This window comes from Nelumbo nucifera, chromosome 8, assembly GCF_055504915.1.
Source record: "Nelumbo nucifera cultivar China Antique chromosome 8, China Antique-T2T, whole genome shotgun sequence".
NCBI classification, from domain to species: Eukaryota; Viridiplantae; Streptophyta; class Magnoliopsida; order Proteales; family Nelumbonaceae; genus Nelumbo; species Nelumbo nucifera.
The window spans coordinates 38,308,550-38,380,638 of record NC_142656.1 but is presented as its reverse complement, the minus strand read 5'-3'; positions in this window follow the sequence as shown (position 1 = coordinate 38,380,638).

The window sequence follows — 72,089 nt, the reverse complement described above, 5'->3', positions numbered from 1 at the left end:
GACTTTGAGCAGAATCCGGATGAGCCCTGTGTTTACAGGAAATCCAGTGGGGATAAGATCACCTTTTTAGTCTTGTATGTGGACGATATCCTACTCATTGGGAATGATGTAGGAATGTTGACTTCAGTCAAGGTATGGCTATCACAGCAGTTCTCCATGAAAGATCTTGGAGAAGCTTCATACATACTGGGTCTTCGACTCTATAGAGATAGATCGAAGCGAATAATTGGATTATCCCAGGCTGCTTACATTGACAAAATTGTCAAAAGATACAGCATGGAAAACTCCAAGAAAGGAAACGTTCCTTTCAGGCACGGAGTCACTCTCTCCAAGAAGATGTCTCCCAAGACTTCTGAGGAGATTGAGAGCATGAGAGACGTTCCCTATGCCTCAGCTGTGGGGAGCATCATGTATGCCATGTTGTGCACTCGCCCGGACATAGCTCAGGCGGTGAGTGTGGTAAGCAGATTCCAGGCAAACCCAGGACAGGAGCATTGGACTGCTGTGAAGAACATACTCAAATACCTTCGAAGGACGAAAGAGTTTTGTCTGGTATTCGATGGTAGTTCACTGCAAGTTCTAGGGTATACCGATGCCGATTTCCAGTCGGATCCAGATGATAGAAAGTCTACATCTGGGTATGTTTTCACGATAGGATCGTGTGCTGTTTGCTGGAAAAGCAGCAAACAGGGGTCCACTGCAGACTCCACAACCGAGGCCGAGTACATTGCCGCAAGTGAAGCTGCCAAGGAAGCCGTGTGGATGAAGAAATTCATACACGAATTGGGAGCGATTCCATCCAGCACATCACCCATCCCGTTGTTGTGTGACAACAATGGAGCGATCGCCCAGGCTAAAGAGCCTCGGGCCCACTCGAAGTCAAAGCACATCGAGAGGAAGTACCATGTACTGCGGGAGATCGTTGGTAGAGGGGACGTCCTAATTCAAAAGGTAGCATCAGCGGATAATGTGGCAGACCCATTGACTAAGCCACTGACACAGAAGGTGTTTGAGAAACACGTGGAAAGTATGGGACTCCGGCTTGTACCAGATTGGACCTAAGTGCAAGTGGGAGCTGTTAGACAGTTTTGTATGCCCTTAGCTTCAATCATTTTGATGTACTTTTGTTATTTAGTGGAAATAAATAAAGTGCATGTTTGATTCATGTTGTTTGGTTTAATTCTGTGTAAAACCCTAAAACTGGACATTTGTAGAGACTCATGTTAGTTTTAAATGTTCACAGCCGTTGGATAAGTCTGGGGAGATTTATCCTGCCAAGGCTGATACTGGTGTGCCACCAAGTGTTGGGATGGCCTGTCTCAGCCATCAGGGTAAGACCCAAGGCACATACAGCATGGGATTACTTGAATCCTTGAACCGGACCAGATTTCCAGTCTTGCCCTGGACCTTGGAGATAGATGGGCAAAACTGGAAAGTTACACCTGACCCCTAGACTCGATTATGACACTTCACTAGGTGCTGGATCAGGCTGCCTTTGATATGCCAATCAGTGAGATCCTTAGTGGGGATCAAAACCTGGGTATGTTGGGGCAGTTTGAGAATTCATCTGAGTGGGTGGTCATAGTGACAGAATCGGCCACTTTGTCGGGCAAAGGGTAATGATCGGGAATGCACTCTCTCTGATGGAAACCAAACTGCCGGCAGTTGATTTCAATCGTTGGAATTTTGTTTTTGCAAAATTAATATATTTACATATATATGTACGGTTTCAAAATGTTTGCAAATGGTTTTAATTCCCGGGATCCATGTGAGAGGAGAGTGCGGCACTGTTCCTTGCAGCCGAGGGAGAGGTCCTCTCTTGTCGGGCAGTGCTTGATCATTAAGGGCTGAGAGGTTAAGTGTAAGACCATTTAGGATAATACCTGATGGGCTAATCTTGCACCTGCCCACAGTCCCTGGGTTTTTATAAGATGGCTTGGCCCAGGGACCACTTAATGTAAGTGTTGGGCCCATAGGGTTCATACGATGGACTCAAGGGGTTCATTGAGATTTTCAGTGAATTTGGCTGGGCCTTGTATTAAAGGCTGGGCCGAACCCATGTGGCTGGTGTGTAGATCAATGCTTGGGTCCCACGCCATACAAAGAAGCCCAACTGGGCGGCAGATTGGAAACTAATTAAACACTGAATACTTAATGGGCCAAAAGCCCATTTCGAAGTGGGCTGATATGATCACCCATCAATGGGGCGAATTTGAGATTGAAGTTAGCAAAAAGGATTGGGCTCTTAGCCTTATCCACTCTTAGAGACCAAATTCAAATCAGATTTGAATCTGGTAACCTCCTGATAAGATCAGGAGTAAGCTAACTCTATCTGGGAAAGGGATTAAGATTATCCCCTATCCAAATACTGATTTGGATTAGGATAACTCCTAATTAGGAGATTTCTTAATCAAGAAGAAAAGAGAGGAGATTTTCGAATGAACCAAGAGAGGGAAATCAGATTTCGATCCAAGAGGTTCTGGTAAGCAAGAAAGGTTCCTGCGAATTGAGATTAGATCTCATTCTCTCCAGAAAAGAAAATAGTTCAGCCTTTTCGTTTCTGGAAATCTCCTCCTGCCGCCGCCATCTGCATTGTTGCAAGATTTGATCTTTGCAGAAAAGAAAGTCAAGAAACCAGTTCTTGACATCAGTCTTGCAAGAAAGACTGAAAGAATTCAGTGTTTAGTACATCCAGGGGATTCTTGTGAAGGATCCAGTGTGTAGGACGCACCCTGCTGGTTCTGTTCCATCCACAGCTGTGTCATCTTCAGCAGGGACAGATCTTGGAGCATTCTTTGGGCGTGAACACCAACTTTGGGAGATACTGCTTCTCCGGATCAGGTATAATCCTCCCATTTATCTTTTGGTACAGATCTGGTTTGATTAGGGTTCAAGTAGATCCTTGAATATTGTATTCTAAATTCAGGGAATATGATTCCCAGTTGGGAGAAGGTAGGAAATTTTTGAAATTCGCCCCACCCATTCCGCAACCTTTATGGCGTCCATTAGATGGATCCTACCATTCTTTCAACCTTACCAACTAAAATCAAAACAATGCAAATAAACAACGACCAATCCAAACAAACCCATTTATAAAACGTAAAAAAACATAGAGATATAACTTGACATAAATCACATCAACCAACAAATACCGAGCTCAGTACCCCCCCCACTAAAGGCACCATTTTCTTTTATACCCTTTATTGGTTGGTTAGAAAGGGAATAATCTAAAATTGTCCGCGTCTTATTTCGTGTGGGTTGACTCTATTTTAGTTTTTGACTTGATTAATTAGGTCGGTTTGGATAGTATTGGATTGTTTGGACTGAATTCAACAACGATTTTCTTTAAAGGCATCATTCTGGGATGCTATCGATAACTTTGGTTGAATTTTTTAAATAAAGTGGATTATTTTTTCTTTGCTTTTGTTTTATCAGTTACGGAATGATCGTTTCGGCCGACATGAAATGGTTGTGTGGATTCGAATTTGGGTTGGCCAGGTTGGCTTTTGTTAGAGTTTTGTTCTAACAGATTCTATTGGATGGATTGTTGTAAGACGCTGAGAGTGATCGTTGTTCGTAGTTCTGCCCTAATAGTTTAATGTGTAATTTGTTAGGGTTTTGAAGACTTTTCTGGCTATGAAATTGTTAGTGCTTTGAAATATTTGGCAATGAAATACCAAAACATCTTTTTTGATCCTTAAAGCTTTAGTTAGTTGGTTTAGCACAAGGACGTTTACATCGCCAGAGTGGACTAGCTTGAATCGGATCCTATAGGTTCTGTTTGGCACTTATAAGTTTGAGTGAGTGGATTTAGCTTTGAGTGCATGTTCCTTGGTGGGAGTCGTCCCGAATTACGCGAGTTACCTTGAACTATCAGGCTACCGAGCTTGGTAGCGAGTGAGGGTAACCTTAGATTTTTTCTAAGTTTCTTGCCTCGAGCTGTCCGCATAGAATCCGTCTGTTTGAACGTAGGTCATCTGATGAACCCGAACTGTGATCATTGCCGAGGTGATGTAGGCATCGTAGGGTTGATGCCCGAGCTGTCTGCACTTTTGACTCTAGCGTGCGAGGGGGTGAGGTCCTACGCATTGTTTGGAGCCTCCGTTAGTTCAGTTTCATATCTCTTAGGCTCAGGGAGTGACTCGGAGTTATTTTAACTTATTAAAATAAGGCAGAATAGTTGGCGGTTTATTAATGGCATCATTGTAAATACTTACATGTCCAACAACGAATATGAAAGAGAGATTACGAGAAAATGAGAGAGAAACAAAGAATAAAAATTTCCTAACCACGCTTTGGGCTTTAAATGAAGGTCGGGCTTAGGCTCAAGATGTAGGCTTGATGGTTGACCCAGACTTAGACTTAGGTTTGAATCTATTTTGTTAATATAAAGACAAAGCCCAATCCAAACCTAGTCGGCCCGTGAACAGGTTTAATCCCAACTAAGGCCTAACCTATTGATGGACCTTAAATATTAGCTTTAGGAGAGATGGTGAAATAACTTATTAGTTAAATTAGTTATTAAGTACTTGAATAATTTAGTAAATTAAATAAAAAGAAATCTATGGATAATAGTTTACTTAATCTTATAAAATAAATACATCAATAATTTATTTAATAAAAGAAATAAATATTCATTTATTATTGACCACCAGTTCGAATCAAATAATTAAAATTTTATGTGTAATAATTTAGTAAAATAAATAAATAAAATTTCATTTATTATTCGGACAAGACAGGTACAAGCTATCCCACACAAGACATAACTCGTTTATAGCCCTAAAATTTAGGCTCTAGGGAGAGAGAAAAATAATTCGTTAGTAAAACAAATTAATCATTAATTGAAGAATTCATTAAACTAAATCAATATAATAAAATTAATTTAAAAAAGTAAAAAATAAATAAATTTCCTATCTATATATTTATTTATTTTTGTAAAACAAATAAATCAATAATTTTGTATCGTTAGCTTGTTGATAACCATAAAACTTAGGCCCTTTAGAGGGAGAAAAAATTATGTTAATAAATAAAAATAATTTATTAAATTATCTAGGCTTGATGGTTGGACCGGGCTTAGACTTGGGCTGGAATAAATTCTGTTGATATGGCAAAGCCCGGCCCAAACGCGACCCGACCAATGGAAAGGTTTAATCCCAACTGATACCTATTCTATTGATAGCCCCATATAATGTAAAATAACAAGTATACATCATACATAAAATGTGTAAGTTTAAATATATGCAGGCCGAGCCAGGTTTGAAGTATTAATCCCAAGCCCGACCCTAAAATTTGCGGGATTGATGTAGGCCTGGGCCCGGGCCGGGCCTGAACACAAAACCCAGCCCCAAGCCTAGAATTTCCGTGCTGGGCCGGGCTGAAAATTTGACAACCCTAAATATTTAACTCGAGCAAGGGGAGAGAGAGAGAGAGAGAGATTATAATAGTAAATAAATTAGTAAATTCGATAAATATTTTTTAACTTAATAACATAAAAATGAGAAAGAAACAAAGATCATGGATAATAATTTACTTAATTTTGTCATAAATAAATGAATAATTATCCAAGCTACCCCACCCGTTGAAAACCCTAAATATTGGACATGAAGTGGTAAGAAAGAGAAGGAGATAAATAAATAATCTAGTAAATTAAATGAACAAAATCTATTAACTTATTAAAATAAGTATCTAATTAGGCACCAAAATAAGGGAGAATAGTTAGTTGTTTATTAATTGTATCATTGTAAATAGTTACATGTTTATTAAAAAGAGATTACTAGAAAATGAGAGAGAAAGAAAGAATAAAAATTTCCTTTTCGCAATCCGACCTTTATATGATGGCCGGGCACAGGCTCAAAATCTAGGCCTGATGGTTGGCTCGAGCTTAGACTTGGGCATGAATTAGTTCTATTGATATAAAGGCAAAGCCCGGCCTGAACGTGGCCCAACCAATAAAAAATGTTTAATCCCAACCGATACCTATCCATTTGAGAGCTCTAAATATTAGGCTCGGGAGGGGGGAGAGAGAGAGAGAGAGAAATTACTAGTTAGTAAATTAAATAAATACAAATCTATGAATAACAATTTACTTAATTTTGTAAAATAAATAAATCAGTAACTAATATTAATGAAAGAAGTTAATATCCATTTATTATTGGGAATTGGTTGAATCAAATAAATAAAAATTTATGGATAATTATTATATTTATTAAAATAAAGAAATTATTAATTTGGTTTAGTAAAATAAATAAATAAAAGTTCATTTATTATTGGGACTCCTACACCTCACCAAATATATTGATTGCCCTAAATATAAGCTCTAGGGAGAGAGAAAAAACTAATTAATTTATTAATTAAATAATTCAGTAAATTAAGTGAATTTCTATGGATAATAATTTACTTAATTTTGTAAATAGATAAATCAATAATTAACTTTAACAAAATAAATAAATATTGGTGCAAGACTAGTCCCAGTAACATAAAATAATGAAACAAATTTTTAGTTATTATTGGGACAAGATATGTACAGCCTATCTGACACCAAAACTAATTCCATTTTTTAAAGGGAGAGAGAAACAAAAATAATTTTTTCATAATTTAAATCATTAATTAGTTGAATAATTTAGTTCAGTATGTAAATAATAATTTACTAAATTTTAGTAAAATAAATAAATATCCAAGCTATCTAGATCTAAACCCAACCCATTGACAACCCTAAATATCTAACTCGAGGAGGGAGAGCGAGAGAGAGAGAGAAATTGTTAATAAAAGTAATAATTTAGTAAATTCAATAAATATTTTCTAACTTAATAACATAAATATATAAATAATTAGGAGACATAATAAGAGAAAAAAATGAATTTCCTCATGGATAATAATTTAATTAATTTTGTCAAATAAGTAAATGAATAATTTAATTTAATAAAAGAGAAATAAATAAATAAAGTTTCATTTATTATTGGGATAGAATAGGTATAGCCTATCCCACACTTGACCAAACATATTGATTGCCCTAAATATAAGTTCCGGGGAGAGAGAAAAATAATTTGTTAGGATAATAATTGATTAATAAATTAATTAAATAATTCAGTAAATTAAGTAAATAGAAATCTATGCATAATAATTTACTTAATTTTGTAAATTGAAAATCAATATTTGACATTAATAAAATAAATAAATAAATATTCACTTATTATTGGTGCAAGACTAGTCCAAGCAATCCAGAAACAAACCCGAACCATTGACAACCGTAAATATTGGTCATAGCTTGAATTAAAAAATAATTTATTTCCTATTCGCAATCCGAGCATTATATGATGGCCGGGCACGAGCTCAAAATCTAGGCCTGATGGTTGGTCCGGGCTTAGACTTGGAATATTAAGCCCAAGCCCGACCCTCAAATTTGCGGGACTGATGTGGGCTCGGGCCCGAGCCGGGCCTGAACACAAAACCCAGGCCCAAGCCTAGAATTTCTGGGCAGGGCCGGGCTGAAAATTTGACAACCCTAAATATCTAACTCGAGCAAGGGGAGAGAGAGAGAGAGAGAGAGAGAGAGAGAGAGAGAGAAAGAGAGAGTTAATAAAAGTAAATAAATTAGTAAATTCAATAAATATTTTTTAACTTAATAACATAAAAATGAGAAAGAAACAAAGATCATGGATAATAATTTACTTAATTTTGTCATAAATAAATGAAAAATTAGCCAAACTATACCCCACCCGTTGAAAACCCTAAATATTGGACATGAAGTGGTAAGAAAGAGAAGGAGATAATTAAATAATCTAGTAAATTAAATGAACAAAATCTATTAACTTATTAAAATAAGTATATAATTAGGCAACAAAATAAGAGAGAATAGTTAGTTGTTTACTAATGGTATCATTGTAAATAGTTACATGTTTATTAAAAAGAGATTACTAGAAAATGAGAGAGAAAGAAAGAATAAAAATTTCCTTTTCGCAATCCGAGCTTTATATGATGGCCGGGCATAGGGTCAAACTCTAGGCATGATGGTTGGCCCGAGCTTAGACTTGGGAATGAATTAGTTCTATTGATATAAAGGCAAAGCCCGGCCTGAACGTGGCCCGACCAATAAAAAAGGTTTAATCCCAATCGATACCTATCCAATTGAGAGCTGTAAATATTAGGCTCGGGAGGGGAGGGGGGGGAGAGAGAGAGAGAGAGAGAGAGATTACTAGTTAGTAAATTAAATAAATACAAATCTATGAATAACAATTTACTTAATTTTGTAAAATAAATAAATCAGTAACTTATATTAATGAAAGAAGTTAATATTCATTTATTATAGGGAATTGGTTGAATCAAATAAATAAAAATTTATGGATAATTAATATATTTATTAAAATAAAGAAATTATTATTTTGGTTTAGAAAAATAAATAAATAAAAGTTCATTTATTATTGGGACTCCTACACCTCACTAAACATATTGATTGCCCTAAATATAAGCTCCAGGGAGAGAAAAAATTGATTAATTTATTAATTAAAAAATTCAGTAAATTAAGTGAATTTCTATGGATAATAATTTACTTAATTTTGTAAATAGACAAATCAATAATTAACTTTAATAAAATAAATAAATATTGGTGCAAGACTAGTCCCAGCAACAAATAAAATAATGAAACAAAATTTCAGTTATTATTGGGACAAGACATGTACAGCCTATCTGACACCAAAACTAATTCCATTTTATAAAGGAAGAGAGAAACAAAAATAATTTTTTCATAATTTAAATCATTAATTAGTTGAATAATTTAGTTAAGTAAATAAATAATAATTTACTAAATTTTGGTAAAATAAATAAATATCCAAGCTATCTAGATCTAAACCCAACCCATTGACAACCCTAAATATCTAACTCGAGGAGGGAGAGGGAGAGAGAGAGAGAGAGAAATTGTTAATAAAAGTAATAATTTAGTAAATTCAATAAATATTTTCTAACTTAATAACATAAATATATAAATAATTAGGAGAGAAAATGAGAGAGAAAAAAAGAGAAATAATTAAATAATCTAGTAAATCAAATCAACAAAATCTTTTAACTTATTAAAATAAGGCAGAATAGTTGGCGGTTTATTAATGGCATCATTATAAATAGTTACATGTTCAACAACAAATATGAAAGAGAGTTACTAGAAAATGAGAGAGAAACAAAGAATAAAAATTTCCTAAACACGCTTTGGGCTTTAAATGAAGGTCGGGCTTAGGCTCAAGATGTAGGCCTGATGGTCGACCCAGGCTCAGACTTCGGTTTGAATCTGTTTTGTTGATATAAAGACAAAGCCCAATCCAAACCTAGTCGGCCCGTGAAAAGGTTTAATCCCAACTAAGGCCTAACCTATTGATGGCCCTAAAATTTTAGCCTTCGGGAGAGATGGTGAAATAACTTATTAGTTAAATTAATTATTAATTTCTTGAATAATTTAGTAAATTAAATAAAAAGAAATCTATGGATAATAATTTACTTAATCTTATAAATTAAATACATCAATAATTTATTTAATAAAAGAAATAAATATTCATTTATTATTGACCACCGGTTCGAATCAAATAATTAAAATTTTATGTGTAATAATTTAGTAAAATAAATAAATAAAATTTCATTTATTATTCGGACAGGACAGGTACAAGCTATCCCACACAAGACACAACTCGTTGATAGCCCTAAAATTTAGGCTCTAAGGAGAGAGAAAAATAATTCGTTAGTAAAACAAATTATTCATTAATTGAAGAATTCATTAAACTAAATCAATATAATTAAATTAATTTAAGAAAGTAAAAAATAAATAAATTTCCGATCTATTTATTAATTTTTGTAAAACAAATAAATCAATAATTTTGTATCGGTAGCTTGTTGATAACCATATAACTAAGGCCCTTTAGAGGGAGAACAAATTTTGTTACTAAATAAAATTAATTTATTAAATTATCTAGGCTTGATGGTTGGACCGGGCTTAAACTTGGGCTGGAATAAGTTCTGTTGATATGAAGGCAAAGCCCGGCCCAAACGCGACCCAACCAATGGAAAGCTTTAATCCCAACTGATACCTATGATATTGATAGCCCCATATAATGTAAAATAACATGTATACATTATACACAAAATGTGTAAGTTTAAATATATGCGGGCCGGGCCAGGCTTGAAGTATTAATCCCAAGCCCGACCCTAAAATTTGCGGGACTAATGTGGGATCGGGCCCGGGCCAGGCCTAAACACAAAACCCAGGCCCAAGCCTAGAATTTCTGGGCTAGGCCGGGCAGAAAATTTGACAACCCTAAATATCTAACTCGAGCAAGGGGAGAGAGAGAGAGAGAGTTTATAATAGTAAATAAATTAATAAATTCGATAAATACTTTTTAACTTAATAACATAAAAATGAGAAAGAAACAAAGATCATGGATAATAATTTACTTAATTTTGTCATAAATAAATGAATAATTATCCAAGCTACCCCACCCGTTGAAAACTCTAAATATTGGACATGAAGTGGTAAGAAAGAGAAGGAGATAATTAAATAATCTAGTAAATTAAATGAACAAAATCTTTTAACTTATTAAAGTTATAATTAGGCTACAAAATAAGAGAGAATAGTTAGTTGTTTATTAATTGTATCATTGTAAATAGTTACATGTTTATTAGAAAGAGATTACTAGAAAGTAAGAGAGAAAGAAAGAATAAAAATTTCCTTTTCGCAATCCGAGCTTTATATGATGGTCGGGCACAAGCTCAAAATCTAGGCCTGATGGTTGGCCCAAGCTTAGACTTGGGCATTAATTAGCTCTATTGATATAAAGGCAAAGCCCGGCATGAACGTGGCCCAACCAATACAAAAGGTTTAATCCCAACCGATACCTATCCAATTGAGAGCTCTAAATATTAGGCTCGGGAGGGGGGGGAGAGAGAGAGAGAGAGAGAGAAATTACTAGTTAGTAAATTAAATAAATACAAATCTATGAATAACAATTTACTTAATTTTGTAAAATAAATAAATCAGTAACTTATATTAATGAAAGAAGTTAATATTCATTTATTATTGGAACTCCTACACCTCACCAAACATATTTGTTGCCCTAAATATATGCTCCAGGGAGAGAGAAAAAACTGATTATTTTATTAATTAAAGAATTCAGTAAATTAAGTGAATTTCTATGGATAATCATTTACTTAATTTTTTAAATAGATAAATCAATAATTAACTTTAATAAAATAAATAAATATTGGTGCAAGACTAGTCCCAGCAACAAATAAAATAATGAAACCAAATTTTAGTTATTATTGGGACAAGATATGTACAACTTATCTGACACCAAAACTAATTCCATTTTATAAAGGGAGAGAGAAACGAAAATAATTTTTTCATAATTTAAATCATTAATTAGTTGAATAATTTAGTTAAGTAAATAAATAATAATTTACTAAATTTTACTAAAATAAATATTTATCCAAGCTATCTAGATCTAAACCCAACCCATTGACAACCCTAAATATCTAACTCGATGAGGGAGAGGGAGAGAGAGAGAAATTGTTAATAAAAGTAATAATTTAGTAAATTCAATAAATATTTTTAACTTAATAACATAAATATATAAATAACTAGGAAAGAAAATGAGAGAGAAAAAAGAATTTCCTCATGGATAATAATTTAATTAATTTTGTCAAATAAGTAAATGAATAATTTAATTTAATAAAAGAGAAATAAATAAATAAAGTTTCATTTATTATTGGGACAGAATAGGTATAGCCTATCCCACACTTGACCAAACATATTGATTGCCCTAAATATAAGTTCCGGGGAGAGAGAAAAATAATTTGTTAGGATAATCATTGATTATTTAATTAATTAATTAATTCAATAAATTAAGTAAATAGAAATCTATGGATAATAATTTACTTAATTTTGTAAATTGATAAATCAATATTTGACATTAATAAAATAATTAAATAAATAAATAAATATTCACTGATTATTGGTGCAAGACTAGTCCAAGCAATCCAGAAACAAACCCGAACCATTGACAACCGTAAATATTGGTCATAGTTTGAATTAAATAAATAATAATTTATGGAGAATAATTTATTTCCTATTCGCAATCCGAGCATTATATGATGGTCGGGCACGAGCTCAAAATCTAGGCCTGATGGTTGGTCCGGGCTTAGACTTGGGCTTGAATTAGTTTTATTGATATAAAGGCAAAGCCCGGCTCGTACGTGGCCTGACCAATGAAAAGGTTCAATCCCAACCGTTACCTATCCAATTGATAGCTATAAATATTAGGTTGGGGTGAGAGAGAGAGAGATAAATAAATTATATGGTTCATAGCAGCTATTATCTCACAGAACCAGCATTGGGCTCAATTTTTAACACAGAGTGAGAGTAATTATGGTCAGAAACCACTTCTACTAGTTACATACAGTAGCACAATATACTGATATTGGAAAGTAATTATTTAAAAAAACTGATAAGCTCTAGAATATAGGCAAAAATAACAACCTAACTCACCTAGAGGGAGAGAGATTGCCCGATTGAGGGTGGTTAGGCCAATGGTTCCCTTGTATGATGGGTAAATAGTTACATGTTTACTAAAAAGAGATTATTAGAAAATGAGAGAAACAAAGAATAAAAATTTCCTTTTCGCAATCCGAGCTTTATATGATGGCCGGTCACAGGCTCAAAAAGAAACATTCTTTTACCGGTCGTTTCAATTGTAATTACGATTCATTTATTGATATAAAGGGAAAGCCCGGCCTAAACGTGGCCCAACCAATAAAAAAGGTTTAATCCCAACTGATACCTATCCAATTGAGAGCTCTAAATGTTAGGCTCAAGGGGGGGCAGAGAGAGAGAGAGAGAGAGAGAGAGAATATAAAAAATGAGAGAGAAAGAAGAATTTCCTCATGGATAATAATTTAATTAATTTTGTCAAATAAATAAGAAAACCCTAAATATTAGACACGAAATGGTAAAAAAGAGAGAAATAATTAATTTGGATTAGTAAAATAAATAAATAAATTTCATTTAACGGTTGCCCTAAATAAGTTCCGGGGAGTGAGAAAAAATAATTTGTTAGGATAATAATTGATTAATTAATTAATTAAAGAATTCAGTATATTAAGTAAATAGAAATCTATATATAATAATTTACTTAATTTTGTACATAGATAAATCAATCAATAATTAAATTTAATAAAATAAATAAATAAATATTCACTTATTATTGGTGCAAGACTAGTCCAAGCAATCTAGAACCAAACCCGAACCATTGACAACCGTAAATATTGGTCAAGCTTAAATAATAATTTATGGAGAGTAATTTATTTAATCTATTAAAACAAATAAATAAAGAAATAAAATTTCAGTTATTATTGGGACAAGACATGTACAGACTATCTGACGCCAAAACTAATCCATTTTATAAAGAGAGAGAGAAAGAGAAATAATTTGTTCATAATTTAAATCATTAATTAGTTGCATATTTAGTTAAGTAAATAAATAAATCTATAATTTACTAACTATCTAGATCTAAACCAAACCCTATAACAACCCTAAATATCTATCTCGAAGAGGGAGAGGGAGAGGGAGAGAGAGAGAGAGAGAGAGAGAGAGAGAGAGAAAGAGAGAAATAATTTGTCAATAAAAGTAATAATTTAGTAAATTCAAATAAATAAATGAATAATTTAATTTAATATAAATAAATATCCAAACTACCCCACCCATTGAAAACACTAAATATTAGACACGAAGCGATAAAAAAGAGAGAGAAATAATTAAATAATCTAGTAAATCAAATCAACAAAATCTTTTAACTTATTAAAATAAGACAAAATAGTTAGCGGTTTATTAATGGGAGAAAATGAGAGAGAAACAAAGAATAAAAATTTCCTAGCCACGCTTTGGGCTTTAAATGAAGGTCGGGCTTAGGCTCAAGATGTAGGCCTGATGGTCAACCCAGGCTCAGACTTGGGTTTGAATATGTTTTGTTGATATAAAGACAAAGCCCAATCCAAACATAGTCGGCTCGTGAATAGGTTTAATCCCAACCAAGGCCTAACCTATTGATGGCCCTTAAATATTAGCATTCGAGAGAGATGGTGAAATAACTTATTAGTTAAATTAATTATTAATTGCTTGAATAATTTAGTAAATTAAATAAAAAGAAATCTATGGATAATAATTTACTTAAGCTTATAAAATAAATACATCAATACTTTATTTAATAAAAGAAATAAATATTCATTTATTATTGACCACCAGTTCGAATCAAATAATTAAACTTTTATGTGTAATAATTTAGTAAAATAAATAAATAAAATTTCATTTATTATTCAGACCGGACAGGTACAAGCTATCCCACACAAGACCCAACTCGTTGTTAGCCCTAAAATTTAGGCTCTAGGGAGGGAGAAAATAATTCGTTAGTAAAATAAATTATTCATTAATTGAAGAATTCATTAAACTAAATCAATATAATTAAATTAATTTAAGAAAGTAAAAAATAAATAAATTTCCTATCTATTTATTTATTTTTGTAAAACAAATAAATCAATAATTTTGTATCGATATCTTGTTGATAACCATAAAACTTAGGCTCTTTAGAGGGAGAAAAACTTTGTTACTAAATAAAATTAATTTATTAAATTATCTAGGCTTGATGGTTGGTCGGGCTTAGACTTGGGCTAGAATAAGTTCTTTTGATATAAAGGCAAAGCCCGACCCAAACGTGACCCGACCAATTGAAAGGTTTAATCCCAACCAATTCCTATTCTATTGATAGCCCCATATAATGTAAAATAACATGTATACATTATACACAAATGTGTAAGTTTAAATATATGCGGGCCGGGCCAGGCTTGAAGTATTAAGCCCAAGCCCGACCCTAAAATTTGTGGGACTGATGTGGGCCAGGGCCCGGGCCGGGCCTGAACACAAAACCCTAAATATCTAACTCGAGCAAGGGGAGAGAGAGAGAGAGAGAGAGAGTTTATAAAAGTAAATAAATTAGAAAATTCAATAAATATTTTTTAACTAATAACATAAAAATGAGAAAGAAACAAAGATCATGGATAATAATTTACTTGATTTTTCATAAATAAATGAATAATTATCCAATCTACCCCACCCGTTGAAAACCCTAAATATTGGACATGAAGTGGTAAGAAAGAGAAGGAGATAATTAAATAATTTAGTAAATTAAATCAACAAAATCTTTAATTTTTTAAAAAACAATTTGACGACAAAATGATAGAGTAGCAAAGAATAATAACTTCCTAACTGGGCTAGACACAAGATCTAGGCTTGATTGATGCGACATCGTACTTGGGCTTAAATATATTCTATTGATATAAGGATGAAGCCCAACCCGAACCTTACCTAACCCGTGAATAGGCTTATTCCCAACCTAGACACTAACCTAAATTAATTGAATAATAGAAATCTATGGATAATAATTTACTCGATTTTGTAAAATAAATAAATGAATAATTTAATTTAATAAAATAAATAAATACCCCAAGCTATCTAGAACCAAACCCGACCCATTGACAACCCTAGATATTAGACTCGAGGCAAGGAGGGAAATGATTTGTTAATAAAATTAAATAATTTAGTAAATTAAATAAATAAAATAAAATCAACATGCTCAAGATCTAGGCCCGATGGTCAACTCGGGCTTAGACTTGGGCTTGAATATGTTCTTCTAATATAAAGGGTAAGCCCAAACCGAGACCTAAGCTATTGATAGCACTAAATATTAGGCTTGGCAAGAGAAAGTGAAATACCTTATTAGTTATTTTGTATGGATAATATAAATAAATCAATAGAAATCTATGGATAATAATTTATTTATTTTCTAATATAAATAAATCAATAATTTTGTATCGATAGCTTGTTGATAACCCTAAAACTTAGGCTCTTTAGAGGGAGAAAAAATTTTGTTACTAAATAAAAACAAATTTTTAAATTAAATAAATAAAATGTATAGATAACAACTTAATAAATTTAGTAAAATAATAAATAAATAAGTAAGTATCCGAGCTATCTAAATCCAAACCCGACCCGTTGACAACCCTCAATATTGGACTTGGTGAAGGATAGAGAGAGGGAAATAATAAGTTAATAAAATTAAATAGTTTAGTAAATTAAATAAATAAAACTTTTAGTTTACTAAATTAAATATATAAATAAATTCTCAAGAAAATGAGAGAGTAATAAAGAATATTAATTTCATGGTTGGGTTGAACTCAGGATCTAGGTCTGATGGTTGGGTCGAGCTCAAACTTAGGCTTGAAAATATTCTATTGATATAAAGACAAAGCCCAGCTACCCAACCCGTAAATAGGATTAATCCTAACTTGTTAATAAATTATTGACTTTGAATAAATCAGTAAATTAAATAAATACAAATCTATGGATAATAATTTACTTAATTTTGTCAAATAAATAAATGAATAATTTAATTTAATAAAATAAATAAATAACCAAGCTACCCCACTAATTGAAAACCCTAAATATTAGACACGAAGCGGTAAGAAAGTTAGTTGTTTGTTAATCTTATAAAATAAATACATCAATAATTTATTTAATAAAAGAAATAAATATTCATTTATTATTGACCACCGGTTCGAATCAAATAAATAAAACTTTATGTGTAATAATTTAGTAAAATAAATAAATAAAATTTCATTTATTATTCGGACAGGACAGGTACAAGCTATCCCACACAAGACCCAACTCATTGATAGCCCTAAAATTTAGGCTCTAGGGAGAGAGAAAAATAATTTGTTAGTAAAACAAATTATTAATTAATTGATGAATTCATTAAACTAAATCAATATAATTAAATTAATTTAAAAAAGTAAAAAAATAAATAAATTTTCTATCTATCTAAAACCAAACCCAACTCATTGGCAACCCTAAATATTGGACTCGGGGAGGGAGCGAGAGGAAAATAATTTGCTATCCCACACCTGACTAAACATATTGATTGCCCTAAATATAGGCTATGGGAGAGAATAATTTGTTAGGAAATTAATTAATTAATTAATCAAAGAATTCAGTAAATTAAGTAATTAGAAATCTATGGATAATACTTTTGTCAAGCAAGAGGCCGCGAACACGGGGGTCACTTATTATTGGTGCAAGATTGGTCCAAGAATTCCAAAAGCAAATCCGAACCATTAACAACCTTAAATATTGGTCACAGGTTGAATTAAATAAATAATTTATTTATTATTGGGACAAGACATGTATAGCCTACCGACACCAAAATTAATCCATTGATAGCCTTAAAAAGGGAGAGAGAGAGAGAGAGAGAGAGAGAGAGAGAAATAATTTGTTCATAAATTAAATCATTAGTTTAGTTAAGTAAAAAAATAAAATCTATGGATGATAATTTACTTAGGCAAGAAAATAAGACAGAATAGTTAGCGGTTTATTAATGGCATCATTAGGCTTGATGGTTGGCCCAGGCTTAGACTTGGGCTTGAAAAAGTTCTGTTGATATAAAGGCAAAGCCCAGCCCAAACGTGACCCAACCAATGGAAAAGTTTAATCCCAACCGATACCTATTTTTTTCATAATTTAAATCATTAATTAGTTGAATAATTTAGTTAAGTAAATAAATAATAATTTACTAAATTTTGGTAAAATAAATAAATATCCAAGCTGTCTAGATCTAAACCCAACACATTGACAACCCTAAATATCTAACTCGAGCAGGGAGAGGGAGAGAGAGAGAAATTGTTAATAAAAGTAATAATTTAGTAAATTCAATAAATTTTGTCGAATAAGTAAATGAATAATTTAATTTAATAAAAGAGAGAGAAATAATTAATTTGGTTTAGTAAAATAAATAAATAAAGTTTCATTTATTATTGGGACAGAATAGGTATAGCCTATCCCACACTTGACCAAACATATTGGTTGCCCTAAATATAAGTTACGGGGAGAGAGAAAAATAATTTGTTAGGATAATAATTGATTATTAATTAATTAAAGAATTCAGTAAATTAAGTAACTAGATGTCTATGGATAATAATTTACTTAATTTTTTAAATAGATAAATCAATAATTGATTTTAATAAAATAAATAAATATTCACTTATTATTGGTGCAAGACTAGTAGTGCAACCAATCCATAAAGAAACCCGAACCAATGACAACCATTAATATAGGTCATAACTAGAATGAAATAAATAATAATTTATGGAGAGTAATTTATTTAATCTATTAAAACAAATAAGTGAATAATTTAAGAAATAAAATTTCAGTTATTATTGAGACAAGACAAGTACAGCCTATTTGACACCAAAACTAAAGAAAAATAATTTGTTCATAATTTAAATCATTAATTAGTTGTATAATTTAGTTAAGTAAATACATAAAATCTATGGATAAAAATTTACTAAATTTTGGTAAGCTATCTAGATCTAAACCCAACCCATTGACAACCCTATATCTAACTCGAAGAGGGAGAGGGAGAGAGAGAGAGAGAGAAATAATTTTTTAGAAAAGAAATAAATTTCCTATTCGCAATCCGAGCATTATATGATGGTCGGGCACGAGCTCAAAATCTAGGCCTGATGGTTGGCCCGGGCTTTGACTTGGGCTTGAATTAGTTTTATTGATATAAAAGCAAAGCCCAGCCCGTACGTGGCCTGACCAATGAAAAGGTTTAATCCCAACCGTTACCTATCCAATTGATAGCTATAAATATAAGGTTGGGGGAGGGGGGAGAAAGAGAGAGAGATAAATAAATTATATGGTTCGATAGCAACTATTATCTCATAGAACCAGCATTGGAATCAATTTTTAACATAGAGTGAGAGTAATTATGGTCAGAAACTACTTCTGCTAGTTACATACAGTAGCACAAACAATTGGAAAGTAATTATTTAAAAAAACTGATAAGCTCTAGGATAGAGGCAAAAATAACAAGCTAACTCACCTAGAGAGAGGGATTGCACGATTGGGGAAGGTTAGGCCAATGGTTCCCTTGTATGATGGGTAAATAGTTACATGTTTATTAAAAAGAGATTACTAGAAAATGAGAGAGAAACAAAGAATAACAATTTCCTTATCGCAATCCGTAATTACGATTCATTTATTGATATAAAGGGAAGGCCCGGCCTGAACGTGGCCCAACCAATAAAAAAGGTTTAATCCCAACCGATACCTATCCAATTGAGAGCTCTAAATATTAGGCTCTAGGAGAGAGAGAGAGAGAGAGAGAGAGAGAGAGAGAATAAAGAATTTCCTCATGGATAATAATTTAATTAATTTTGTCAAATAAATAAGAAAACCCTAAATATTAGACACAAAGCGGTAAAAAAGATAGAAATAATTAATTTGGTTTAGTAAAATAAATAAATAAATAAATTTATCGATTGCCCTAAATATAAGTTCTGGGAAGTGAGAAAAATAATTTGTTAGGATAATAATAATTGATTAAATAATTAATTAAATAATTCAGTAAATTAAGTAAATAGAAATCTATGTATAATAATTTACTTAATTTTGTAAATAGATAAATCAATCAATAATTAACTTTAATAAAATAAATAAATAAATATTCACTTATTATTGGTGAAAGACTAGTCCAAGCAATCTAGAACCAAACATGAACCATTGACAACGGTAAATATTGGTCAAGCTTAAATAATAATTTATGGAGAGTAATTTATTTAATCTATTAAAACAAATAAATAAAGAAATAAAATTTCAGTTATTATTGGGACAAGACATGTACAGCCTATCTGACACCAAAACTAATCCATTTTATAAAGAGAGAGAGAAAGAGAAATAATTTGTTCATAATTTAAATCATTAATTAGTTGCATAATTTAGTTAAGTAAATAAATAAAATCTATAATTTACTACTATCTAGATCTAAACCCAACCCATTGACAACCCTAAATATCTAACTCGGAGAGGGAGAGGGAGAGAGGGAGAGAGAAATAATTTGTTAATAAAAGTAATAATTTAGTAAATTCAATAAATATTTTTAACTCAATAACATAAATATATAATTAATTAGGAAAGAAAATGAGATAGAAAAAAAGATTTTCCTCATGGATAATTTAATTAATTTTGTTAAATAAATAAATGAATAATTAAAATTAATATAAATAAATATCCAAACTACCCCACCCATTGAAAACCCTAAATATTATACACGAAGCGATAAAAAAGAGAGAGAAATAATTAAATAATTTAGTAAATCAAATCAACAAAATCTTTTAACTTATTAAAATAAGACAAAATAGTTAGCGGTTTAATAATGGAATCATTGTAAATAGTTACATGTTCAAGAACAAATATGAAAGAGAGATTACTAGAAAATGAGAGAGAAACAAAGAATAAAAAATTTCCTAACCACGCTTTGGGCTTTAAATGAAGGTCGGGCTTAGGCTCAAGATGATGTAGGCCTGATGGTCGCCCAAGCTCAAACTTGGGTTTGAATCTGTTTTGACCTAGTCGGCCCACGAATAGGTTTAATCCCCACCAAGGCCTAACCTATTGATGGCCCTTAAATATTAGCCTTAGGGAGAGATGGTGAAATAACTTATTAGTTAAATTAATTATTAATTACTTGAATAATTTAGTAAATTAAATAAAAAGAAATCTATGGTAATAATTTACTTAATCTTATAAAATAAATACATCAGAAATTAATTTAATAAAAGAAATAAATATTCGTTTATTATTGACCACCGGTTCGAATCAAACTCAAGATCTAGGTTTGATGGTTGGGTCAGGCTCAAACTTAGGCTTGAAAATATTCTATTGATATAAAGACAAAGCCCAGCTACCCAACCCGTAAATAGGATTAATCCCAACTTGTTAATAAATTATTGACTTTGAATAAATTAGTAAATTAAATAAATACAAATCTATGGATAATAATTTACTTAATTTTGTCAAATAAATAAATGAATAATTTAATTTAATAAAATAAATAAATAACCAAGCTACCCCACTAATTGAAAACCCTAAATATTAGACCCGAAGTGGTAAGAAAGTTAGTTGTTTGTTAATGGCACCATTATAAATAGTTACATGTTCAACAACAAATATGAAAGAGATTAGAGAAACAAAGAATAAAAATTTCCTTATCACAATCTGAGGTTTATATGATGGTCGGGCATAGACTTGGGCTCGAATAACTGAAATAAAACTTCAGTTATTATTGGGACAAGACATGTACAACCTATCTGACATCAAAACTAATCAATTTTATAAAGAGAGAGAAAGATAAATAATTTGTTCATAATTTAAATCATTAATTAGTTGCATAATTTAGTTAAGTAAATAAATAAAATCTATAATTTACTAGCTATCTAGATCTAAACCCAACCCATTTACAACCCTAAATATCTAACTCGAAGAGGGGGAGAGAGAGAGAGAGAGAGAGAGAATTTTGTAAATAGATAAATCAATAATTGACTTCAATAAAATAAATAAATAAATATTCACTTATTATTGGTGCAAGACTAGTAGTGCAAGCAATCCAGAACCAAACCCGAACCATTGACAACCATAAATATTGGTCATAGCTTGAATTAAATAAATAATAATTTATGGAGAGTAATTTATTTAATCTATTAAAACAAATAAATGAATAATTTAAGAAATAAAATTTCAATTATTATTGGGACAAGACATGTACAGCCTATCTGACACCAAAACTAAAGAGAAATAATTTGTTCATAATTTAAATCATTAATTAGTTGAATAATTTAGTTAAGTAAATACATAACATCTATGGATAAAAATTTACTAAATTTTGGTAAGCTATCTAGATCTAAACCCAACCCATTGACAACCCTATATATCTAACTCGAAGAGGTAGAGGGAGAGAGAGAGAGAGAGATAAATAATTTTTAAGCAAAGAAATAAATTTCCTATTCACAATCTGAGCATTATATGATGGTCGGGCACGAGCTCAAAATCTAGGCCTGATTGTTGGCCTGGGCTTTGACTTGGGCTTGAATTAGTTTTATTGATATAAAGGCAAAACCCAGCCCGTACGTGACCTGGCCAATGAAAAGGTTTAATCCCAACCGTTATGGTTCGATAGCAGCTATTATCTCAGAGAACCAGCATTGGGCTCAATTTTTAACACAGAGTGAGAGTAATTATGGTCAGAAACCACTTCTGCTAGTTACATACAGTAGCACAATTGGAAAGTATAAGCTCTAGAATAGAGGCAAATAGAGAGAGAGATTGCACGATTGAGGGAGGTTAGGCCAATATAGTTACAAGTTTATTAAAAAGAGATTACTAGAAAATGAGAGAGAAACAAAGAATAAAAATTTCCTTTTCGCAATTCGTAATTACGATTCATTTATTGATATAAAGGCAAAGCCCGACCTGAACGTGGCCCAACCAATAAAAAAGTTTAATCCCAACTGATACCTATCCAATTGAGAGCTCTAAATATTAGGCTCGGGGGGGGAGAGAGAGAGAGAGAGAGAGAGAGAGAGAGAATATAAATAATGAGATGAAAAAAGAATTTCCTCATGGATAATAATTTAATTAATTTTGTCAAATAAATAAGAAAACCCTAAATATTAGACACAAAGCGGTAAAAAAGAGAGAAATAATTAATTTGGTTTAGTAAAATAAATAAATAAATTTCATTTATCGATTAACCTAAATAAGTTTCGGGGAGTGAGAAAAATAATTTGTTAGGATAATAATTGATTAATTAATTAATTAAAGAATTCAGTAAATTAATTTGGTGCAAGACTAGTCCAAGCATGTATAATTTACTAACTACCTAGATCTAAACCCAACCCATTGACAATCCTAAATATCTAACTCGAAGAGGGAGAGGGAGAGAGAGAGAAATAATTTGTCAATAAAAGTAATAATTTAGTAAATTCAATAAATATTTTTAACTTAATAGCATAAATATATAAATAATTACGAAAGAAAATGAGATAGAAAAAAAGAATTTCCTCATGGATAATTTAATTAATTTTGTCAAATGAATAATTTAATTTAATATAAATAAATATCCAAAATACCCCACCAATTGAAAACCCTAAATATTAGACATGAAGCGATAAAAAAGAGAGAGAAATAATTAAATAATCTAGTAAATCAAATCAACAAAATCTTTTAACTTATTAAAATAAGGCAAAATAGTTAGCAGTTTATTAATGGCATCATTGTAAATAGTTACATGTTCAACAACAAATATGAAAGAGAGATTACTAGAACATGAGAGAAACAAAGAATAAAAATTTCCTAACCACGCTTTGGGCTTTAAATGAAGGTTGGGCTTAAGCTCAAGATGTAGGCCTGATGGTCGACCCAGGCTCAGACTTGGGTTTGAATCTATTCTGTTGATATAAAGACAAAGCCCAATCCAAACATAGTCGGCCCGTGAACAGGTTTAATCCCAACCAAGGCCTAACCTATTGATGGCCCTTAAATATTAGCCTTCGGGAGAGATGGTGAAATAACTTATTAGTTAGATTAATTATTAATTACTTGAATAATTTAGTAAATTAAATAAAAAGAAATCTATGGATAATAATTTACTTAATCTTATAAAATAAATACATCAATAATTTATTTAATAAAAGAAATAAATAGTCATTTATTATTGACCACCGGTTTGAATCAAATAATTAAAATTTTGTGTAATAATTTAGTAAAATAAATAAAGAAAAATTCATTTATTATTCGGACAGGACAGGTACAAGCTATCCCACACAAGACCCAACTCGTTGATAGCCCTAAAATTTAGGCTCTAGGGAGAGAGAAAAATAATTCATTAGTAAAATAAATTATTCATTAATTGAAGTATTCATTAAACTAAATCAATATAATTAAATTAATTTAAGAAAGTAAAAAATAAATAAATTTCCTATCTATCTAAAACCAAACCCAACTCATTGGCAACCCTAAATATTGGACTCGATGAGGGAGCGAGAGGGAAATAATTTGTTAAAAAACAATTTGACGACAAAATGATAGAGTAGCAAAGAATAATAACTTCCTGGCTGGAGTAGACACAAGATCTAGGCTCGATTGATGCAACATCGAACTTGGGCTTAAATATGTTTTGTTGATATAAGGATGAAGCCCAACCCGAACCTTACCTAACCCGTGAATAGATTTATTCCCATCCGAGACACTAACCTATTAATAAATTATAAATTAATTGAATAATAGAAATCTATGGATAATAATTTACTCAATTTTGTAAAATAAATAAATGAATAATTTAATTTAATAAAATAAATAAATACCCAAGCTATTTAGAACCAAACCCGACCCACTGACAACCCTAAATATTAGACTCGAGGTAGAAAGAGAGGGAGGGAAATGATTTGTTAATAAAATTAAATAATTTAGTAAATTAAATAAATAAAATAAAACCAATACGCTCAAGATCTAGGCCTTATGGTCAGCTCGGGCTCAGACTTGGGCTTGAACTTAGGCTTGAAAATATTCTATTGATATAAAGACAAAGCCCAACTACCCAACCCGTAAATAGGATTAATCCCATAATTAATTTCATCTAGATCTAAACCCAACCCATTGACAACCTTATATCTAACTCGAAGAGGGAGAGAAAGAGAGAGAGAAATATTTTTTTAAGAAAAGAATCCTATTCGCAATCCGAGCATTATATGATGGTCGGGCATGAGCTCAAAATCTAGGCATGATGGTTGGCCCGGGCTTAGACTTGGGCTTGAATTAGTTTTATTGATATAAAGGCAAAGCCCATTCCCAACCCCTACCTATCCAATTGATAGCTATAAATATTAGGTTGGTTGGAGGGGTGGGGGGGAGAGAGAGAGAGATAAATAAATTATATGGTTCGATAGCAGCTATTATCTCACAGAACCAACATTGGGCTCAATTCTTAACACAGAGTGAGAGTAATTATGGTCAGAAACCACTTCTGCTAGTTACATATAGTAGAAAATGAGAGAGAAACAAGATAACAAGCTAACTGTAGAATAGAGGCAAAAATAACAACTTAACTCACTTAGAGAGAGAGAGATTGCACGATTGAAGGAGGTTAGGCCAATGGTTCCCTTGTATGAAGTTACATGTTTATTAAAAAGAGATTACTAGAAAATGAGAGAGAAACAAAGAATAAAAATTTCCTTTTCACAATCTGAGCTTTATATGATGGTCGGGCCTTTTTTTTATCGATCGTTTCAATTGTAACTACGATTCATTTATTGATATAAAGGCAAAGCCCGGCCTGAACGTGGCCCAACCAATAAAAAAGGTTATCCCAACTGATACCTATCCAATTGAGAGCTCTAAATGCTTGGGGGGGGGGGAGAGAGAGAGAGAGAGAGAGAATATAAAAATGAGAGAGAAAAAAGAACCCGGGCTTAGACTTGGGCTTGAATTAGTTTTATTTATATAAAGGCAAAGCCCAACCTGTACGTGGCCTGACCAATGAAAAGGTTTAATCCCAACCATTACCTATCCAATTGATAGCTATAAATATTAGGTTGGGGGGGAGAGAGAGAGAGAGAGATTTCGATAGCAGCTATTATCTCAAAGAACCAACATTGGGCACAAGTTTTAATACAGAGTGAGAGTAATTATGGTCAGAAACCACTTCTGCTACTGATATTTGAAAGTAATTACTTAGGCAAAAAAATAAGACATTTCCTTTTCGCAATCCGAGCTTTATATGATGGCCGGGCACAGGCTCAAAATCTAGGCCTGATGGTTGGCCCGAGCTTAGACTTGGGCATGAATTAGTTCTATTTATATAAAGGCAAAGCCCGACCTGAATGTGGCCCGACCAGTAAAATAGGTTTAATCCCAACCGATACCTATCCAATTGAGAGCTCTAAATATTAGGCTCGGGTTACTTTTTAGTAAATTAAATAAATAGAAATCTATGAATAACAAATTACTTAATTTTGTAAAATAAATAAGTCAATAACTTATATTAATGAAAGAATAGCTAAAGGAAGGGAAATCAACCGAGACCCCGTTGTTAGGAAATTAATTAATTAATTAATTATAGAATTCAGTAAATTAAGTAAAAACAAATCTATGGATAATAAATAAGTAAATAAATAAATAAATATTCACTTATTATTGGTGCAAGACTGGTCCAATCATTCCAGAACCAACCCATTGACAGTCGTAAATATCTAACTCGAGGAGGGAGAGAGAGTGAGAGAGAGAGAGAAGGAGAAAAAAATTGTTAATTAAAAGTATATAATTTAGTAAATTCAATAAATATTTTTTAATAAATAATTAGGAGACAAAATATTCGGACAGGACACAAGACCCAACTCGTTGATAGCCCTAAAATTTAGGCTCTAGGGAGAGAAAAAATACAAAAATTACCGACAAATTCATTAAACTAAATCAATATAATTAAATTAATTTAATAAAGTAATAAATAAATAAATTTCCTATCTATCTAAAACCCAACCCAACTCGTTGGAAACCCTAAATATTGGACTCAGGAAGGGAGCGAGAGGGAAATAATTTGTTGAAAAATTAAATAAATAAATCATTTTTTATTGAGAAAATCAAATAAATAAAAGTTTTTGAATAATTTAATAAATAAATATCCAAGCTGAGCATGAAATTCTATGATTGATAAAGTTGAGGGCAAGGGATCAGGTTGCATGACCCAACCATGAGCAACCATGAGCAAGCATGTATATTATTGGAATCATAATGGTTCGATAGCATTATCTAAATAAATAAATAGAAATTTTTGGCCCTTAGTAGGGTGGCCAGCACCAAAATCAATAAAAAAAGAAAGTCTCATAACTAATGACAAGCATAAAACATAAACAAGACTCAATTAAACTATGGCCCTTAAATTAGGATTACTGATTTTGCATTTTAATTGAATAGGATTCAGTAGTTTTGTTTGGCTCCAGTAGCTCTAGCCAAGTTAAACTGAATGGTCCTAGGAGTGACTCAAAATGAGGGCAAGAGTGGAGAGGGGATTAGCTTTACAAGATGTGTCAAATATCCCAACTAGCAAGTCATTTTAAATAGAGAAAAGGTAGGGTTAACTCAAAAAGGAGTGACTAAACAGAAAAGGGTGAATGACTAAACTGAATGGTCCTAGGAGTGACTCAAAATGAGGGCAGGAGTGGAGAGGGGAAGCTTTACAAGATGTGTTAAATATCCCAACTAGCAAGCCATTTAAAATAGAGAAATGGTTGGGTTACTCAAAAAAGTTCTTAAGTGATTTTTTCTACTACATACCTCCTACCAGGATATTCAAATGACTCCTTTGCATACAAGCTTCCTATGCACCTGAATAGCATCCTCCATGAAAGTCTGAAACCACCCCATAGCTTCTTCTCCAATCAGAAACACCTTCGCCATGTTGGCTTCCCTACTTTCAAACAGAACAATCCTTAGAGGTCTTCTTTGAACCTCATTCTTCTGAAATTTCCTTTCATCCATTACTCCACCTCCCCTCCCTTGTTTATATTTTTTTTATAAATAACAATTCAGTATTTTATATTTCTATAAATTTATTATATGTGTAGGTTAAAAAGAATTTAACTTTTGAAAATGCATTTAAAATTTTCTTTATTTTAAACATAATAAAGTGGATTTTGGATCAGATCAAAATTAGACCCAATTACAAACCTAATTTTCTCATAAAACCAGCCAATCATCTTTTCATAATTGTCACTCCTTCATCTTCTAAAGCTGGAACTATGTTAAGGTTATAGAAATGCATAGAACAATTAATTCAGAACTTTCGATACCTAAATTACTAATATAATACAACAAATTGGAGGTGTTTTCAAAGATGAAGGAAAAGTTATGGCTTTGTTTTCGAGGCCAATTGGTACAGGTGACTCACTTAGAGTTGATACTGCAAGGAATGCAAAGGCCAAAAGAGCAAAATATTAGAAGATTAATTGTTGAACATGACTCTAAGTTCGTTTCTAATTGGCTACAAAAAGGACTTTTGTAAATCAAAAAATTGATATTTATATTTAAGTGGTGGACCCATAATATGGAAGTGAGAAGTGCTAACTCTTTTGCTGCAGTACTTGCTAAACCGGGGGTGGCAGTAAGGTAAAACTGCTTTTGGTCTTTATTGTATGTTTGTGTGCTTTTATTGAGGATTCTCTTGTATCTACATTAAATCTATAAATAAAATGCTACTATTATTTGTCAAAAAAATAAAATACAACAAATTTAGAATATACAGCTAGCTGTGCAGATAGGTGTGGAGCATCTGATAATAGAAGGGGACTCCAAGGTGGTATTGGGATGGCTACAAAACCCGGACTCTATAGTGTGGTGCTTTAAGAATGAAATTAAAAAATTCAGCTGCCTGACAAGAAGCTTGACAGTGAGAATACAATGGGTGGGGATTTCTGCCAACTCTATGGCTGATGGCCTTGCAAAGCAAGGGGTAAACAGGGAAAGCATATATTGGGCTCAATTATAGATTGAATCTGTTTACCATTTTCAGTTTTTTGGTTTCTGTTTTCTGTTATCTGTCTCCCTTTGTCTTTCTCCCTGCTATTTGGAGAGGACGCAACTCGTGCCTCTCCATGGGAAGTTTGTTGCTTTAATTCTCTATTAATGAATCTTATCTCTTTACTCGTCAAAAAAAAAAACTCTAGAAGGGCTTTACATTTTTCAAAGGGGGTTAACTTCAACAATTCAGCAATTCTTCTTGCAATCTTGCGGTGGTACTATCAAACTTACAATAAATTTCTACCATTCTGCAGTCCTTTGCTGCTTTAGCCAAAATTTTCATTTCTATTTCTTTTTTGGGTTTCTCCTTCTGCTTTCCCACTTCAGAGTCTCCAGTAACCCCCTGTGTTTCTTCTACAAGTTCAGAGTCTCCACTCTTCTATCTTCTCTAGTTTCCTCCTTCAAGCTTTTTCCTTCCCCAAAATACTCCCCTTCTTTCCACTACATACCTCCTCCCAGGAAATTCAAATGATTCTTAACATACAAGTTTCCTATCCTCCATGAAAGTCTGAAACCACCCCATAGCTTCTTCTCCAATCAGAAACACCTTCGCCATGTTGGCTTCCCTACTTTCAAACAGAAATCCTTTCACCCATAACTCCACTTCCCCTCCCTTATTTATATTCTTTTTATAAATAACAATTCAATATTTGATATTTCTTTAAACCTGACCCAAGAGGGTTGATATGATTCATTCTTCCTTAAAAGGGTAACAAATAGTCAATGACATTCTCAACATTACACTTATCATGCATTTCTAGACTAAGCCAAAAGTAACACTCCATCTCTTCCCCTTTGCCTCACTTTTATTTTCTTATTTTTTCTTTACTTTCCATTTTTTCCTTTCCTTTTTTGATCTTTTTTCCTTTTGTTTTTTTTTTGCCCAAGTAAATTCTAAACCTCTAGGACTCAAAATGAGTAATTGAGCACCCTTGCCCTAGTTTGGAAGGAAATGTCTTCATGCCCCTAGTGTACACACCTCCGGGAGGTCTTAGGTCAGGTTTCATCAAAGAAGGATAAATGGCACAAAACCCAAATAAATTGACCGCACCTGAATCACCTCCTCAAGCTAAGTCCCAAGAATCAGGCCATATGTAGTTCAAATGGACAACACTTGGGTTCCCCTACTTCAAGAGTCAAATTCCATCATCGCCAATTTGAAGAGGACTTTTATAGGTTATGTAGAGGTTCTTAGGTTTATGGATTCCAAAGAAAAGGATATTTGTCTCAAAGCACATGTCTTGCCTTAGTTAGGAAACTACTACGTCATCTCCCAAAACGAAACTCTTGCCCTTGCTTGAAATTCTTTGTGGCTCTTTGCATCAACCCCTTGTTGGCGGTGCTTTTTCATTTCTCCCCTTTGCTTGACATTCTTCATCATTATTTTACTTTTTTTCTACCCCTTGATTGTTGTGCATTTTGATTTTTCCGCTGCTTGCCACTTTTCATTTTTCTATCTTTTCTCTACCCCTTGACTATGATTTCTTTTGAATTTTTCCTTGCTAGGAACTCTTTATTTTTTTTGCTTCTGCTTCAGTTTCCTTTTTTTTTTTTTTTTTGCTCCTTGCTTGAAATCAGATAGCATTTCCTTCTAAACATTTAAATGACCAATGAAAATAAGAACCGATGAGAAAAAAATCCAAGCATCTAACAAGTCCTTAAACTATCTCAAACCTCTATTAATTATTGCAAAATACAAGCAACAACTGTTCTTTGTCTAACTAGGACAAAAAAAGACTTGGGAAAAGCACATCAATGTGAAACAACACAGACTAAAATCACTAATCTCTAAAACAATTGAAGCATTACCTGGTTACCTGATTCCATCATCACCAACAATATAGGTTGCCATTCCCGCAAAAAGCCCAGCATTGTAAGATTAAAGTTGTACAGAATCATCAAAATGGTATGGACCCAATACTGGCTCACTGTTGTTATATACACATTTGGGGTATTTTGGGGAGTTTGGGGTATCAGCAGAGGATGTGGGGCACCATCAGCCAAGCATAGTTAGCCAATGCAAAGTGTCTTCCATAAAGCGATGGTGCCCTTGTATGATGAGATGAAGGTAGGCATTGCAACCTTCAGTGAAACATTGGCAGGGACTGGGCATAGGGGAAAGCTTCACAAGTGGATTAAGTTCTGGTACTCAAAAAGCAAAAATAACAAGCACTTCACCCGGGGAGAGAGAGGAGAGAGATTGCACGATTGAACCACAACTCTAAAGGAAAATAGAATAAAAACCACAAAATCCAAGCATTTAACAAGTCCCTAAAACTATCTTAAACCTCTATAATTTATTGCAAACTACCACAAACAATTGTTCTTAGTGTAACTAGGAAAAAAGACTAAAAATTGTATTATAATTGAGTTATAAAACTTAGGCAAAGCACATCATTCTGAACCAACTCGGACTAAAATCACTAATCTCTAGAACAACCGAAAAACAAAGAAAGAGAGTACTTGCCTATCAAAATAAAATTGGAACCAAAATCGTTAACTGGTTACTTGATTCCATCATCACCAACAATATAGGTTGCCATTCTGGCAGAAAGCCCAGCATTATAAGATTAAAGGTGCACATAATCATCAAAAAGGTATGGACCCATTACTGGGTCATTGCTGTTATACACACATTTTTTGGGCCTTTTGGGGAGTTTTGGATATCAGCAGAGGATGTGTCCTCTCTGTTTTCAATGCACATGAGGGGCACCATCACCCAAGAATAGTTAGCCAATGTAGAGTTTCCATATAGAGATGGTGCCTTTGTATGATGAGATGAAGATAGGCATTGCACCCTTTAGGGAAACATTGGCAAGGACTGGGCATAGGGGAAAGGTACCCCTTCACAAGTGGGTTAAGCTTTTGCTTGTCCTCAAGCAAAGACCTCAGCCATAAACTGATCATCCCCCCTTATTATTACCATTTACCGGATGAATTCTAGGATGAGAATACATTGAGTGGTTGGGAAACCTATGTAGGTATTCTGATCCATTCCTCTGAATTGTCATTCTTATCACATACATAAGAGTCAAGGAAGGGGAGAATATGAAAATTTTCATGCCCCAACGTTCACTTCCATTCAATATGTGAATCAGCTCCTTGACCGCCAAATTTAACCCTTACTTTGAGCTTGGTCTCAAATCTGTCACTGCACCTCATTAAGTGTTCAACCACATTTTGTCCCTTTGAACCTCAGCCGTCACCAAAATTTTTTTTTTCTTTCCCCTTTTTTTTTGGTGTGAGTGCATTTTATGCTCCATCTCACACAGGGTATTTGCTTCTTTCTTCTTTTTCTTTTCTTTGTTTTTTTTTTGTGTGAGTGCATTTTATGCTCCATCTCACACGGGGTATTTGCTTCTTTCTTCTTTTTCTTTTCTCTGTTTTTTTTTTGTGTGAGTGCATTTTATGCTCGATCTCACACGGGGTATTTGCTTCTTTCTTCTTTTTCTTTTCTTTTTTTTTGGTGTGAGTGCATTTTATGCTCCATCTCACACTGGTCACAGGCTTGAGGCAGATAACAATACTCATATTCCAAGTTGCTAGTTTTACTATTCAGCTCGGAATAGCGGAGTTGGGACTGACTCATGTCATAAACCGCTAGTTTTACTATTCAGTTCATGCCAATGGAGTCATTTGGACTTTGTCCCTTTCTTTTTCTCTTTTTCAATTGTTGAACCTCATGATTAGCAGTTCAGATGTGAACAAGCTCGAATGATTATCAATTATTCAATCAAGTGCATTGTACACATGAAGGTAGTTAGGGCTGGTCATGGTGAAAGTCATATTCAGCTTCCTTAACCTCATGAATTGTGATAAGTTTGTATCATTCACAAGAATAAAGTCTCACGCTTACAAAGATTTCTCTCACTCATTGTATTCCCTCTTGGAATTCACCTAATAAACAACAATAAATTGGAGGGGATTTTCAGTTTATTTGGCCTATCAATGCATGTATGTATTAACCTCAACAATAAAGGTTGAGTGTGGACTTGGGTCGAAAGAGCAAACACGATTAGGAGGAGAAGGAACAGAAGAATGGGATAAGGTGGGCAATAGCTATTAAAAACTCCAGATACCAGGAACTCCTATACATTAACTGTACAAAAAAAAAAAAAAAAACAGAGAAAGTATTTCAAAAAAAATGGAAGAAACACAAGTAAGGTGGAAAAGGGCACTACAAAACTACCCCCACAGATTATATGCAAAAAGAACACTTTGAAGCAGTAGTCTTTGAACTCATTTAACACCATATGAGGAGCTTAGAGAACAAAAGATTTTTTTTTCAAGAGTAAATTTCATTAAAAAAGAAAACAAAGGAAAAGGTGATAAAACATCATCCGAAAGCAAAAACAATACTCCCACAACAGCAAACAGCAAAAGATAAAAAAAAAAAAAATTACAGCACAAATCCAGGGTCAACACACAAAACCAAACTAAAACCATATTCCAAGAACTAAACAAAGCAACACTAGCCCTAATCAAGATGAGAAAATCTCCAACGAAAACCCTCTTGAACACTTCAAACAACAGCATCCGCCTCCTATAAAAACCAGCAAATCAAACTTCCACAACTCCTCCCATCAATCGCACTTAGTCCTCCACGTCTGAAATCCTGACCCTCTCCCTCATCCCATGCCTCTCCACCTTCCTCTTGAGTGTTGCTCTTTCACTTCGCCTTTTCTTTTTCTCAAACTCTTTCAAAAGCCCTTCTAGCAAAAGCCTCACCACCCAAAAAAAATAGGCCTACAGATTTACCAATTTCAATATCCCTCTCCACTAGTTTCCTTAAGTCCACTCGACTCTTCCTTTTCCCATTATCTAAGTTCAAAACTTCATTACTTATCAAAGCTTTACCCACATCCCCCTTCCCTTTCACCTCAAGGACTCCAATCTTCTTCAACTCCCCAACTTCAGAACTGTCATGAATGTTAATTTGATCACTGGAGTTAATATCAATAAGAACATTATGATTCGTAGCTCTAGAACCAACCTTCCTTGAAAAAACTCTCTTAAATTTATTGCTGGGTCCAGTCTCAACAAGTCCCTCTTTTAACCACGAAAAAACCTTAGTAACATGCACCAAATAAGATTTACTTAATCAGTTAATCCTCTTGGATCCGTTCCCAAATTGGCACCAATCCTTCCAGATAACACTTCCTCAACTAGAAAACATTGTTGTTCCTTTGAAGAACAACATTGCCCTCTACATCAAGACATCTGATCCCTTGATTGCATGTGCTATCATCCCTTACCTGCTTCAATGAAGCCTCTACCATTAATACTGGAGGATATTCCTAAGTACTTCATCCCTTTGCATCTTCTTGTTATTAAAAACACTTTGCTTTTCTCTCTTGCCAAATGAATACTTCTGGTATAGAACACAATATATCACTTTGCCTTTTTTGGAGATCCCAAGAATTTACCAGCTATTTAAATCTTCCAAAGACCAGTTTTGGATAGCAATGATTTCAGACTTTTTAAAGTTAATTAGAGCAAATGACATATTAGCATAAACTAAACTTTGATGCATTTGATGCTGTTACTACAAATAGCTTGTCCTAATGTTGAGATTTAAACAAGTTGCAATTACATATACTCACTAATTGCACACTTGCTTTTGTTATATTTGTGCAAAGAGGAGGAATTACATTATCTTTATGCATTTGCATCAGCTGTGTAGACACATGGGTAGATGCCCAACAAAACAAACAACTTGCTCCTTCCGGTACTTAATAAAATTCAAAATATGGCTGCCTTTGCTCTGAGATACTCATTACTCAATCGAAATCCACAATCATTTTTCTCAAATATCAATCAAAACAATCATAAAAGCATGTAGATAATGGGAGTTGTCATTTTTGTATCTAAGATAACAGGCTTTAGAAAGGCAAACATATGTTGTTACCATGTGTTAGACAATGTCTGTTATAAAATCTGATTAATCTTAACACCTATGATGTGACACATAGGATGAAGTCAACAAAAAGATAAATGCTTAGATATGAATATTTGTCCTCTATTAGTTCTTTATTGGGTAAAAACCAACCTGGTGGAGTCTGTGGATGAGACACTGATCCTGTACATTACAGGAGTTGGTCCATGAGGGTCCCCCATGTTTCATTGATCTCGACTTGTTCAACACTTGATTGTTCTAAACATGTTCACCACATAGTTTGGCCAAGGCAAACAACATCAGGGAAAGAGAGTTGGATGCGAGTGTGAATTCACATCCAGTTAGTCTTCTTGGCTCTATGTTCCCTGCTCTCCCAGGCCATTTGAACGACCATCACCAATCTTGTAGTTCTTTCCATTGGCCCTTTACTCCCACTCTTTTCTTCTCTCTTTTGCCCTTCCATCTCCCTTTATTCTCCTTTACTTTCTTCTAAAGTTCATCATGGATCTTTCCATGCTACAAAATGGAGAAAATCTCATTTCAATTGAAGCTAAAACCTTTCCCTCCATCATATCTCTGACCCTAGTGACTCAATCTTTCAATGAGGGAGAGTAGTAGAGAAAAGTGTGAAAGAGACGTAATTACATGACATTCAGATTTTCTGCTCACAGGCATCTGATCTAATACATCTCCAAAACTATGGGATAAGTTCCTTGGAATCTTGGACAGAATAAGCATTTTTTATGGTAAAGAAAAATTCATTAAAACAAAATGAAGACACAAAAATAGGTTGTAAGGAATTACCCACAAAGGACAAGAGAACCAACAAGCATCCTAAACTCCCCATCATGACCAATCAAATAAGAACTTACATAGACTAATGGCGGTATGGCACACTTTGAAAACTACGACCCAAATATAAGAACCATTACAAACAAGAAAAAACAAGGATTCTCTCAGACCTCTATCCAAAAACCATACTCCAGCCATCAGAATCGCCCTCATCAGGTATCAAAAATGTGTCTCCAAATATGGTTACCGGTGTCAACTAAACTCCTACCCCATTCTTATTTTTTTTTTTTTTGATAATTAACTCCCACCCCATTCTTTTCAATTGACCCTCACATAGTGTTCTGTTTCTAAAACTTCCCCCGATTTCTGCTCTCTTATTTCCCCATCTTCCAGCTGTTCAGAAAACTCCCCTCCTAAATATAACACTCCCAACACTTCCCTCATTTCAACTTGAGTTTCTTTACCAATGACTAATTCATGGGTTGAATTAAATAAATAAAAATTTAGGGAGAATAATTTATTAAATCTATTAAAACAAATAAATGACTAATTTAATTTAGTAAAGTAAATAAATAAAATTTCAGTTATTATTGGGACAAGACATGTATAGCCTATCCGGCAACATAACTAATCCATTGATAGACTTAAAAAGGGAGAGAGAAAGAGAAATACTTTGTTCATAAATTAAATCATTAATTAATTGAATAATTTAGTTAAGTAAAAAACTAAAATCTATGGATAATAATATACTAACTTTTGGTAAAATAAATAAATGTCCAAGCTATCTAGATCTAAACCTAATCCGTTGACAACCCTAAATATTTATCTCGGGGAGGGAGAGAGAGAGAAATAACTTGTTTATAGAGTAAACAATTTAATAAATTCAATAAATAACTTTTTTAACTTAATAACATAACTATATAAATAATTAGGTAAGAAAATGAGAGAGAAACGAAGAATTTTCTCACCGTTATATGAACGTCAGAAGGCCGACCCAAACTCAGACTTGGGCTTAAATATATTCTATTGATAAAAATGCAAATCCCAATCCAAACCTGGCCCAACCCATTAATAATTTTAATCCCAAATGAGACCTAACCTACTAATAGCCCTAAATATTAGGCTCGGGGAGAGAGATTGAAATAACTTAATTTTTAAATAAATTATTAACTACTTGAATAATTTAGTAAATTAAAAAATAGAAATATATGGATAATATTTTACATAATTTTGTAAAATAAACAAATCAATGATTTAATTTAATAAAATAACTAAATATTTATTTATTATTGGGTGTTGGGTTGAATCAAATAAATAAAAATTTATACATAATAGTTTATCTAATGTATTAAAATATATAAATGAATAATTTGGTTTAGTAAAATAAATAAATAAAATGTCATTTATTATTGGGACGGGATAGGTACATATCCCACTCTAGACCTAACTCGTTGATAGCCCAAAAAATAAGGATCCAGAGAGAGAGAGAGAGAAATAATTTGTTAATAATATAATTTATTCATTAATTATATAATTTATTAAGCTAAATAATAAAATCTGTAGATAAAGATTTAATTCAAATAGTAAAATAATAAATAAGTAAATATCCAAACTATCTAAAACCAACCCAAAATATTGGACTCAGGGAGAGGGAGGGAGAGATAGAGGGAAATAGTATGTTGGTAAAATTAAATAAATAAATTTTTAACTTATTAAATTAAATATATAAATTAATTGGTGAGGAAATGAGAGAGTACTAAAGAATAACAATTTCCTCGCTGGGCTTGACTCAAGAGATAGACCTAATGGTTGGGTTGGGCTTGAAGGTGGGCTTCAATATATTCTATTGATATAAAGACAAAGCCCTTCCTGAACATGGCACTACCTATGAATAGGTTTAATCCCAACTCAGACCCTAAACGGTTCATAAATTATTAATTAATGAAATAAATTAGTAAATTAAATAAATAGAAAACTATGGATAATAATTTACATATATTTGTAAAATATATAAATGAATAGTTTAACTTAATAAAATATCCAAGCTATGTAGAACAAACCCCACCCATTGACAACCTTTAAATGTTGGACAAAGAGCGGTAATAAAGAGAGGGAAATAATTAAATAATCTAGTAAATTAAATCAACAAAGTCTTTTAACTTTTTAAAATAAGTATATAAATAATTAGGCAATAAAATAAGAGAGAATAGTTAGCTCTTCATTAATGACATCATTGTAAATAGTTACATGTAGCAACAAATATGGAAGAGAGATTTCTAGGAAATGAGAGAGAAACAAAGAATGAAAATTTACTTATCGCAATCTGAGCTTTATATGATTAGGCATGCTCAAAATCTCAGCTTGATGGTTGGCCTAGGCTTAGACTTGGGCTTTAATAAGTTATGTTGATATAAAGGCAGAGACCAACCTAAACGTGGCCCGACCAACCAATACCTATCCTATTGATAACCCTAAATATTAGGCTCAGGTTGGGAGAGAGAGAGAGAGAGAGAGAAATAACTTATTAGTTAAATGAATTATAATTACTTGAATAGTTTAATAAATTAAACAAATAGGAATCTATGGATAACAATTTACTTAATTTTGTACAAAATTTAATGATTAATTTTCTTTAGTAAAATAAATTAATAAAATTTCATTTATTATTGGGACAGGACATGTACAACCTATCACATACCTGGCCAAACATATTGATTGCCCTAAAAATAGGCTCCAAGATGAGAGAAAAATAATTTGTTAGGAAAATAATTCATTAATTAAGAATTTAGTAAATTAAGTAAAAAGACATCTATGGATAATAATTTACTTAATTTTGTAAAATAGATAAATCAATAATTAACTTTAGCGAAAAATAAATAAATATTCACTTGTGATTGGTGCAAGACTGGTCCAAGCAATCCAGATCCAAACCCGCACCATTGGATTAAATAAAAAATTATGGAGAATAACTTATTTAATCTATTAAAACTAATAATGAATAATTTAATTTAGTAAAATAAATAAATAAAATTTTAGTTATTATTGGGACAAGACATGTATAGCCTATCCGACACCAGAACTAATCCGTTGATAGTCTTAAAAAGGGAGAGAGAAAGAGAAATACTTTGTTCATAAATTAAATCATCAATTAGTTGAATAATTAAGTTAAGTAAATAAATAAAATCTATGGATAATAATTTACTAACTTTTGGTAAAATGAATAAATATCCAAGCTATCTAGATCTATACCCAACCATTGACAACCCTAAATATTTAACTCGCGGAGGGAGAGAGAGAGAGAGAGAGAGAGAGAGAGAGAGGGAGAGAGAGAGAATTTGTTTATAAAGTAAATAATTTAGTAAATTCAATAAATAATTTTTTTTAACTTAATAGAATAACAATATAAATAATTAGGTGAGAATGAGAGAGAAATAAAGAATTTCCTCACCGTGCTTTAGGCTCTATATGAACGTTGGGCTCATGCTCAAGATCTAGGCCCAAAGGTTAGTTCGGACTAAGAATTGGGCATAAATATGTTATATTGATATAAAGGCAAAGCCCAAACAAGACGTGGCCCAACCAATGAAACGGTTTAACCCCAACAGATACCTATCCAATTTATAAACCTAAATATTTTGCTCGGGTTGGGGGGAAATCTATGGATTATTAACTACTTGAATAATTTAATAAATTAAATAAATAGTAACCAATGGATACCAATTTAGTTAATTTTGTAAAATAATTAATGATTAATTTGGTTTAGTAAAATAAATAAATAAAATTACATTTATTATTGGGACGGGACAGGTACATCCTATCCTACACCTCGCTACACATATTAATTACCCTAAAAATAGTCTCCGGGAGAGAGAGAGAGAGAGAGAGAGAGAGAAATAAATAAAATGTTAGAAAAAATAATTAATTAATTAGTTAATTAAAGAATTCAATAAATTAAGTAAATAGAAATCTATGTATAATAATTTACTTAAATTTTATAAAATAAATAAATCAATAATTAACTTTAACAAAAAATATAAATAAATATTCACTAGTGATTGGTGCAAGACTAGTCCAAGCTATCCCCAACCAAACTTGCATCATTGACAACCGTAAATATTGGTCACAGGTTGAATTAAATAAATAAAACTTTATGGAGAATAATTTATTTAATATATTAAAACAAATAAATGAATAATTTAATTTAGTAAAATAAATAAATAAATTTTCAGTTATTATTAGGACAAGACATGTACAGCCTATTCAACACCAGAATTAATCTATTGTTCATAAATTAAATCATTAATTAGATGAATAATTTTAGTTACGTAAATAAATAAAATCTATGGATAATAATTTACTAACTTTTGGAAAAATAAATAAATATCCAAACTATCTAGATCTAAACCCAATCCATTGACAACCCTAAATATGTAGCTCAGGAGGGAGAGAGAGAGAGAGAGAGAGAGAGAGAGAGAGAAATAATTTGTTTATAAACTAAAATAATTTAGTAAGTTCGGTAAATATTTTTTAACTTAATAACATAACTATATAAGTAATTAGGTGAGAAAATGAGAGGAACAATGAATTTCCTCACCATATTCCGGGCTCTATATGAACTTCAGAATCATGCTCAAGATGTAGGTCCGAAGTTCAACCTGGACTCAGACTTGCGCATAAATATGCTCTATTGATCTCGTTAATACTTTTAATCCAAGTTGAGACCTAACCTACTAATAGCCCTAAATATTAGGCTTAGGGAGAGAATTGAAATAACTAAATAATTAAATACATTATTAATTACTTGAGTAATTTAGTAAATTAAAAAATAGAAATCTATGGATAATATTTTACTTAATTTTGTAAAATAAACAAACCAACAATTTAAATTAATAAAATAACTAAATACTCATTTATTATTGGGTGTCAGGTTGAATCAAATAAATAAAAATTTATACATAATTGTTTATCTAAAGTATTTAAATATATAAACGAATAATTTAGTTTAGTAAAATAAATAAATAAATAAAAGTTCATTAATTATTGGGATGGGATAGGTACATGCTATACAACACTAGACCTAACTCGTTGATAACCCAAAAAATAAGGATCCAAAGAAAGAGAAAAATAAATTATTAATTAATTTATTAAACTAAATAATAAAATCTATATATAATGGCTCAATTCATTTAGTAAAATAATAAATACATATCCAATCTATCTAAAACCAAGTCTGGCCCATTGAGAACCCAAAATATTAGACTCGGGGAGGGAGAGATATAGTGAAATAATTTTTTGATAAAATTAAACCGTTTAGCAAATTAAATAAATAAAAAATTTTAACTTACTAAATTAAATATATAAATAAATTGCTGAGGAAATAAGAGAGTAATAAACAATAACACTTTCCTCGCCGGGCTCAACTCAAGAGACAGGTCTAATGGTTGGATTGGGCTTAAAGTTGGGCTTCAGTATATTCTATTGAATAAAGACAAAGTCCAACCCAAACTTGGCACTACCTGTGAACAAGTTTAATCCCAACCTCCTTAACTTGTTAATAAACTATTAATTAATGAAGTCAATTAGTTATTTAAATAAATAGAAATCTATGGATAATAAATTTCTTAATTTTTTAAAATATATAATTGAATAATTTAATTTAATAAAATAAATAAATATCCAAGCTACCTACACCAATCCCCACTTGTTGACAACCCTTAAATATTGGACACCGAGCAGTAAGATAGAGAGGGATATAATTAAATAATCTATTAAATTAAATCAATAAAATCTTTTAACTTTTTAAAATAAGTATATAAATAATTAGGCAAAAAAAAGAGAGAGTAGTTAGCTCTTCACTAATAGCATCATTGTAAATAGTTACATTTTAGCAACAAATATGGAAGAGAGATTTCTAGAAAATGAGAAAGAGACAAAGAACAAAAATTTCCTTATCACAATCCGAGCTTTATATGATGGTCAGGCACAGGCTCAAAATCTGGGCTTGATGGTTGGCCTAGGCTTAGACTTGGGCCTTAATAAGTTCTGTTGATATAAAGGCAAATCCCAAACCAAACGTGGCCCAACCAATGAAAAGGTTTAACCCCAACCGATACCTATCCAATTTATAAACCTAAATATTTTGCTCGGGTTGGGGGGGGGGGAATCTATGGATTATTAACTACTTGAATAATTGAATTAATTAAATAAATAGGAACAATTGGATACCAATTTAGTTAATTTTGTAAAATAATTAATGATTAATTTGGTTTAGTAAAATAAATAATAAATAAAATTACATTTATTATTGGGACGGGACAGGTACATCCTATCCCACACCTCACTAAACATATTAATTACCCTAAAAATAGTCTCCGGGAGAGAGAGAGAAAGAAAAATAATTAATTAATTAGTTAATTAAAGAATTCAATAAATTAAGTAAATAGAAATCTATGGATAATAATTTAATTAATTTTATAAAATAGATAAATCAATAATTAACTTTAACAAAAAATATAAATAAATATTCACTTGTGATTGGTGCAAGACTAGTCCAAGCTATTCCCAACCAAACTTGCATCATTGACAACCGTAAATATTGGTCACATGTTGAATTAAATAAATAAAACTTTATGGAGAATAATTTATTTAATATATTAAAATAAATAAATGAATAATTTAATTTAGTAAAATAAATAAATAAATTTTCAATTATTATTGGGACAAGACATGTACAGCCTATTCGACACCAGAACTAATCCGTTGTTCATAAATTAAATCATTAATTAAATGAATAATTTAGTTACATAAATAAATAAAATCTATGGATAATAATTTACTAACTTTTGGAAAAATAAATAAATATCCAAACTATCTAGATCCAAACCCAATCCATTGACAACCCTAAATATGTAACTCATGAGGGAGAGAGAGAGAGAGAGAAAAATAATTTGTTTATAAACTAAAATAATTTAGTAAGTTCGGTAAATATTTTTTAACCTAATAGCATAACTATATAAGTAATTAGGTGAGAAAATGAGAGGAACAATGAATTTCCTCACCATGTTTCGGGCTCTATATGAACTTCAGAATCATGCTCAAGATGTAGGTCTGAAGTTCAACCTGGACTCAGACTTGCGCATAAATATGCTCTATTGATCTCGTTAATACTTTTAATCCAAGTTGAAATATTAGGCTTAGGGAGAGAGATTGAAATAACTAAATAGTTAAATAAATTATTAATTACTTGAATAATTTAGTAAATTAAAAAATAGAAATCTATGGATAATATTTTACTTAATTTTGTAAAATAAACAAATCAACAATTTAATTTAATAAAATAACTAAATACTCATTTATTATTGGGTGTCGGGTTGAATCAAATAAATAAAAATTTATACATAATTGTTTATCTAAAGTATTTAAATATATAAACAAATAATTTAGTTTAGTAAAATAAATAAATAAATAAAAGTTCATTAATTATTGGGATGGGACAAGTACATGCTATACGACACTAGACCTAACTCGTTGATAACCCAAAAAATAAGGAACCAGAGAAAGAGAAAAATAAATTATTAATTAATTTATTAAACTAAATAATAAAATCTATATATAATGACTCAATTCATTTAGTAAAATAATAAATAATTATCCAATCTATCTAAAACCAAGCCCGACCCATTGATAACCCAAAATATTAGACTCGGGGAGGGAGAGATATAATGAAATATTTTTTTTGATAAAATTAAATCGTTTAGCAAATTAAATAAATAAAAAATTTTAACTTACTAAATTAAATATATAAATAAATTGCTGAGGAAATAAGAGAGTAATAAACAATAACACTTTCCTCGCCGGGCTCGACTCAAGAGATAGGTCTAATGGTTGGGTTGGGCTTCAATATATTCTACTGAATAAAGACAAAGTCCAACCCAAACTTGGCACTGCCTGTGAACAAGTTTAATCCCAACCTCCTTAACTTGTTAATAAATTATTAATTAATGAAGTCAATTAGTTATTTAAATAAATAGAAATCTATGGATAATAATTTACACCTCTAGTCAGAGGATACTAAGCTTCATGCAATGATGTTGTTGTCTGCAACATACAATCTTGACCACATATCTGTAATCCTTTGTATCAAGACTTTGTCTCTCTTGTTTCAAAGGGTCAATTCCAAAATTTTCGCCATCCAATTCATTAACCATTGCATACCCAAAAAAGAGTTGTTTGATCACTCCGTTTTTATGTCTTTTTACATTGAAACTAGGGCTTCAAATGGTATCTATTGACCTTAAATAAATTTCTACATAGCAATATCTTGCACTTAATGCTTTGGAATTGATTGATGTTAAATTCAGAAAATTACATGGGCATTGCTTTTTTTTTTTTTCTTTTAGCCTCAAACTATACTCTAGAAAACTACAAGGGAGGCTACTTAGCCCCCTAAACCTAGCAACACAGCTCTCCCTCTCACTGTCAACCCTACCCATTACAATACAAACAAAACCAGAAAAATAAAACTCCCTATTTCCATTTTATCCTGGCTACAGGTAATCCAATGTAGTAGTCCTGATTGAGAGTCTTTTCCCTCTTTCCAGCTCCAATCTCATCCTAGTGAGGGCACATGAATATAGGACCAAGGTCTTTTTGGCCCAAAACCATGTTTCTAATGGATGATTCTGGGGTCATTTGTTATATGTTTTGTCATGAAGAAAGCAAGAGAAAAAGAAAAGACAATATAGTTTTCTTTTAGGAGTGGGGTGAGTGCTTTCATCTCACACTCCACTATTTTCCTCTGCTTTCTCTACCTTTTAGGAGAGAAAGTAAAAGAAGTTCAAAAGAAACTTTGCCTTTCTATTTTTTTTTACTTTCTTTTGTCTTTTGGCTTCCCTTATCAGCCAAATCAAGGAAAATACAGAAACACAGAACTTATTATCGTCTCACTTAGTAATAAGACAGAACCCTCCAATATAATAATAAAGATTGCATTAATAAAGATTAGTTATGGATTTGAATTTTATTGAGCCAGAAACAAGAATAATAAATATTAGCACAAAAGATATAGAAACTAAGTATTACAATGACCTCCCAAAAAGTGAAAACATTGTCAGACCCATTGCTACCCCCTCAAGTTGTAATTGCAGGCCCCAATCTAAGAACACTATTGAAATGTTGTTATTTTGTATGTTTAGTACCACAGGGGTGCTTTAGTCCTTTCAGCATGTTTTATTTTAAGTTGTATTGCCCTAGTATAAATAACTACAAAGCTGGCGCCGCCAGCAGTTTTCTGAGACTCCAAATTTTTGTCTCTTCTCTCTCTCTCTCTCTCTCTCTCTTCCTTCTCCTCTGGATAACATGGTATTAGAGTGGGACTGTTAGATCCAAAAGAAGAGATTGAGCACACATTCCCTGTCTTCTCCATTCGCCATATCCAGATCCAGATTAATTGTAAATCTAGGTCCAGATTCAGATCAGACTGAAGTACTCTCTTTCCCTTCTCTTTTTTATTTTTTTTTATTTTTTCTTGTCGTGTGCCAGGATAGAACCTATAATAGGTTCAGACTGTTAATGTGAGGCGAGCAGTCCCTCTTCTTTCCTTTTTTGTGGGATCGGTTGATCCTTGTAATAGACTGTAGGTCAATAATGACCTTTACATGCTGAGACAACAGCTTTTTGGTGAACTTCTAGGTCAGGTGATGACCTGTATATGCTGCAACAACAGCCAAAATTGATTTGTAGGTCAAGAGAGGACCTGTATATGCTGCTACAATAGCCATACCTGATTTATGGTAGGACAGTGATGACCTGTGAATTTGGTAACAACAGCTAATTTTAGTTGAAGATTTGAGTTCTAAAAGAAGGGAAAGGAGGGGAGTGGTTGTCTCTAATTCCCTAGTACAAAATATTTTTTTTGGGTGTTTGGTTGCTTCTTTTTGGCCTTCCTTGTGTTCAGTTGAAGTGTAACCTGAAGTTGTGATTATGAGTGGTGAAGACTCTGCCACATCTAGAGTCTCCTCAATATAGAACGGAATAAGTGGGGGAATATATTTATCCTTCCCTATGGTTGTTATACTCCTGAATGGTCTGAATTACTTAGAATGGTCGAGGGGGACAAGTTATACATTACTACAAGGGGAAAAATAGGGTATATAAATGGGAGAATTAAATAACCGAATTTTGGGAGTCCTGGCTAGGAAAACAGCATGGTTATGTCCTGGCTTTTGGTGTCTATGCAACCTCAGGTGAGAAGGAACTTTATATGGGTTAAAACTACTTATGAGATTTGGAAGCAAACAAAATTGACCTATTCTGAACTGCGTCACTACACAAAAATCTAGCAATTACAAACAGAACCATCCACTTGTAAACAAGGGGAAAGGAACCTTTCTGCATACTATTTAGATTTGACCACCATCTAGGAGTTAGATCACTATCAGAGTGTAGATTGGAAGTGTGATGAAGATGCAAAAGCATACAAGAAGCTTGTTTCCCAACAGAGAGTATTTGCATTTCTCTATGGTTTGAATCCATCAGATTCCAGATCCTAGGCAGCAAGGATCTTCCCTTTGTTCAAGAAGTTTATGCATTGGTATAGTCGAAAGAGAGTAGAAGAAATTTAATGAATAGCTCCGAAGGGGATGTAGTTGTATTGGCTGCAAAAGGGAATGTTACTATAAGTGAGGGAAATTTTGTAAGAAGGGGGACCCTCAAAAAAGGGTGGAAGACAAAGACAAACTATGGTGCACCTACTGCTAGAAACCCCAATATACCCAAGAAACATGCTGTGATCTTCATGGAAAGCCCAAATGGGCTTAGGATTTAATCAAGAAGCAAGGTTCAGAACTGAATAAGAAGCCAAGACAGCAAGGTCCAAGAAAGTTCACCATAGCAAATGTGGCTTCTCAGGAGAATTAGCCCCCTACTACTACTATGACTCAGACATACACTTCTGGTTTTGACCCGAGGGAGGATATTATCAATTCCATCCATGACCATTTGGAACTCTATGTTAGAGTAATTCGTTAGATGGATTTTTCTCCTCCTTTAACTTTATTTGCATCTACATCAGGTAACTCTGCCATAGCTTTCCATGTATCGTCTCATCCCCTTGACACTCCTTGAATAATTAATTCTGGAGCATCAAAAACATATGAATGGTAAATCCACTTATTTTCATACCTAGAAGAGATATGAAAAACTCTGCCATAGCTTTCCATGTATCGTCTCATCACCTCTCTAGAAGAGACAAGGTGAGACTATAGCTAATGGTTCATATTCTACCATAGCTGGTCAAGAAACCATCTCTCTTCCCTTTGGCGTCATCCTGACTAATATCTTACATGTTCTAAAATTCCCTATTAATTTGTTCTCTGTTGTGTACTCCAGGATTTGGCCTCAGGGAAGATGATTGGTAAAGGACGTATGGTGGATGGACTCTACATGCTAGAGAATAAGGCTGGTCTTATAGTCACAGAGTCTAAGAGTCAGTCTAGTACAAGTCAGGTCTATTTATGGCATAGTCGTCTCAGTCATTTGTCCATTGAGTCTTTAAAATTGGTGTTTCTAGAGTTATTTAAGTTAGTGTCAGTGCCACAATTTACATGTCAAACTTGTCAATTGAGTAAGCATTGTAGAACTCATTTTTCTTCAAAGAATAATAAATCTGAATTTCCTTTCCATATTATTCATTTTGATGTTTGAGGTCCTGTTACTTTACTGTCCGAGAGTGGCTACAAATATTTTATTACCTTTATTGATGATTATTCCAGATACACATGGATATATCCTATGCAAACCAGGGATGAAGGTCCCAAAATTATCCAAGATTTTCACCGAATGATCTTCACCCAATTTCAAACTGAGATCTAAATTTTCCAATCCGATAACGCAAAAGAATATTTTCATAATGATCTCACGAAATTCTTTGCTTCGCATGGATCACTTCACCGTAGCTCCTGTGCCCAAAAATCACAACTAAATGGTGTTGTTGAAAGAAAGAACTGACGCCTTCTTGAAGTGGCTAGGGGTTTACTCATACATATGAATGTCCCAAAACTTTTTTGGCTTGAGGCGGTCCTTTGTGCTACCTATCTCATTAACCGTATGCCCCCTCACTGGTTAGAGTAAGAGGGCATACGGTGAAAAATTGGATCCTCATGCTAGTCCTTGCATCTTAGGGTACTCCCTCACTCAAAAGGGGTACCGATGTTTTGATCTTGTCTCCCGAAGATATTATGTTTCTATGAATGTCTCTTTCTTTGAGAGTGAGCCTTTCTTCCCAGTTTCTCCTCAGGGGGAGTGTAGAAATGAGGAGAAACTAGTTTAACTGCCCCTATTCCTGATCCTCCTTCCTTTCATGTTTTCTTTTAACGTCACAAAGGCCAGCCAAGTTCAAGAGCTGTGGAGCATTCAGAAGTTCTACCACCAATACCATCAAACTCTCCAGGGGTGGATCCTTTCCAACAAGGTACCTTGGTTTCCATTGATGTTCCTTACCCTATTGTCATTGATACCTCTATTGTTGATGACCTTAACCTTTCTATTGCTCATTGAAAAGGTGTTAGGTCTTGCACCACTAAACACCTCATGTCCCACTTTGTTTCCTATGAGAACATTTCACCGTCCTTTTGGGCCTTTCTCTCTTCCATTGACAGTGTTCCTATTCCTAAGAATGTGACAGAAGCTCTTTTGATACTTGAATGGACAAATGCTATGAAAGAAGAGATTAATGCTTTACATAAGAATGGTACATGAGAACTTGTAGATCTTCCTGAGAGTAAAGAACCAGTTAGGTGTAAATGGGTTTTCACAGTAAAACATAAGGCTAATGGCACTTTGGAGTGGTATAAAGCTCGTCTAGTAGCGAAGGGGCTTACACAAGTGTATGGAGTGGATTATGCAGAAAATTTTGCACCCATTGCTATTATGAACTCCATTAGAGTTCTTTTCTCCTTAGTTGCTAATCTTGACTGGGAACTTCATCAACTTGATATCAAGAATGAATTCTTGAATAGTGACCTTGAAGAGGAAGTATACATGGTGCAATCTCCTGGTTTCCAAGCTCAAGGTAAGGAACAAAAAGTGTGAAGGTTAAAAAAATCATTATATGGCCTAAAACAATCACCAAAAGCCTGGTTCAATAGATTCCATGTAGCAATTCAGTAAAAAGGATACAAGCAATGTTAATTTGATCACACACTGTTTGTGAAAAGAGGGGAAGGAAAGATTGCTGCACTGATGGTATATGTTGATGATATAATTATCACTGGTGATTGGAATGATGAAATTCAAAAGTTGAAGAGTTTCCTTGCTACCCAGTTTGAAGTGAAGGATCTAGGTTCTCTACTTCCTTGGAATTGAAGTGGCCCGTTCAAAAAAGGGTATCTTCATGAGTATGTTCCTCAGTAAGTGCCGCCAGTATAAATAACAACAAAGCTAGCGCCGCCAGTAGTTTTTTGAGACTCCAAACTTTTGTGTCTCTTCTCTCTTCTCTCTCTCTCTCTTCCTTCTTCTCCTCTGGATAACAAACACAATTTTTTATTTCATGAGTATGTTCCTCAGTAAGTGTCTACTAGCTCCTTTTCATGATAGAGCATCAAAAACATCATTTGTCGATGCACATTACATGTAATATATCCACTAGATTAATGATTCAAGTCTGCAACACTTGTGTATATTTGCTACCATCTACGCACATAATATATGCGCATTATCCATGTAAACAGATTTAATGATTCAAAAATGTTGTGAAGTTTTTCCAAATTTCATGCATTTTCTTCATGGTTGGATTCTTCTCCCTTACTAAATTTCCTGTCTAGAACTATTAATACTAAATTAAACTATTAGGTTTTTTGTATGTTACTTTACAGATTATTGAATCTGAAAACTTGTTAAAGCCCGTCCTTTATGCTTAGAAAGCTCCAGGTTAAGATGTTTTCTAATGAATTTAATTCGTACTCTCAAGTTCAGTTGCATTCTTGTTGAAGACCTTTTTTTTGTTTTTTTATTTTAGAAAACTAAATCAGGATTTTGACCATATAAGATCCTGAAAATGATCTCTCTCTCTCTCTCTCTCTCTCTCTCTCTCCTTTTAGATTTTTTTTTTCATTTTAACCTAGATAGGAAAGTACAAGGTTATCCTTTCTGTTACAAATTTAAACCAAGATAGAGTCCAGATGTTAAACAGGTCCCACTGTTATCCTTCTCTCCAAAGTACAAGGTTGGCTTCCTTCTGTGGAAGAACAACTCAGAAGCAAACCAAAAGATTAGGTCATTGTCATACAACCTGTTAGGGTACTTAGTGGTAAGAGTATTTGTTTAAAAGTCAATTTTCTTGCAAATAAGAACAATATAATAAAGAAAAAATAAAGAATTAATTGGTTTTCATGAAATCAGTTTGCCTAATCAGTGATTTCCAAGTCTTTTTCCTTCAATTCTTTGGGCATGCCAATAGTTAAATCCAGCTTCACCTCACCCACCCAATAATTGAAGCTTGAAGGTAAATCTCTATTCCACATCTCTTATTTCTCCCCTCTTCTTGTACCCCAAGAATCTTCTTGTATCCCCAAGAATCTCATGAAAGCTCTTGGCTCCCATCTCTCATTTTGTCCTTTCTATCATTAAGAATGGGAAAGTGGTAAAGTGATGAGGTAGTATACATGTTTTGTTCCTAATTCTTTTCTCTTTTTTACTTTGCAGGAGAGAGTATAGTTTTCCTTGTCTATTTTCTTTCTTATTTCTACCTTTTACAAGTATTAAAAGGATAGGGAGATCCAGATGGACAGCATTCTGTCCCTTCCCTACATGAAGTCCCCCTCACTCAGGCATGCGGAGTGATGATATATCCAATTAGACTATACATTAAATAGGGAGATCCAAATGGACAACATTCTGTCTCAATTATGATAGCTGTGAAATCTACTCTGTTGACTCTTTCCTTGTTAACATTTGTCACTGAAAGAACAAATTTGACACTAAGGCTAAGTTTGGAAGGAGTACAAATATGTACTATATTATTAAGGTGTTTCACATTCTGCTACTTCTTATATCACTACTGTCCCACATGATGAGGCGCCCAATTGACAATATTCCATTTAATTTATATTAAGATAAGATTGTAGCTAGGATGTCACTGTTTAACATTCTGTTGCTTCTTAGATCTTCAGAAATGCAGCTTCTTGATGTATTAACACTGCTTAGCTCAAAAGGAACCAAATTAATTTTTATTCTTAGAAGACTGGCATGCATAACACATTATCTTCACAAATGATGGGATTAACAAATAACTTTTTTTTCCTTTTATTTTTACCTTTCACAGGCACTAGAAGGGTTAGGAGAAAGTCAGGCTGTGAGATCACAAGATGTTGGGTTGTTGAGGTCAGACCTTACAAGTGAGGCTGTTGTATTTGATGACAAGGAAGGAGATATATTCTCCAGAGCTAGTGTAAGCAGCAACTTGGAGTTTCTGGATGTTGGTGAATTTTCATTGCAAGCTGATGGATGGGTTTCTCCTCTTGATATTATCTATAGTGAAAGCCCCAATTCTGGCATTGCATCACTTGAATCAAGTCTTCTTGACAGCTCTAATGATCTGAGAAATGTTATGGAACAGTTTTCACATGGATTCAGCAATGGAGAAACTATAGATGATTTGAATGTTGTTTCCTTATCTGGTACTGGTTATAAGGAATGGTCAATTTTTGTGCAGCTAGAATCCAAGTATGGTGAAGTCAGGAATGTTGGTACTAAATTTGTCAGTTTTTGGCACCATCAATTGATGAAGTTACACCTGACATTGACTCTTTACATCCATTGGACAAGGAAAAATCAGAGGAGGTGACTTTGGGAGATAAAGGTGAAGAATCCACATCAAACCAGATCAAGGGTTCTGGGAATCATGAAGCTCCTCTTCTCCATACAGATGGTGGTATTTGAATAACAAGGGTTTTGGGAATCATCCATTATCTAGAGGATGAAACTGTATACTTTACTGAGCTATAGTTTGAATCATTCTGCATGGCAAATATTCAACGAACCACAAGTGTTTTGATAATGGACTATGAAATTTGTATTAGAGAATGCATTAATTTGAATCTTAACATGTATTAATTTGTGATTTGAATGTATTAATTTTTTTTAGTAAAAAAATATTTTGAATGGAAGTAGATCTTTTAAATTGCATTTGTATTGACTTTTGTACTTCATTCCAATTTAGATGAATGTAGACAGTACAAGTTATTTGAAGCAAAGTAGGAGTAATTTAAAAACAAATTATGAATTTGTAGAGAAGATGGGCCGAATGGCCCATAGGATGTTTGTCTTATTTTATCTTTTTATGTTCTTTGTTGTAATGGGCCTCAATTTGGGTCTTATTTCTCTTATGTTATGTTTCTTAATTATCTACCCCACTAGGGTCTCTCTGTAAATTACTAAAGTTTAAGTTAATGAAATAAGATTAGGGGTGTAAGAGGGGATTAAGTTTGAAATCTCTCTTTGAACCCCTATTGCCGCCACCTTCTTCTTCCTCTTCTTTCTTCTTGAAACCTGATTTCTGCTACTCTCAATCGATTCTCTGCAATATTTTGAACAGTCCTTTCATTTCAAAAGGCTATTTTTCTTCTTGGTATCCAAGCGGGCTCTTCGTCTCTTTTTCACCTCTTTTTTCCCATACATAGTGTGTATCGAGAACTGAATCGTATGAATAGTTAAAGAAACCTGTTTAAGCCCAGTTGTTAGTGGTTTTTGGAGAGGAGACTGTTTTTGTCAGCCTCTTGACAGCTTCAAGTGTGTTGCCCAAAACCCTAATTTTTGGAGAAATCTGATTGTGGGCCCCATAGGGAGTATGACCTGTGCGCTCAGTGACTGAATGACTTCTTATTCTTCATATTGAATATCGATTCAAGTTGCTTAGTGTTTTGTGAAGTCTACAAGGTGTGGTTGAGTTTTCTCTGTTTTTCCTGGGTTCCGGGTGTGACGCAACTAAGCATAGATATCCATCATGCCTAGCTTGCTCATATAACGAACCAGCTTTCCTTTAGAAATACTGATGAACCTACAATTTATCTATATTTTATGAGTTTTTTGCATGAAATTTTATGCCGGTTTAATTAAAATTTTGCCCTATTTTTATCTTAATTGCAATAAAGATTTCAGGGGCAGCCAACTCAAGAAAAAGAAGGCAAAAGCAAGAAAAGAAAGCCCAAAATTTATCAAGTTCAGCCCAGCCCAGCCTTGAGAGCAAGGGAGATTCATTCGGCCCAAGTAGTGCAAGCTAACGCTTTGGAAAACCCAAGGAAAGAAGCCTAGCAAGAAGGAAATTTCAGCCCAGCCCATTTTCAGCTCAAAGAACAGCCTAGAGTGTAGCCTACATGTGCTCGAAAGCAAGCTAAGTTGAAGCCCAAATAGCAGCCCAAAGGGGGCTAGAGGCGGCAACTCCTAGAAGTTTCTTGAAGAGAAGGAGGGAGCACTCTAGAAGGTTCATAAGGGGTGTAATACACTCAATTCTAGAGACTTCAAGAAGAGGCAAGAGCTTCCTTGAAAGCCTATATAAGGAGGCCTCTAGAGGGGGAAAAAGGGTCCAACACCTGATTTCAAACTCTCCTTGATCTCTTGTTCTAAGAGAGAAGAAGAGAGAGAGATAGGCGCAAGAGAGGAGGAACAAGTAGCCTCAAGAGAAGAAGAAGCTGAATTCGAAGGGGGAGAAAGCAATTGGTGTAAGACAGTTTTGTATGCCCTTAGCTTCAATCAGAATGATGTACTTTATGAGTTTATTGTAAATGAATAAAGATACATATTTGATTCATGTTCCCTTGGTATGTTTCTGTGTAATACCCTTAAACTGGACACTTAATGAGACTCGTGTTAGTTTAGAATGTTCACAGCCAGTGGGTCGGTCTGGGGAGACCTATCCTGACAAGGTTGACACTGTGGTGCCACCAAGTTGGTTGGGGTGGCCAGTCTCAGCTGCCAGGGTGAGACCCTAGGTACATACAGTGTAGGATTAATTGAATCTTTGAACTGGACCAGATTTCCAGTATTGCCCTGGACCTTGGAGATTGATGGGCAAAACTGGAAAGTTACACCCGACCCCTAGACTCGATTATGATACTGCACTAGGTGTCGGATTGGGCTATCTTTGTGTACCAATCAGTGAGATCCTTAGCGGGGGTCAAAACCTGGGTATGTTGGGACAGTCTGAGAATTCATCTGAGTGGGTGATCATAGTGACAGGATCAGCCCCTTTGTCGGACAAAGGTAATGGTCGGGGATGCACTCTCACTGATGGAAACCAAGACTGCCGGCAGCCGATTTCAACCGTTGAGATTTGTTTTGCAAAATATATTTTATATAAGATATAAAAGTATATATATTATGGTTTCTAAAATGTTTGCAAGAAGGTTTTAATTCCCGGGATCCATATGAGTGGAGAGTGCAACACTGTTCCTTGCAGCCGAGGGAGAGGTCCTCTCTTGTCGGGCAGTGTATGATCATTATGGGCTGAGAGGTTAAGTGTAAGACCATTGAGGATAACACCTGATGGGCTAATCTTGCATTTGGCCACAGTCCCTGGGTGTTACAAGGTGGCTTGGCCCAGGGACCACTTAGTGTAAGTGTTGGGCCCATAGAGCCCATTTGATGGGTTTCAGGGGGTACACTGTCTTCAGCAGTGCATTCGGCCAGGCCTTGTAACAACGGCTGGGCTGAACCCATGTGGCTGATGTGTAGATCAATGCTTGGGTCCCACGCCAAACAAGGAAGCCCAACCAGGCAGCAGTTTGGAAGGCTTTTTGAGTACATAACCTTAAATGGGCCTTAAGCCCATTTCGAACTGGGCTGATTTGATCAGTCATTTAAAGGGGGCGAATTCTGAAGTGGGTCAGCTAAAAGGATTGGGCTTAGACCCTATCCACTCAGAGAGTCCAAGATCTAAATGAGATTTAGATCTGGAAACCTCCTAATTATATTAGGAGATAGCTGATCTGATCTGCAGATAAGATAAGGATTATCCCTTATCACTAAGGGACTTCTAACCCAAATATGATTTGGATTAGCAACTCCTAATCTGATTAGGAGCTGATCCCTTTGAGATTATAAAAGGGGAAGGGGGCGGCAGCCTTTTACATGATCAACAGCATTCTTCTGTTTGAAGAAAGAGAGATTGAGAGATTTCCTGCATACTGCGAATTCTCTCCTGCTGCCACCTTCCTACCATTGCCATTCCTTCAGTTCGATCTCCAGTTCTTGGGAGCAATCAAGATTTGATCTTGATCTCAATCTTTTGGGAAAAGATTGGTTGGAGTTGTACTCACAAGCCATCCAGTTGATTCTTGCGAAGGGTCAAGTTCTTTTGAAGAACATTGTTGATTCTGCTCCATCCTTCACTGCGCCATCTTCAGTGGGAGCAGATTTTGGATCCTTCCTTGGGCGTGAACACCTCCATTGGGAGATAGTATTTCTCCGTATCAGGTATAATCCTCTCCCACTCCTTTTGGTTCAGATCTGGTTCAGTTTATGGTTCAAGATTGATCCTTGAAAATATGATTTTCTAAATAGGGAATATGATTCCCAGTTGAAGGGAGAGATAAATTTTTGAAATTCGCCCCTTATTCCCCAATCTTTCGGCGTCCATAGGAGGATCTCTCATCCCTTCAGTGGTATCAGAGCCGTGGTTCAAATCTTGAACCAGTTTGTTTCAGATCTGAACCTGTGCAAATGGGCAGAAGGTGTTCTACCCAATTTGCACAGATATGGGTTTTGGGAAATTTGTTCCCAAAATTAATGGGCGAATAATCTGAAATTAATTTTATATAAATCTGATTATTATTTAGAATTGTTCTTTATGATTTTCTTGATTTATGGGCTGTTCGTACAAGAGGAGATCGAAATCTTGGTTTGCGCAAGGAACCTGCAAGATTTGCAGTTTCTTGATTTATTTCTTACATTTGGTCTGTAAATAATTTTTTTTTATTTTCTAGACTGAATGTATAGGTATTCGATCTGATGTAATTATTAATAGAAATAGGATTTCTATCTATTTTAATTTTGGATCGAAGATGGTGGCGCAGAAAGGGAGATTTCGTAGAGAAGAAGATTTCGCAGATGGGAGAATCGCTATCTGCGATTTGCAGTTTGTGAAACTGCATTCTGTGATCTAACCTCTATTTTGCAGGATGGATTGTGTGAACAGCCCTGATTTACTGATTGTTGTTTTTCTTCTATCAGTAATTAATTTCAGATTATTTTCTTGAATTAAAGATCAAACCCTAGACCCATTCGAACCAAGATTGGTTCAAACTGTTTGGACCGAATCTAGGGTTTAATCAAGGCTGAAAGTCAGCCCTAATTTTCCCACTAATGGGCCCAAGGATTGATATTTAATTAAATGGTTAATTCGGCCCAACCTGTAAAGGCCCAGTTTTAATCAGTTAAAACTGCTAAAAGCCTACTTAACCCTTAAAGCTATATGGGTTGAACCATTCGGCCCATATACCTAGATAATATTAATGGTTAATATTATGGATTTAAAATGGGCTTCAAATGGGCTTTACAGATAATTAATTGATTGGATCAATTTATCCCTGCATGTGATGTATGGATGTGTGATGTGCTACGTACATGGGCCATAAGTACTTGGCCCATGCTCAATTGACAGTGGCTCTTTCGCACACCATGGCTGAATGCACATCATTGCCATGGTGTCCTTTTTGGTCATTGGATGACCTCCCTCAGTGGTGGGCCCCACACCTCATCATGAGGTCTCGTGCGGAACCCTAGCCGATTTAGGCCCACCAAAATCTGGCTTTATGAAAGTCAGTGGGAGCCACTTTGGTTTGACCTAAAGTTAGAACTAGGGCGTATTTATCTGTTTCCTCCAGAAAATATGAGTGCATGTGATAGGGAGATTCATATGATGAACTCTCTAAAGGCCTTCCATCATTAGCACAAGGATGGGTCCTTCAGTAATGAGGAAACGCACCAGAAAATGGGCTATCCATTTGCTATTGGGCTTGTCTAAGTGTTTCATAAGATGATAGGGGCGTCATAGACTGATGTGGGAGGGGCTTCACCAGAAAATGGGAACTCTCTCACGGTACCTTGGCGTTCACGAATATGATGGGTAAGCACTCACTGGACAGAAAGGTTTACCTAAAAATGGCTCTGAACCTTGTCTGACAGAGGCCAAAGGGAAAACTCATATGATGAGTGGATATGATCCTTCACAGAAAGGTGGTGGGGTTATGCAGCTGAAACAGTTGGCCTCATGCACCCTATGTGATTTCCCACATTTCCAGAGACAACCCGAAGTCTCCGTCACTGAGAAAGAAGGGAAATCTCAGAGATGAATAAATGGAAATGGATCGTAGATTAAAATCCATATCTATGAAATGAACATGAATCAAATTAGGTCGTGGACTGATGTTTGCTCTTTTATTAGAAAATGGCAAACGGATCATTTGCAAAGCTACTTGATGACAACAAGTTGAAGGGCCCAAACTATGCTGACTGGTATAGGAACCTTATGCTGGTCCTTGCTTCTGAAAAACTTGACAAAGTGGCAAAGAATCCTGCCCCAGAGCGTCCGGGAGATAGGGCTTTTGAGGCCCGAAGGAGAGACTATCAAGAATGGGAGGAGAAAAACTCCCTTGCCCGGTGTTACATCATTGCCTCCTTGGACAATCCGATACAGAGGCAGTTCGATCAGATCAAACTTGCCAAAGACATATTGGACAGTCTCAGGACAATGTATGAAGAGCAGAATCGTTCTACTCGACAAAAGGTCTTGAAACAGTTCATGACCACACAAATGTCCAAGGGTCAAAAAGTTCATGACCATTGTCTTCGGATGATGGGATACATCAACGAACTGGAGGCTCTTGGATCCGGGCTGGACCTTGCAACCCAGATAGATGCTATCCTTAACTCTTTGCCTCCTTCCTTTAATCCGTTCATCATGAACTATAACATGAACAAGCTGAATGTCAGCTTACAAGAGCTCAGCAATATGTTGCAAAGAGCTGAAGAACTGATTAAAAAGGATGAGCCTGTAGCCATGCTTGTTGAAGCTGACAAGACAGGCAAGAGAAAGAGGAAGGCAAAGAAGCCTCAGAAGAAAGCCACTACAAGCAAGAAGCAGAAGAAAGACAAAGCATCAGATGCCTGTCACTTCTGCAAGAAGACCGGCCACTGGAAAGGGAATTGTCCTGCCTACCTGGAATCCAAGAAAGGTAACTTCGAAACTTGTGTTATAGAAACCAATTTATAGGTAGCTTCTGCGTCCTGGTGTATTGACTCCGGGGCTTCAACTCATGCGTGTAACTCACTGCAGGGGTTCAAGGTAAGCAGAAGACTGAGTGAAGGAGAAGTCACACTCTACTTGGGGACTATTGCAACTGTTGCAGCCGCGGCCATAGGAACCGTGGAATTATATTTTAGAGAAGGAATAATTGTACTGAAAGATTGTCTTTATGTACAAAATTTAAGAAGAAATTTGATTTCTGTCTCAAAACTGTGTGCAGATGGTTATTCTGTCTTCTTTAGTAATACGATTACTATTAAAAGAAACAACAGATTCATCGCATACGGGGAACTGGAGAACGGTCTCTATGTTCTACATCCTTCTCTAGAAACTAACATAACCGAAACTACGTCGGCTGAAATCCCCAAGAAGAGAGCCCATGATACAGTTAATCCCACGTGTCTGTGGCATTACCGACTTGGCCACATCGGTGTTGACCGAATCACAAGGTTGGTAAAGGATGGTCCTTTGGATTTTCTAGCTGTAGAAGATCTTCCCACCTGTGAGCCTTGCCTACAAGGCAAGATGACGAAACGGCCATTTAACGGTAAGCCTGAAAGATGTACATGCACACTTGACCTAATATATACTGATGTATGTGGTCCCCTGAGTGTTAGGACACGAAATCAACACGTGTATTTCATCACCTTCACAGATGATTTTTCACGATATGGTTACGTGTACCTAATGAGACACAAGTGTGAATCCTTTGAAAAGTTCAAAGAGTTTAGACAAGAGGTCGAGAAACAGTTAGGGAGAGAAATTAAAGCCCTTCGATCAGATCGAGGTGGCGAATATCTCTCTGACGAATTCAGGGACAACTTAAAGGACAATGGGATAGTATCACAATTAGCTCCTCCTGCTACACCACAACTTAACGGCGTTTCAGAGAGGAGGAAGAGGACCTTATTAGATATGGTCCAGTCGCTTCTCATACACTCAGAGTTACTCACATCCTTTTGGGGTTACGCATTAGAGACTGCGATATACGTGCTGAATCGGGTTCCAACCAAATTGGTTCCGAATACTCCATATGAACTTTGGACCGGAAAGAAACCAAGTGTCAGACACTTGAAGATTTGGGGTTGTCCAGCACACGTTAAAAGAACGAGTGCAGACAAGTTGGAATCTAAGACCAGCCGTTGCCTATTTGTAGGCCACCCAAAAGGCTCTATAGGTTACCTTTTCTATGACCCAAGTGAGCAGAAAGTGTTCTGCAGTCGAAATGCGCAATTCTTGGAAACCGACTATATCCTGGACACCCATCGTCAGGAAGTTGTTCTTGATGAGGAGAACTTAGGAGCAGTGGGAGATGTCCCACAAGTTCCAGGTAGTGACCAACTTAGAAGATCCACTCGGGCATCCAGGCCACCAGTCCGTTATGGTTATGATCAGGATAGTTACCTGGTGGAAACCTTGACAAGTGAGGAGGATCCCGTGACTTATGCGGAAGCTATGTTGGACATAGAATCCCAGAAGTGGGTGGAGGCCATGAGAGCAGAGATGGACTCAATGGAGGCCAATGGAGTCTGGACTCTAGTAGATCCACCCTCCGGGGTAAAAGCAATCGGTTGCAAATGGATTTACAAGAGGAAGAAGGGCTCCGATGGCAGGATTGAGACCTTCAAGGCTCGTCTAGTGGCGAAAGGGTACACTCAGAAAGAAGGCATCGATTATGAGGAAACCTTTTCGCCTGTGGCCATGCTTAAATCCATTAGGATCCTGCTAGCTGTAGCAGCATACCATGATTATGAGATTTGGCAAATGGATGTCAAAACTGCATTCCTGAATGGAGATCTTACTGAAGATATCTATATGCAGCAGCCGCAAGGCTTCATTGTTGCAAGTCAGGAAAACATGGTATGTAAACTTGATATATCCATTTATGGACTTAAGCAAGCTTCTAGAAGTTGGAACATCCGTTTTGACTCTGCTGTCAAATCGTTTGACTTCGAGCAGAATCCGGATGAACCCTGTGTCTACAGGAAGTTCAGTGGAGATAAGGTTACCTTCTTGGTTCTATATGTAGATGACATTCTACTCATTGGGAATGATATAGGAATGTTGGTAGATTGTTGGTAGAGGGGAAGTCCTGATTCAGAAGGTAGGGTCAGCGGAAAAGGTAGCAGACCCATTGACAAAGCCACTATCATAGAAAGTGTTTGAGAAACACGTGGAAAGCATGGGACTCCGGCTAGTACCTGATTGGACCTAAGTGCAAGTGGGAGCTGTTAGACAGTTTTGTATGCCCTTAGCTTCAATCAGAATGATGTACTTTATGAGTTTATTGTAAATGAATAAAGATACATATTTGATTCATGTTCCCTTGGTATGTTGCTGTGTAATACCCTTAAACTGGACACTTAATGAGACTCGTGTTAGTTTAGAATGTTCACAGCCAGTGGGTCGGTCTGGGGAGACCTATCCTGACAAGGCTGACACTGTGGTAACACCAAGTCGGTTGGGGTGGCCTGTCTCAGCTGCCAGGGTGAGACCCTAGGCACATACAGTGTAGGATTAATTGAATCTTTGAACTGTACCAAATTTCCAGTATTGCCCTGGACCTTGGAGATTGATGGGCAAAACTGGAAAGTTACACCCGACCCCTAGACTCGATTATGATACTGCACTAGGTGTCGGATTGGGCTATCTTTGATGTACCAATCAGTGAGATCCTTAGCGGGGGTCAAAACCTGGGTATGTTGGGACAGTCTGAGAATTCATCTGAGTGGGTGATCATAGTGACAGGATCAGCCCCTTTGTCGGACAAAGGTAATGATCGGGGATGCACTCTCACTGATGGAAACCAAGACTGCCGGCAGCCGATTTCAACCGTTGAGATTTGTTTTGCAAAATATATTTTATATAAGATATAAAAGTATATATATTATGGTTTCTAAAATGTTTGCAAGAAGGTTTTAATTCCCGGGATCCATATGAGTGGAGAGTGCAACACTGTTCCTTGCAACCGAGGGAGAGGTCCTCTCTTGTCGGGCAGTGTATGATCATTATGGGCTGAGAGGTTAAGTGTAAGACCATTGAGGATAACACCTGATGGGCTAATCTTGCATCTGGCCACAGTCCCTGGGTGTTACAAGGTGGCTTGGCCCAGGGACCACTTAGTGTAAGTGTTGGGCCCATAGAGCCCATTTGATGGGTTTCAGGGGGTACACTGTCTTCAGCAGTGCATTCGGCCAGGCCTTGTAACAACGGCTGGGCTGAACCCATGTGGCTGATGTGTAGATCAATGCTTGGGTCCCACGCCATACAAGGAAGCCCCACCGGGCAGCAGTTTGGAAGGCTTTTTGAGTACATAACCTTAAATGGGCCTTAAGCCCATTTCGAACTGGGCTGATTTGATCAGTCATTTAAAGGGGGCGAATTCTGAAGTGGGTCAGCTAAAAGGATTGGGCTTAGACCTTATCCACTCAAAGAGTCCAAGATCTAAATGAGATTTAGATCTGGAAACCTCCTAATTATATTAGGAGATAGCTGATCTGATCTGCAGATAAGATAAGGATTATCCCTTATCACTAAGGGACTTCTAACCCAAATATGATTTGGATTAGCAACTCCTAATTTGATTAGGAGCTGATCCCTTTGAGATTATAAAAGGGGAAGGGGGCGGCATCCTTTTACATGATCAACAGCATTCTTCTCTTTGAAGAAAGAGAGATTGAGAGATTTCCTGCATACTACGAATTCTCTCCTGTCGCCACCTTCCTGCCATTGCCATTCCTTCAATTCGATCTCCAGTTCTTGGGAGCAATCAAGATTTGATCTTGATCTCAATCTTTTGGGAAAAGATTGGTTGGAGCTGTATTCACAAGCCGTCCAGTTGATTCTTGCGAAGGGTCAAGTTCTTTTGAAGAACATTGTTGATTCTGCTTCATCCTTCACTGCGCCATCTTCAGTGAGAGCAGATTTTGGATCCTTCCTTGGGCGTGAACACCTCCATTGGGAGATAGCATTTCTCCGTATCAGGTATAATCCTCTCCCACTCCTTTTGGTTCAGATCTGGTTCAATTTATGGTTCAAGATTGATCGTTGAAAATATGATTTTCTAAATAGGGAATACGATTCCTAGTTGAAGGGAGAGATAAATTTTTGAAATTCGCCCCTTATTCCGCAATCTTTGGGCATCCATAGGATGGATCTCTCATCCCTTCAGCTAAGATTTATGTAATTTCTCCATCAAATTTTCCTTTCTTGCTGTAATCAAAGCATGTATTCTATAAATTCAATTCTGTAATTTGTTTTCTAAGTTCATTCGAGTAAAGTAGATTCATTCTTGAAGTTTCTTGTTTGGAATATCAATTGTGGATTGTTGGCCGAACTGCTATTCTAAAATCTCATTTCTGAAATTTCAGATCATGAATTTACAAGGTCTGAATTGCTATTTTCCAATCTCAGATTTGTAAATTCAGATCATGAAATAGTGAGATCCGAACTCCTATTCTATAAAATCAGATCTGTGATTTCAGATCATGAACTTGTAATACCTGAATTACTTGAGAAAGAATTCAGGTAGCTTTAATTCAGTCTGGCCGAATTGTTCATCTTTCTTGGAATTCCTAGAGTGCTTGAGAAAGATTCTAAGATTTCAGATCTGCCAATCAAGAGCCGAATTGAGTGCAAGGTTAGAGATAACTTGCACAATTCGGTTGGTGCTCATTCAGCTGAGTTAATGATCATCCAGCTGAAATGAAGCCCTAGAATTGCTAGATCTGAATGCATGCATGGTGATTAGATCCTTGATAGAGATATAAGGACCATCACTCATGCATAGATTGAACATGCGCTCGAGAGAGGTTGTTCATTGCTTTGGGATTTCACCAAACCAAGGTTGAATCCTATTCTACTCGAATTGCCTAGAAAACTAGTTGCTGAATTTATTTTTCTATGCATCTTTAGCTTGTCTCCTCACTTGCATACAAGGTGTTTGGTCCAATGTATTAGAAATAACTTTGTAGTTAGAATTTCAGATTTTCATTAGTTTTACATTTCGGCTGATCAAATAACAGTAGACTGATTTATTACTAGTAGTTGCTACAAAAGTCCTCGTGGGAATGATACTCTACTCACTACTCTATTACTTGAGTGGCTAGTGCACTTGCTAGTGTCACAATGAGCCACACATCAAATACCTTTTGTCAAAACATCAGCCAACTGTTCTTCAGAAGCAACAAATGGTAGATAGACTTCTCCTAAGGCAACTCTCTCTCGTATAAAATGCTTGTCAACCTCAATGTGTTTAGTTCTGTCATGTTGAACAGGATTGTGTGCAATGTTGATAGTAGCCTGGTTGTCACAATATGACATCATTGGCTTTTCATAGTCTATACCCAATTCATCTAAAAGTGATCTCAACCACCAAAGTTCAGAAACTCCATGTGTCATTGCTCTGTATTCTGCTTTAGCTAAAGATCTTGCCACTACAGATTGCTTCTTATTCCTCCATGATACAATGTTCCCTACTACCATAGCACAGTAACCTGAAGTAGACCTCCTATCATCAATACATCCGGCCCAGTCAACATCAATGTATGCTTCCAGCTTCATGTGTCCATGCTTAGCAAACAAGATACATTTCCCTAGAGTCCCTTTTAGATAGCACAAAACTCTCTCAGCAGTTGCTAAATGTGTATCAATGTGAGAATGCATAAACTGACTGATTACACTAACTACATAGGAGATATCTGGCCGAGTCATGCAAAGATAAAGTAACTTCCCAACTAGTCTCTAGAACACCCCTTATCAGGTAACAATTCACCTTCAGTCGCCAACAACTTATGATTTAGATCAATAGGAGTAGAAGTAGGTCGAGCCCACAATTTCCCAGTCTCTGCAAGGAGATCAAGAACATACTTCCGTTGAGAAATGAAGATACCATCCTTAGATCTGGCAATTTAAATTCCCAAGAAATATCTGAGTTCTCCCAAGTCTTTAATTTCAAACTCAGTGTTAAGAAAACTCTTGAGATGAACAACTTCTTGAGTATCAATTCCTTTAACCGCAATATTATCAACATAGACAATCAGGAGGGTCACTAAAGAGTCTCTCCTCTTGTGTGTATCAAAAGCAACAAGAGCAGCCCAAAATCTGTCAAATCAGGCTCTAGGAGGCTGCTTAAGGCCATAAAGAGGCTTCTTCAGTTTATAGATCTTTCCTTGTGTCTCCTTCCCATACACCCCCGGAGGTAAAGACATATAGACTTCTTCCTTTAGGACCCCATTTAGAAAGTCATTCTTTACATCAAACTGATGAAGAGGCCAGCCAAAAGTAGTAGATAAAGATAGCAAAACCCGAACTGAAGTCATCTTGGCTACTAGGGAAAAAGTTTCCAAATATTCAATACCATACATTTGAGTCATTCTTTACATCAAACTGATGAAGAGGCCAATCAAAAATAGTAGATAAAGATAGCAAAACCTGAACTGAAGTCATCTTGGCTACTGGGGAAAAAGTTTCCAAATATTCAATACCATACATTTGAGTATATCCTTTAGCAACCAAATGAGCCTTATATCTCTCAACAATACCATCAGAATGATACTTAATAGTGAACATCCACTTATAGCCAACCGGTTCCTTTCCCTCAGGTAAATCCACAATTTCCTAGGTATTGTTCATATGCAAACCATCTAGTTCAATCATCATAGCATCTCTCCATTCTAGTTTGGACAAGGCATTTAGGATAGACCCAGGAGTTAAATGTGTGGAAACAGAGGTAAGAAAGGTATAGTAGAAAGGGGAAAGAAGGTTGTAGGATAAGTGTTTGGAAATACAATGAGCTATGCATTTCCGTTTGCCTTTGCGAAGGGCAATAGGGAGATCAAGGTCAGGGATGGTATCCAAAGTGGTAGAAGAGGGCTAACCTGTTATCTCAGTAGTGATGGGAGGAGCAAGAGGCACATCTAAAGGCATGGAAACAACTTGCATGTCTCTGAGTCTTTATCTCTGGTGCCACCTCTGGATAATAGGATGAGAAAGAAAAGAAGGGGGATGAGTAGTAGGAGAAGGGGGGAGCAGGGATAGATGACTCAACTGGAGTAGACTCTATGGAAGATTCAATGGGAATTGGAAGAGGAATAGATGGTAACAATGCAAACAACTTCTCTGAATGCTCCCCCTCAAGAGAAGTAGCAAAAGAAAGGGACTGACTCTACAAATGTGACATCTCTAGAAACAAAGCGAGTGCCACAAATTGGATCAAAACATCAGTACCCCTTTTGTATGGAGGCATATCCCAAAAAGACACACTTGTGCGCTTTAGGCTCAAACTTATATCTTTGATGATTGTGAACATGGACATAAGCAAGTGCACCCAAACACCTGGAGAGGAAGAGAAAGCAAATCTTCATTTGAAAAAAGCAAGCTAAAGGGAGTTTTAAACCCCAGAACCTGAGAAGGCATTCGGTTTATCAAGTATGTAGCTGTAAGAACAACATCACCCCAAAATTTAACAGGAGCATGGAAAGCAAAATGAAGGCTCCTCGCAACCTCAACCACATGTCTGTTTTTCCTTTTCGCCATTCCTTTTGGTTGAGGAGTGTAGGAACAGGAACTCTGATGAATAACTCCAAAGGTATCAAAGTAGGAGGAGAGACTCTTCTCAAAATATTCCTTTGCATTATTAGATCAGTATTTTGATCCGAGTGTTAAACTAGGTAAGAATAAGTTCATGAAACTTTTGTACAATATTTGGTACTTCATCTCGGGATTTCAAAAGATAAATCCATGTGTAACGAGAGAAATCATCAATGAAAAGAATAAAATATTTGTAACCCCCATAGTAGGTAAATGATATGGACCCCACACATCAGAGTGCACAATATGGAAAGGAGAAACTGATCTTTATTACTCACTTAAAAAGATTGTCTACAATGTTTAGCAATTTCACATGTCTCACAATGAAGACTCGTTAGGGATATTCCCTTAAACATTTCTGGAAACAAATGACTCAAAGCTGAAAAAGACAAATGACCAAATCTGAAATGACATATCATGATTCTATTAACTAACTTTGATAAAACTGACTTTAAAGAAACTCCACTAGGTAATCCAGGACTTTGATCAGAGACATCCAGCAAGTAGCAAGTACGAAAGAAAGTTATGTTGCAGTTCAATGATTTGGTTAAACTACTAACCGAAAAAAGGTTAGTGCTAAGTTTGGGAACATGAAGGACAGACGATAAAATAAGTGAATCAGAGGCTTTAATATTCCCCTTGCCAGATATGGGAGCAAGAGACCCATCAGGAAGAGAAATATTCTCTCTACCCAAGAGGAGATGGTATGAGTAAAAGAGGTTGGGTAGGCTAGTTATATGGTCTGATGCACCAGAATCTAAAATCCAAGGAATTCTATGATTGCTAGAGACTGTAGCATGATTTAAAGATGTACGAATACCTGAATTGGCAAAACCGGATGTAGAGGGGGTGCCTGAAGAGGAAGATGCAACAATAGACTCCAAGTGATTTACCAAATTCCCATATTTCTCAAATTCTACCTTCACTGCTGCTACCTGTTCCACAACAGATTTTTTTCACATTCAGACATTGTGGCAACATTTGCATTCTTGGGTTTTTCAAACTGACTACCCTTCTTAGAGTTGTTGTTGTTCTAGAACCTCTCAGGAAGAATATCTGGATGAAGCTTCCAACAAGAATCCTTAGTATGTTTCAGCTTCTTGTAGTATTCACATATCACTTCCTTTTTCTCATTCATGCCCTTTGGTTTTATTCTTGCATGTGCAAAATGTTCTGGAGGAGGTGGGGTCTATAGCTGTATCTATCGTTTGCACTCTTCATTGCTCACCATAGAGTATGCCTGCACAAGTAACACATCATCCTTGGCTAAGATATTCTACCTGTAAGGAACTCAAACACCCTGTTTCTTTCTTCAAATTTCCTAAAAATTTCGGCATCTTTGGTGCTTTCCCATGCAAATGTTTCCATAACATCCAACTCCTGCCATAGTGACTTTAACATCAAATAATAGACAGCCACACTCTTCTCCCCTGTCTTAAATTCTTCACATCACTCTTTAGTTTGTAGGCCCTTGCAACATTTAATTTCTGAGAATATATCTCTGTCACACTATCCCAAATCTCCTTGGCTGAAGTCATCCACAGATAGTGTTGGCTTATATGGGGCTGCATAGAATTTACCAACCACCCAATAACTGTGCAGTTATCCTGCATCCATTTCTCATATGTAGGGTTAGTCTAATCGAACATCGCCTTACTATCCATTAGAAACCCTACTTTACCTCTACTACAGACATGGATCTTAATGGATTTTGCCTACGCAAGGTAATTTGTTCCATTAAGTTTAGTTATAATCACTCCTGTAAAAAAGGAATCTACGGGACCAACCCCCGACACCGGGATCTGCTTCACCTCACTTCTAGATTGCTCTATCTATCAAATGAAAATAAAAAAAACAATGTTTTTAACCTTTATAGACCTAACTAAGGTTAGTCAAGCACTCAAAATCCCCAAAACTAAGGTTTCACCGTACCTGGCCTCCGAGGAGAAAGAGAGAAGAGGTAGTCGCTCAAACCAGAGCTATCTAAACGACTTCCAACTACAGCCACCCACTTTTGGAGATAAAAAGGAACCCGCTAAGCCTTGAGCGCCACACCCAAACAACCTCTTTAACCTGTAATTGGAAATTCTCTAGTTGGCTAGGGTTTTGGGAAAAAAATTGCAGTCCCAATTTCTTGGCAATCTTCGACCAAATTCTGACTCTACAAACCCTCTACCAACTAGGCAAACAAGATCTTTGAATAATCAGCAATGTATGGAAAAAAAGAAAAAAAAGGAAAGGGAGAGAGACCTACTCTGATACCAAGATGTGATTCAAAACTAATAGAATCAGTAGAATATTTCAAAATAAAGTAAAAAATATCAGAGAAGAAGAAGGAAACAACAAGAGGAAGGAGGAAGATTGGAGAAGAAAGGAGAAACCTAAGAGAGTTATAGGAAATTTAGTTGGCTCAAGGAAGAAAAAAAATATTTGAGTACTATAAGAAACCAAAACACACAAAAGACAAGTTCTGGAAATTGCATCCAGAGCTTATTCCCCTTCGTTTTCAAAAGAAGTCTGATAATATGAAGGCAAGGAGTGCCGGGTTTGTTTAATTAAGAATCGTGTGATTAGATTTGTAACAAGCTCTATTCTCGTGGGTTAAATTGATTAAGACAAGTTCCTTTTTTATTTTGTTTTAGATTGTTTAGACGGGACTGTTTGGATTGATCAATGTTTATTTGTTTATTTACCTACGACTTGGTCTACTTATATTTTAGAGAGGAGTTGACTTGATTTCCCACTTTATTTGGGTATGCCTGGTTCGTTTCTGTCAGTTTTGATTTGATTGATTTTTGATTGGTTTGCCACGGCTTGGATAGTTTTGGATAATCTGTAATTGCTTCTACTTTGGTATGGATAGACTCAGTTTCATAGGAGTTGGAAGAATAGGTTTGATTAGGCTTAGATATATTCGATCTCTACCAGATGGTTTTCTCTATGTTGAGTTTGATTCATTTGCATCAGGGTAGGTTGGTTAGAAAGGGAATAATCTAAAATTGAACGCATCTTATTTCGTGTGGGTTGACTCTATTTTAGTTTTTGACTTGATAAATTAGGTCGGTTTGGACAGTATTGGATTGTTTGGACTGATTTCAGCAACGATTTTCATTGATGGCATCATTCTGGGATGCTTTCGATAGCTTTGATGGATTTTTTTAAAAAAGTGGATTATTTCTTCCTATGCTTGTGCTTTATCAGTTACGGAATAATCGTTTCGGCCAACACGAAATGGTTGTGTGGGTTCCAATTTGGGTTGGCCAGGTTGGCTTTTGTTAGAGCTCTGTTCTAACAGACTCTATTGGGTGGATTGTTGTAAGATGCTGAGATTGATTGCTATTCGTAGTTTGGCCCTAATAGCTTAATGTGTTATTCGTTATGGTTTTTGAAAACTTTTCTGGCTATGAAATTGTTAGTGGTTTGAAATATTTGGCAATGAAATACCAAAATATCTTTTTTGATCCTTATAAGTTTAAGTTAGTTGGTTAGCACAAGGACGTTTAAATCGTCATAGTGGATTAGCTTGAGTCGGATCCTATAGGTTATGTTTGGCACTTATAAGTCTGAGTGAGTGGATTTAGCTTATTTAGGGAGATATAAAGGGTATAAGAGAAAATGGTGCCTTTAGGGGGGGGGGGGTAATGAGCTCGGTATTTGTTGGTTGATGTGATTTATGTCAAGTTATATCTCTATGCTTTTTTACGTTGTTTAAATGGGTTCGTTTGGATTGGTCGTTGTTTATTTGCATTGTTATGATTTTAGTAGGTAATGTTTCAGTTTTTGATGGAGCGGAGTTGATTTCCCAATTTCTCTAAATATGTTGGTTTTGTTTTACTTAGATTTGGGAGATTATGCAGCCTGTGGTATAAGTTATAATGGGTTTGTTTAATTAAGAATAGTGTGATTAGAGTTGTAATAAGCTCTATTCTCGTGGGTTAAATTGATTTAACAAGTTCCTTTTTTGTTCTGTTTTATATTGTTTAGACGGGACTGTTTGAATTGATCAACGCTTATTTGTTTTATTTACCTACGACTTGGTCTTCTTATATTTTAGAGAAGATTTGACATGATTTCCTACTTTATTTGCATATGGATGGTTTGTTTCTGTCAGTTTTGATTGGTTTTCCACGGCTTGGTTAGTTTGGATAATCTGTAATTGGTTCTAATTACGTATGGATAGACTCAGTTTCATAGGAGTTAGAAGAATAGGTTTGATTAAGCTTAAATATATTCGATCTCTAGCCGATGGTTTTCTCTATGTTGAGTTTGATTCATTTGTTTCAGGGTTGGTTGGTTAGAAAGGGAATAATCTAAAATTGTCCACATCTTATTTCGTGTGGGTTGACTCTATTTTAGTTTTTGACTTGATAAATTAAGTCGGTTGGATATTATTGGATAGTTTGGACTGATTTCAGCAACGATTATCTTTAATGGCATCATTCTGGGATGCTATCGATAGCTTTGGTTGGATTTTTTAAATAAAGTGGTTTATTTTTTCCTATGATTTTGCTTTTTCAGTTACGGAATGATCATTTTGGCCGACATGAAATGGTTGTGTGGGTTCCAATTTGGGTTGGCCAAGTTGGCTTTTGTTAGAGCTGTGTTCTAACAGACTCTATTGGGTGGATTGTTGTAAGATGCTGAGAGTGATCGCTGTTCGAAGTTTGGCCCTAATAGTTTAATTTGTTATTCGTTAGGGTTTTCGAAAACTTTTCGAACTATGAAATTGTTAGTGCTTTGAAATATTTGGCAATGAAATACCAAAACATCTTTTTTGATCCTCAGAAGCTTAAGTTAGTTGGTTTAGCACAAGGACGTTTACATCGCCACAGTGGATTAGCTTGAATCGGATCCTATAGGTTCCGTTTGGCACTTATAAGTCTGAGTGAGTGGATTTAGTTTATTTAGGGAGATATATAGGGTATAAGAGAAAATGGTGCCTTTAGGGGGTGTAATTAGCTCGGTACATGTTGGTTCATGTGATTTATGTCAAGTTATAGCTCTTTGCTTTTTTACATTGTTTAAATGAGTTTGTTTGGATTGGTCGTTGTTTCTTTTCATTGTTTTTATTTACTAGGTAAGTTTCAGTTTTTGATGGAGCGGAGTTGATTTCCCAACTTCTCTAAATATGTTGGTTTTGTTTAACTTAGATTAGGGAGATTATGCAGCCTGTGGTATAAGTTATAATGGGTTTGTTTAATTAAGAATAGTGTGTTTAGAATTGTAATAAGCTCTATTCTCGTGGGTTAAATTGATTAAGACAAGTTGTAATAAGCTCTAAATAGTGTGATTAGAGTTGTAATAAGCTCTATTCTCTATGTTGAGTTTGATTCATTTGCATTAGGGTTGGTTGGTTAGAAATGGAATAATTTAAAATTATGCAGATCTTATTTCGTGTGGGTTGACTCTATTTTAGTTTTTGACTTGATAAATGAGGTCGGTTTGGATAGAATTGGATTGTTTGGACTGATTTCAGCAACGATTTCTTTTGAAGGCATCATTCTGGGATGCAATCGATAGCTTTGGTTGGATTTTTTAAATAAAGTGGATTATTTCTTCCTAAACTTTGGCTTTACCAGTTACGAAATGATCGTTTTGACCGAAGTGAAATGGTTGTGTTGGTTCCAATTTGGGTTGGCCAGGTTGGCGTTTGTTAGAGCTCTATTCTAACAGACTTTATTGGGTGGATTGTTGTAAGATGCAGAGAGTGATCGTTGTTTGTAGTTTGGCCCTAATAGCTTAATGTGTTATTCGTTAGGGTTTTCGAAGACATTTCTGGCTATGAAATTGTTAGTGGTTTGAAATATTTGGCAATGAAATACCAAAACATCTTTTTTGATCATTAGAAGCTTAAGTTAGTAGGCTTAGCAAAAGGACGTTTACATCGTCACAGTGGATTAGCTTGAATCGGATTCTATAGGTTCTATAGGTTCTGTTTGGCACTTATAAGTCTGAGTGAGTGGTTTAATCTTATTTAGGGAGATATAAAGGGTATAAGAGAAAATGGTGCCTTTAGGGGGGGGGGGGTAATGAGCTCGGTACTTGTTGGTTGATGTGATTTATGTCAAGTTATGTCTCCATGCTTTTTTACATTGTTTAAATGGGTTTGTTTGGATTGGTCGTTGATTATTTGCATTGTTTTGATTTTAGTAGGTAAGGTTTCAGTTTTTTTTGGAGCGGAGTAGATTTACCAACATCTCCAAATAAGTTGGTGTTGTTTAACTTAGATTTGGGAGATTATGCAGCCTGTGGTATAAGTTATAATGGGTTTGTTTAATTAAGAATAGTGTGATTAGAGTTCTAATCAACGTTTAGATTGTTTGGACGAGACTGTATGGATTGATCAACGTTTATTTGTTTTGTTTACCTACGACTTGGTCTACTTATATTTTAGAGAGGAGTTGACTTGATTTCCTACTTTATTTGGGCATCCCGGGTTCGTTTCTATCAGTTTTGATTTGATTGATTTTTGATTGTTTTGCCACGGCTTGGTTAGTTTTGGATAATCTATAATTGCTTGTACTTCGGTATGGATTGACTCAGTTTCATAGGAATTGGAAGAATAGGTTTGATTAAGCTTAGCTATATTCGATTTCTACCAGATGGTTTTTTCTATGTTGAGTTCGATTCATTTGCATCAGGGTTGGTTGTTTAGAAAGGGAATAATCTAAAATTGTCAGCATCTTATTTCATGTGGGTTGATTCTATTTTAGCTTTTGACTAGATAAATTAGGTCGGTTTGGATAGAATTGGATTGTTTGGATTGATTTCAACAACGATTTTTTTTGAAGGCATCATTCTGGGATGCTATCGATAGCTTTGGTTGGATTTCTTAAATAAAGTCGATTATTTTTTCCTAAGCTTTGGCTTTATCAGTTACGGAATGATCGTTTCGGCCGACATGAAATGGTTGTGTGGGTTCCAATTTGGGTTGGCCAGGTTGGCTTTTGTTAGAGCTCTGTCTTAACAGACTTTATTGGGTGGATTGTTGTAAGATGCTGAGAGTGATTGTTGTTCGTTAGGGTTTTCGA